At 36.4% G+C, this 60,948-nt stretch overlaps 6 protein-coding genes and 1 pseudogene across 6 annotated transcripts; 5 read left to right on the top strand and 2 right to left on the bottom strand.

The window, feature by feature from the left end:
• Positions 1-4,448: 4,448 nt before the first annotated feature.
• LOC126703883 (probable inactive purple acid phosphatase 16) lies at positions 4,449-9,318 on the top strand. Its single transcript, XM_050402943.1, has 4 exons — positions 4,449-4,701; positions 6,168-6,455; positions 7,146-7,970; positions 9,040-9,318. The coding sequence occupies exons 1-3, from the start codon at positions 4,449-4,451 to the stop codon at positions 7,427-7,429; spliced, it is 825 nt and encodes a 274-aa protein (XP_050258900.1). The 3' UTR covers positions 7,430-7,970; positions 9,040-9,318.
• A 17,699-nt stretch (positions 9,319-27,017) lies between these two features.
• LOC126703884 (uncharacterized) lies at positions 27,018-29,623 on the top strand. The gene is made up of 2 exons (XM_050402944.1): positions 27,018-27,421; positions 27,487-29,623. Exons 1-2 carry the CDS (start codon positions 27,018-27,020, stop codon positions 29,621-29,623), a joined length of 2,541 nt encoding a protein of 846 aa, XP_050258901.1.
• A 3,257-nt stretch (positions 29,624-32,880) lies between these two features.
• LOC126703885 (B3 domain-containing transcription factor VRN1-like) lies at positions 32,881-33,951 on the top strand. Its single transcript, XM_050402946.1, has 3 exons — positions 32,881-33,184; positions 33,282-33,409; positions 33,670-33,951. Exons 1-3 carry the CDS (start codon positions 32,881-32,883, stop codon positions 33,949-33,951), a joined length of 714 nt encoding a protein of 237 aa, XP_050258903.1.
• A 608-nt stretch (positions 33,952-34,559) lies between these two features.
• On the bottom strand, positions 34,560-38,246 carry LOC126703886 (probable aldo-keto reductase 1; annotated as a pseudogene).
• A 9,735-nt stretch (positions 38,247-47,981) lies between these two features.
• On the bottom strand, positions 47,982-49,221 carry LOC126702794 (uncharacterized). The gene is made up of 2 exons (XM_050401652.1): positions 49,003-49,221; positions 47,982-48,576 (listed from the first exon to the last, which is right to left on the bottom strand). Exon 2 carries the CDS (start codon positions 48,569-48,571, stop codon positions 48,122-48,124), a length of 450 nt encoding a protein of 149 aa, XP_050257609.1. The 5' UTR covers positions 48,572-48,576; positions 49,003-49,221; the 3' UTR covers positions 47,982-48,121.
• A 353-nt stretch (positions 49,222-49,574) lies between these two features.
• LOC126703887 (probable LRR receptor-like serine/threonine-protein kinase At3g47570) lies at positions 49,575-51,398 on the top strand. Its single transcript, XM_050402947.1, has one exon. It carries the CDS (start codon positions 49,671-49,673, stop codon positions 51,396-51,398), a length of 1,728 nt encoding a protein of 575 aa, XP_050258904.1. The 5' UTR covers positions 49,575-49,670.
• Positions 51,399-54,989: 3,591 nt separating this feature from the next.
• On the top strand, positions 54,990-58,782 carry LOC126703341 (receptor kinase-like protein Xa21). The gene is made up of 3 exons (XM_050402308.1): positions 54,990-57,807; positions 57,933-58,304; positions 58,406-58,782. The coding sequence occupies exons 1-2, from the start codon at positions 55,056-55,058 to the stop codon at positions 58,277-58,279; spliced, it is 3,099 nt and encodes a 1,032-aa protein (XP_050258265.1). The 5' UTR covers positions 54,990-55,055; the 3' UTR covers positions 58,280-58,304; positions 58,406-58,782.
• The last annotated feature ends 2,166 nt before the right edge of the window (positions 58,783-60,948 follow it).

Genomic DNA, 60,948 nt, shown 5'->3' on the forward strand with positions numbered 1-60,948 from the left:
ATTACATATTTTATCGAACAATATTTAGTGGATACACATACGACCCACAAAATAAATCATGTATATACCAAACACATATAAATGGAAGTGTGATTGAATTTGAATTTGCCTCATGACGAGTTCCATGAGACTAAAATTTTAATGTGTTTGGTTCAAATACTAGGGATTGGTCTAATGGTTCCTACATCTCAACGTTATGAGTTTAAAATTCTTAAACCCTCATTTTAGGTGATTTAGCATAAGCAACACGAGATTCTTTTATATATGATATGTATAGGATGTGGGATTGAACAATATAAATACCCATAAAAATACTCATATTATATCATAGGTTGTTACACCTTACAGCCTTAGGTGGTGGCACTTGATATTAGAGCAAAACACAAAACTCCACAACTCCACAACCTAGAAACCCTTAACTTAGAGAGAGAGAATTGAAAGAGAGATTATTTTCTATTTGGTCACCTCCACACAGTCTACATAGATTGGGGAGAGAAAAAGGGACCCAGCTTTTAAACATGCTATTCTGACCAGTTTTTAGCTGTTCAAGTTGTGACTTGGGTCCACTAAACAGGCCACCAAATTGGGCCAAAATGGGTCCAATTCCAATGTTTAACAATCCAATTTCTGCACATGCTACTTGTACTCGGCTTTTTGTTTGGTAGCCGTTTTTAAAGTCTTCTAAAAAAATATATACCACCTTTTCCAAGATTAAAAACAATTTTATTTTTTTTAATAAAAAAAGGGGTCTCCTCCCAGCCTCATTTCAGAATTACAATATTGCCATTACTAGCAATTATCTTATTTTTCAAAAGTTTGGCCTTGGCGGCAAGTTGAAAAAAAAAAAAAAATCGAAAAAAAGATTAAATACAAAAACTATTCTTCAGCTTTGGGTTTATATACTACACAATATAGTATTTTTCTAAAAAATCTAATTTGTTCCTAACTGTTATTTATTTATTATTGGTGTAGAGGGCTTTTTGTGTGTTATGCTGGGCTGCCTTCTGTAGTATTATTGTTGTACTGGGCTGGGCTACCTCTTGCGGTACTAGGCCCAAGTGTTCTGAGTAAGGGAGTTGAGACCGGTCCAACTACAACTCAACTTAGTCTGGCTTGTGTGCAAACTACGAGTCCAAAGTCCAAGGAAAGACGTTGCAAAGTGGGCTTATCCTCTATTTCTGCCGCAGAATGAACTTTTCTCCAGTTTCTGTTGCAGGATTGACTTTTTTGTTTCTACCGCTGCCAGTTTCTGCTGCAGAAGGAACTTTTCTCCAGTTTCTGCCACAGGTCTGACTTTTTTGCTATGCATCAAAACTTTCTGCCGTGTAGTAAAACCGTCTCCTGTGCAGTAAAACTTTCTGCTGTGCAATAAAGCTGTCTGCTGTGCATTAAAGCTGTCTGCTGTGCATTAAAGCTTTCTACCGTAAAGCCTTCTGTTATGCAATAAAGCTGTCTGTTGTGCTTTAAAGCTGTTTGTTGTGCTTTAAAGTCTTCTGTCGTGCAGTAAGGCTATCTGTTATGTATTAAAGCTGTCTGCTGTGCTTTAAAGCTGTTTGTTGTGCTTTAAAGCCTTCTGTCGTGCAGTAAAACTTTCTGCAATGTGAATGATTACTCTTCATTTTTACTACAGAAATACTTTCCTACTTCCTGCACGTAAACAAATCTAAAACCCAAAGAAAATACCCATCAAACAAATGTTAGTTTAAATGGGTTAGCATATTCTCAAATATATACATACATATATTCGCCAATACACTTATACGTATTCACATATACATATATAAAATATATTTTTCCAGAACATGAGAAACAATGTATATGTATATATATACTTATGGCAGGATAATGATTACTTCGTGTCAAAGCTAAAACACGTAATAACAAATAAAGAAGAAAGCTTTGGCAGAAAATGTTTAGCTAGTATAATAGTTTACACGGTAAATATAATAAAAAGGTACTACAGCAGAATAACTAGTATAGTAAGTAAAGACACCACAACAGGACAACTAATGCGGCAGACGTGATAAAAACGTGCTATAGCAGAATGACTAAATACAGCAGATATAAGTTATAATAAAAGAAATCAAATATATTTGCAATCAAAATCAAGTACTGAATCTTCTCATAGAATAAGCAAACCAAGAAAGAACCCAAACCCCAACTTGATCAACCTTGTCATAGGATTTTGCCATTAAAGTTGTGCATTTTGGAGAATAGACCTAAATGGCTACTAGCTATTACATTTGGAGACTTCGAAGAGTGGGTTTGCTAAGAGGGAGCGAAAAGATGGTCTATTGATGCATGCCCCTATTCCTGCCGTGTTTTCTCTCTTCTTTTTACCACTTTCTTTTTTTCTTTCTCTCCGTTCTTTTTACTCTTAGTTTCTTACTACTCTCTTGTTGTGAGTTGTTCCTTATTTTGGTCTTTCCTTTTCTTGGGTCCCTCTTTCTTTAGGTGCTCACTACTCTCTTACCATGGGTTTCCTCCTTTAGGTGCTTCCCTTAAGTGCTTCCCCCTATGTTCCGTTTCCTTTGTTTTTTCCTCCCCCCATCGGGTCCCCCCTTTTTATCCATGGCTACCTCCTTCTTTTATAGTGAGCTAATTCAATGGGATTTCTCCCTTTTACCCCTAGGGTTTCACTAATTGTTTTTGGTTCGTTGTGGGCATCCATTCAAGACTACTCACCAACCCATTGGTTGTCCCGACCATTATCTCTGTACGTCAGCTGCACTATTACTCATTTCACGACAAAATTCCTTTTTGTTTGTTCTTGCTGTATACCTCTACCTCTAGGTTCAAATGGGTAAGGATTGGACTACTCACTACTTAGCTCTATGGCATGCATCAGATGGTCCCAACCATCTATTACTTCTTTTGGGTAAGATACCATCCCAGCAGGATATATTCCCAGAAGAAGTCATGGCAGGAAACCAAATATAGACCCCCTTTTCCCCTCACCACCAAACCACGCCCTCTAAATCCCTTTGACAGTGGGCCTACCTCCCTTGTATTGGCTGGGTACAGGTTGGTGGTGCTCCGACCCTTCTGTATTTGTCTTCTTTCGTTCCTACATCATTTCTGCTGTAGTAGATTAGTTCTGTTTCATCCTACTGTGTATCTTTTGTCTTATTTCTTCACGCATTTCCTGCTGTGTTTGTCATTTCCTTTAGTTTGACTTTTCTTTCCTTCATGCAATTCTTGCTATTGACACTTCCTGCTGCTCCTTGTTTCTTTTTTATCGTGCTTTTACATATCAGTTTTCACGCCTATCTTTTTTATACAAAAGGATTTGGGCCTTTGTGGGCCAAATAATATTGACTGGATCAAAAGGGTCTTGGACCCAATTTATCTTCATCTGCCGAAGCCATTCTGTCAGAGAACTGTATTCTGTAGCAGATCTGTATTCTGCTGAAGAACTGTATTCTGCGGCAGATCTGCGTTTTGCTGTAGATTGCTTTCACTTGCATTATTTCTTCGGACCATTCTTGCTCTTCAGTCTTCTTGGTGGGTCTTTGGGCCTTGCTTTTCATTGGGCTTTCTTCCTCATGGGCCTTTGGGTACAGATTTGCAAAAATGGGCATCAACATTCAGCCCCCTAAGCATATGGATTGCTCCTGCAATTTGTATGCGAAAACTCATGCAGTTTTTGTTGTTTCAATCTTTACTCTCCTTAGGCAAAATCGTTCTCTTTCTTTCTGCAAATTTACGACCCTCCAAGGGTAGCTAAAAAGTTGCTCCTCATGAGGGTGGTGGTTTTGTTGCTGTCACCCTAAATCGAGTTTGCTAAAAACTTTTTCTCTTTTTAGCTCAATTGTTTCTGCTAATTGCTTGCATGTTATTATTTGACTTGTGCCTATTATATCTCTTTTGGGCCTGCTGTGTGCTTTCCTTCTGCTAAATTCCAGTAGCTCAATACTATCATTGGGCTTGCACTCATGCTATTTTCAAACAATATTAAATATTGTTTTTCTAATGTTAGAGAGAGTAGTAGGTTCCAATTAGTTTAATTGGTAAAATTTTTGATGGTTGAATAAGAAATACTAAAAACTGATTGATGTCTTGATATGATAATAAAGAGATATCATCAAGAGCTGACGTCAATACATCATAAGTTAAAACTCTCTTAAAAAAAAAGTTAGAGAGAGTTAAATATTTTTTGAAAAATCATGATAATATATATGCTTAGCCCAACCTCATGAGTTGTTTTTGACTTTTTGTATTTTACACTATGAACAAAATCATGTTTTTCTTGGTACACTGCAAATTCACAAAATCATTGGGACCTAATTAAACCAGGGACAATTCCGTCATTTCATCCTCTTTCCCACCAAAACTCACTCCCACCTCACCAGCCTTCACCTTCGTTGATACCAAAAAAAAAAAAAAAAAAACATCTTTGCTCTGGTCTCAGTTAATGGAGTCAGAGTGGTCACAAAATCAGACCCAAAATGACTATCTTATCCTTCACCTTCTTCACTCTCTTCATCCTGACCGTCGGATCAGATTACAAAGTGCTCGGCTTAACAACAACAACAAAGGCCTCAGGTGAGAGGTATGTTCAGATGCGGGCGGGTGCACCGTTCAAGATAGCGCTGTTTGCTGACCTGCATTATGGGGAGGCCACGTCTACCGACCGGGGTCCACTCCAGGACGTGAACTCAACAAGAGTTATGAACACTGTACTTGATGATGAAACTCCAGGTAACGTTATCGCTTCCCTTCATCGATAATGCTAGTTCTGCACAATTTCATACATACTTTATCATAATTGTCTTACATGATATATAGATGTAAGTAGTGAAGAAAAAAATAGTGGGCCTATGTAAAAGTAATAGACAACCAACTACAGCCTACCACATAGACATTTGTCACAAAACGTGTGTAAAAATACATGATATGAACTAATGGTCTATTTTATTAATACCTCTTTCAATCATGTGCTAGCTCTGTTTGTTGTTGTTGTATTTGTACAATGAAAGAAAGAAAGAAAGTCCCACGTTATTAAAACTTTGGTGAAGTACATGTCCCATGTTATTATTATATATTGCCCTTCTATAGAATAAAGAATAATCCCATTATTTTTTTTTCGTTGCAAAATGTTCATATGCTGTGATTTGTGAGATTTAGAGGTAAAGTTATAAAAATCGGCCTTTGTATGTGTGTGTTTTTTCTTTTTTATTATCATTTACAAAAGATATACTGTAATTAGGTTTTTATTTTTTGATGTAAAAGATAAAAGTAAAATCAGAAAGCCTTTATTATTATTATTATTATTATTATTGTATCTAAATCCCAAAAGTGCCTTTTGTTTTTGTTTTGTTTTTAATTTTTAGACTAAAAAGTAATTTTTTAAGAAAGAGGAAAGGATAATGCTTTTTCAAAAAGCAACTTTTCGTCTATTTTTTTTTAATTTATTTTTTCAAAATAAATGCACCCAACGGACCCTAATGAATTTCAGTAAATAAAAATAAAAGACCCTAATGAATGTGTTGTATACAAACTTATCATTTTGAAATTCGATTTTGAGAGCTCAAATAAGAAAGACTTGACTTGGATTCAGTATTATACGTGTCAATATCTTAACATGTCCAATGTGGACACTGGAACCCAAGCTTTTTTCACAAAAGAAGGTCAACTCATGGTAACATATTACTTGTTAATGGTTAGTTTGTTAGTACTTAGTACCTGTGGATGCACATTCTTTATGTAAAGTATTATGTCCAATTTTCTTGAAGGGAGTTTGGGATTAGTAACTTAGCAACTTGTTCCTGTCGATCATTTGTCAAGTGTCTTTCACAGATGACTCGAAATGACAATGATATGGTTATATGGGCCTTACTACTACATGTTTGTTGCCTCTGAATGCTACTTCAAGAAATCTTCATTTGCTGTTTAAATGTTCCATCTTCTGAACTAACATGCTAGGAATAAGAATCACTTGTTGAAGATGACAAGATTATTGTTATTTTGCAGCTTAGCGCTAAACAACCATAAATTTGATCTCTAGTTGGATTCTTCTGAATTGTTTGATATTCAGCTGACTTAATAGGCTGCATTTCTGCCCTATGTTTTGGTGTACCCTGACAAATTTCCATGATTTCTGCAATGATTGTTCAATTCAAAAAGTGAAGCGCTCAAAGCTTGATATAGAGCACCTTTGCATAGTTAATATTTTGGTTATTTCTGTTTCTTTTTTGGTTTAAAACTCTACCTAACTGATTGCATAGCAGATTTTCTTATATACCTTGGATATGTCATTACGGCCAACAATTTACCAATTGCAAATGCCAGCTTGTACTGGGATCAGGCAATCTCTCAAACAAAATCCAGAGGTATTCTGTTTGCCAGTGTGTTTGGAAACCATGACGATGAACCATTTGAATGGCAAAAGGAGTGGTTTCCAGCCCCTGGAATTCCTCTACTTATTTGCCCAGCAGTCAACTCAACACATTCAGGTTAGCATGATGTTAGAAATGTGGAATAAATAAGCTGGTGACAACCAGTCATCACTATTCACTAGTGACAGGCAACAGGCCTTGGGTTTCTGAGTGTTTTCCAGAATTATGATTGATCTCTCATTGTTTCAGACAACTGCCTCTTTGAAACTGGCCTATTATAAGCTGGGAAAGAGTCTTAGAGAAATTCATGCAAACAATAATGGAGAATAATGAAATTACAGAACCAAATGAACCATGTAATAAATTACCCCCCCCCCCCCCCCCCCATTCAAAATATGAACACAACATACCCCTTCTAATATTTATAATTTTGTAATTTGAAGATAGCATTTATGATAGGACAACACTTCTTCTGTTGTTAGATTAACCAATAATCATAAGTTCATAACAATATACGTTGGAAAGAATGACATTTTGCTCAAATTGTTGACAAAATCAAGGAATTGATTGCATGGAGTAAATCAAGGAATTGGAAAAATCAATTATATTGATATGAAATTCACATTCAAAATATATATGTGAGAAATTGATTGTTGATCTATTTTCAAATCCTGTAATGTGCTATCAATCAGGTGAATTAAAGCTGTAGCCATTTGGTTTTTGGTGTTGTGGATGTAGGTCTTAGTGACCAAACCATGTTAATCTCTTCCATTCTTTTCTCTTCTTTTTATGTTCCATAACTGGCAGGAGAAGAAGCATGTAGCTTCAGATGCACACAGCGTATTGAGCTGATGAAACATGAGATTGAGCATAATGTGCCATCTTATTCTAGCAATGGTCCTAAAGCGCTTTGGCCAAGTATATCCAACTATGTTATCCAAGTCTCATCATCAGATGATCCAAAGTCACCCGTAGTATACCTGTACTTTTTAGATTCTGGTGGCGGATCCTATCCACAAGTTATCTCAAATGCTCAAGCAGAATGGTTCCAGAACAAATCTGAAGAGATCAACCCTAACTCAAGGCATTAGAACAAAGAATTACCTCTCTTTTTTTAAACTACTTTTCATGGCACCTTATTAGCATTGACTAGAATTAATAGGTAACAAGGTTTAAATATCTAGACTCTGGTTTGTTGATTTTAATGGTTTGTAAGAGAGAAAAAAATGAACAGAAAACTTGGAAACATTGCTCCCAGCATGGTTTGATTAAATAGAAAGTGAAAAAGACAGAAGGTTTATTCTACTGAGGCAAATAGTTGTAATTGACAATGCTGAGGTTTTGGTTTTCTTTTTTGAAGTACACCAATAAGATATGGTGAATATTCTTCTTTTATTTTTTATTTTTTGGTTAAATAAATCTGTTTCCTGCATTTTCTTATCCAATTTAGTGTTACCTGATAGTGTGCCCGAGCTAATATTCTGGCATATCCCAAGTCAAGCATATAATAAAGTTGCTCCACAGTTTGGAATTCACAAGCCCTGTGTAGGCTCAATTAACAAAGAAAATGTTTCTTCTCAAGCAGCTGAATTGGTTATCATGGAACTTCTTGTTAAAAGGCCTTCTGTCGAGGTAAGTACACAGATAAGCATGCATGTACACATAAATATATTCATTTCAAAGATAATCACGCTTGCGCTCAACCATATTCATCTGTAAATATATAGATTCAAACATGCATAACATAAATTCATGTAAGATGCCTGCTCTTTAGATAATGACACAAAGGAATTGAATAAGCATATGCATATATATACATAAAAAAGTACATATACCTCCATACACATATGAGACATTAGTGCTCCTGGATATAGACTGGGTTTAGACATTAGATTTGAACTTGAAATTTGAATGACCCCATTTTCAGCTGGATTGATTGATTACCAATGCCAAGTCAAATAGGAAGGTTGGAATTTCTTGATACACAAGCTGGCCAGGCTTTGCCGGGCTTGAAATTTATGGCTTGGCTTCTATGGCCCAAAACGACCATTTTTTTTTTCGGTTTTTGTTATTGTTCCATTTGATCGACAGGAATTACATAAGAAATGAATGAAAACTTGAAATCTTTTGTCATGTTGGGATTTGAGTACCTTTAATTTGCCTTTATAACTTCTTTGCAGTCAAGTGGAGCTATGGTATTATTATTGTTATTATTATTGTTTTTAATGTTATGTTTCTGTTGGTTATTCACCACGATTAATTTACCATGTTGTTCTACTGCTTCCCCTTAAATTCGTTCTTCATGCTTGGATGGTACAATTATCATTTTTCAGTTCTATCACAGATTCAACCATTTACAGGAAAATATAAGTTCAAGCACCCATGACATATGAGTCACACACTAGCACCTAAATCATCCAAATGTGGTTTAGGATGGTCAGCTGAGTTTTGTTTAGTGTAATTATATCTCTCTTTTAAATGTGGAAGAAGTTTAACCAAAATGTTACTGTGTTGGCAAGAAGGTTGAATAAGCCCGATCAGTTTTGCCTTTAAGAAAAGCTCTGAATTGGAACTACATATATTTAATAAACAATATGTGTGCTTATGGTTCTTGAAAGTCACAAACTAAATGAATCTATGGCTTGAGTTTGATGGATATGAATATCATTATGTTGAGTTGTTTTTCTCTTTATCGTGGCAGGCAATATTTGTTGGACATAACCATGGATTGGATTGGTGCTGCCCCTATGAGAAACTCTGGCTCTGTTTTGCTAGGCATACTGGTTATGGTGGCTATGGAGACTGGCCTAGAGAAGCTAGAATTATAGAAATCACTCAGCAGCCTTTCTCCTTTAGAACTTGGATAAGGATGGAGGACATATAGTACACAGCAAAGTTATGCATGGAAGTGCCAATCGATTGACGAAGCTTTTGACCAAATGATAGTTATTTTGTTATATTATTTTATGTGTTTAATTTTTTAATTTTTGTTAAGAATATAAAGAGAGGGACTGAGAAGTGAGAGTTGTTTGTATATTGAAGTATATTTTGTGTATATAATATTGTACAATAGAGAGTTTTGTATAAGCATAGTATGTAGGGATGGCAATTTTTCCCCGCCTCGCTTAACCCGCCCTTCCCCTTTTCGCCCCGCACGGGTTTTCCCCTCCCCGCAAAGGCGGTGGGGCGGGGATGGGGCAAGATTTTAGCCCCGCACCACGGGGCGGGGCGGGGATGGGTTTAGACTTTTTAGACCCACCCCGCCCCTCCCCATCCTCGCCCTGCCCCGCCCCGCATTACTAAGAGTTATAATTGTAAATTTCTCATACCCTAAAACCCTACTATTTAAACAAACATATTAATATTAGCATATTTTATTCAACCCAATGTGATTCTTTGTCTTTATATTGTTATGTGTTATACTATGAGATATTTATTTATTTTTTATGATTGTCTTGTTAAACACTTGGATAGATTATTCAATTTTTTCTAAAAATTGATTTGATTTGATGGGATAAATTTTTAATTTCAAGTATATTTTTTATTAATGAAATAAGTTTCATTAAAAAAACTGTACTAGTTGTAAGGCAAATTAACAAAAAGTAGAGTTTTACAGGGTGGGGCGGGGCCTCAAGGGGCGGAGATGGGGTGAGAAAGTATTCCCCGTCATGCGGGGCGGGCCGGGGATGGGGCAAGATAAAATCATGTGAGGCGGGGACGAAGACCCCATCCTTCGGCCCCGCCTCGCCCCATTGCCATCCCTAATAGTATGTAGGGGTGTGCATGGGTCGGGTTTAGAGGATTTTTTTACCTAACCCACCATGGTGGGTTAAAAAAAATTCAACCCAACCCAACCCATATGGGTCGGGTTGAACACATGGATTGGACAATTTTTTTATTACTATTATTATTAAATTGAGCAAAAAAAATATAAATATATTAAAAAACTCATAAATTAGTATCAATGTAACTCCTTAATGGCAAAGAACACTAATTACTAAACAGCAATAGTAATTTACTAGAATTTGTGTGAACTAATTGACTTTTATATAGGATAGGAAAAACTGGTTATTTAAAATTTTTTATTAAGTATATAATATATTTTAAATATATATAAAATATATAGGTGGGTTAGGTAGGGTTTGGAATTTTATGACCCGAACCGAACCGAACCCAACTCACTATCAAAAAAATTTTGTAACCCAACCTAACCCACCAGGCCCAAAAATCGATCCAACCCGGCTGATTGGGTTGGGTCGGGTTGGTTTTGGCAGGTTGACTGCACACCCCTAACCACAAGTAATGTGTGAAGTACAAGTAATATAAGTGTATGACAAGTGCAGTACACTAGGCCCAAACCTAGTGGGCTAGGCTAATGTATATACTAACAATTTTAATTTTTAAAAAATAAATCTAGGTGAAATTAAAATTTTAAAATCCTTTATATATCAAAAAAAATTATTCGGTAAATGTAATAGGACTCAATCCTTGAATTTAGACAAATTAAATTAAAAAGAATACTTCAAAATCTTTTTTTGTTGCAATATGTTACAAACTACACCAAATTGACGAAAATAACCTACGTCAATTAATTTAATTCTGTTTCTAATCGGTTATCCAAAAATAAAAAAAACTTCGTTTGTTTACTTTTGATTCCGAGGCACATTTGGTAGAATTACTTTTGTGACCCGTGGAGTCTACTTTAATTACCAAATATAAATGGGTCAATTTTTTTATTTTTTATTTTTTTTATGAGAATAAATGGGTCAAATTAATCTAGCACCAAGGCGTTATCCAAAAACATTAACAATATTTAAAATAAATAAATAAATAACAATCACATGGCAGTATTGTAGTTATCAATTGATTTTTTTTTTTTTTTTTTGAGAAATAGTTATCAATTGAAATTGAGTTTGAATTTTGTATTATAAAGCTCAAAACATATAAGTAAGCCAACAATGTCTTGATTTATTATTTATTTTTTTTTTAAAACGTTTTTAACAAATGGGCCAAATCATGAGTTAGTCGGTTTCATGCGTTTTTGCTTCAGTTTAAAAAATTTAGGTTCGAATCAAGTCCAATTTTGCCATTTCTAGCAATAAGGAGTCCGTGTTCTTTGAATTGGGTCTTCATCTTCATCCTCTTTCTTTACTTTAAATTATGACATCTAGTGCCCTAACGAGACCTCCTTAATTAATATCTATTGCTTAATTTTATGTCTATTTTGACTTTAGATTTGGTTTGTGGTCTCTGCAGTCTGCACTCTTTTCTTCATGCCAAAAAAGAAAAAAGAAAAACTAAACTCCAAAAGAATGCTCTTTTGGTTTGCATTTTCTACTAAGTATATATACGTGCATCATTGAGACATCATTTGTGAACCTAACGATCAATTTACTCATTTGGAGGTTGAGCTAGCTAAATTTTATGTATGTGAGTTAGTTGCTGGTATGATTCATGAAAAATTCAATTTTGGTGTTTTCTTTGCCACTATTATTAAGGATTGTAGGTGGTTCATGACCCAACTCCCCCGTTACAAAATTTGACATTTTGCAGAGAGGCTAATCGAGCAACTATGCTAATGGCTAGATTTTGGCTGTGGTCAATCTTATGGATTTTGTGCTATATGACATGACTCCACAAAGTTGTTTTGTTATTTTAAACTTTCATGTTTCCAATCAATCAAGCTGTTTTTATTATTATTATTTTTTTAGATTGATATCAAGTTATAGGAGAAAATGGGCAAATACCCTTTTTTGGGAAATTAAACATTCGTTTGCCCTCTTTCTGAAACTAAATAGGGAAATGCCCCTCTTTTGTAACTCGGCAATAGAGAAATCAAGTTTTAATGAATAACTCGATATTTGTATGATCGAGTTAGTCTGACCCTTCGGATTTTTCCCAATAAAAAAATGTTTGTGTAGACGTTCATAACTCGGGAAACTGGAAATCGAGTTTTTTTTAGCGGTTTGAATCAATAGGACCCTAACATCTCACAACGCTATTCAGTGACTCGCTCTCCCTGTACACTCTCTTTCCCTCGCTCTCTGCCATCACTCTCTCTCTACACTCTGTCTCTCTCGCTCTGCGATCAGGCTTCCCCACTCTTCCTCGAGTCTCCATCAGTCGTCGTTGGTTCCCGCCGCCGCTGATTACAGGTACGGTCCTCTCCCTCTGAAATATTTTCTGATGTTGGTTAATGTTAGGTTGCGTTTTGTGTGGGATTTTGATTATTTTGTTGAAACTTAAGAAGTAGTAAATTTACTAATGAAGATGAGAATTTTGTTGTCTTTTATATGCTGCAATGATGATTTTCTCATTAATGAGTTTAAATGTGCTTGGGGTTTTGATGAGGGGTTTTGGCAAATCGAGTGGTGGTGTTTCAGTGATGTCTCTGGGTTTAGTACAGCAACAAAGAGACTAAGTTCTTTGATATCCCTTAAAAGTTTTAGTACTCATTGTTTTTGGTGTATCTAGGTTGTTATAAATTTCATTATTTCTTGGGATTGAAACTACTTTTGTTGTGCATATCAATCCAATGTAGAAAATTTTAAGTAACTGTACTGAAAAAACAAATTAATTCCCTGGTACCCTCAGCTTATATGTGCAACTGTATGGCTAGAGAAGCTGATATAGCAAGCGTAGAAGTTCTTTTGCTTGCAATACAGCTCCTATTTGTTTTAAATTGACCATATGGAGGGGGAGAGGAATAATTGAACATTCAATGGTCCTGCACCCTTTGGTGAATTTGAGATTCTTGTTTGATCCGTAAAATATTATAATATTGTTTACTCTAATTCTTTATTTAAAGAATTTGGAGAGTGAGTGCCTGCTTATTAAGGTTTCTCTAAATCAAGGTGGTACTCTTCTATAGGAGCACAAATATGTGAACTGTTTTTTGCCCCCTTTTATTTTGAGTTGGCTAGTTACTATGGATTAAGAAATTTAAAATCTTTGTGTAAATGAAAATGGGTGCTTCTATTGTGGATATTTCAGGCCCCATTTGTGCGGTTGTAACTCATTCCAACACTCGACATGTTTCCCTGGTTTCTTTTTCTATTGTCATCCATTTGCACTCATCGCAAGTTTTTAGAACTTAAGATTTGCATAGATGAATTTGTCATTCGCTCTATAGCCTCATATGATATTTTGCATTAGTCAATGGTGAGCAAATAGAAATGATTGGCATGCTTTATACATGGTTTTTTTTTTTTTTTTATCTAAATATGGAAGTTTAGGTATGTGCTTCCTTATTTGCACTCTTCTATTTTTGGGTCATGCTTTGGGATACAAGGGTTTTTATGAATTTTTTTACCCGTAAATGAATCTGTTTAATATGTTTAAGTAAGGTATGTCTACATGGGATGGTGTTTGATGAGGACGTAAGGAATGATCTTTCTTTATCAATTGATTTATTTATTCTCTTCATAATGTGTCAGGTTGTGTGTTTTTTCTTAGCCAGACTGCAACTTCGTTTTTGTTTAGCCAGACTGCAACTTCGTGTTTGTTAATTGAAGTCTAGCTATTTGTTTTCTATATCATCATTGATATCATTTTCTGTCAGGATGGAGACCACTGGAGTTTTATACTTTTATAATTTATTATGTCTTGCTATTTGTTAGTTAGAAGTTTTGAATCTTGATGTGTCTACAGAAGGTGAAATTGTGATTCACAATCTTGATTTGTGATGACGTGTCTACACTCTATAAGGAGGGGAAATGTTGATTTTCTGATGCAACAGAGTGTGTAGAATTCTTGAATCTTTATATATGAGGACATAAGGCAATAATCTGTTTTTATCAAGTGAAATCATTATTCTTTCCCCAACATGCGAGTGCCTCGGTTAAGGAAAAAAAAATGATTGTCCTTAGTTTGTCAGCTTGCAACTTGTTTTATGGTAAACACTGATTTTTCATTAAGTCTTGCTATTTATTGTTAGTGAAAAGACTTTAACTCATGGTTTGTCTACGTGAGGGAAAATTGTGATTTACTTTTGCAGCAAGGTTATGGTGTAGAAGTGTTGAATCTTTATTACTGTTAAGGGGCAATATGAAAGCCCTTGAAATATTCTTTTGATTTCACATTTTTTACCGCTGAATGTTTGAATGTTATCTTCTCACTTGTTCAATTTATTTTATGGATTTTGTTTCTTGGCAGTTTTTTTAAGGCATATATGTTTGATCCGTTTTTCTTGATCACTTTGGTCCTCTTTATTAGGTGCACAAATATTTTAGGTGGTGCACAAAAGTAATAAGGAAAAAGTTAACAACGAAAAAGTGAATAGAGCAAAGAAAAGGGTGTTGTTCTCACATTCATTGAGGAGTCCATTTTTTAAATTAATGGTGGGGTTCATAATAAATTTGAGAGGAGGGGGTTTCATTTCTTCGTATTTTAGGAGCACTTAAATTTTTAGATTTTGGGGTTCATAATAAAGCTTAGATTTTGGATACATTTTTAGGGACTTTGTAGAGGAGAAGAAAAAAGTATTTAGTTTTTATGACGGTTGATTATAGTTCTCATAAAAGTGGTGTTATAACTTATATTTTCATAAATAGTTAATTAATAATTATTCTAAGCTTTAAGAAGTGATTTAAATAGTTTTGAAATAATTTTTTTTATGGCAAGTTCTTATTTATATAAGAAGTGATGTTGAAAATCTTGTGCTCAAAATATAATGTCTTACTGAATCTATGCTTTTATTTTATATTAATTGTGGTTTACTTGTTAGAAAATTGCTAACAATGTATTTGCTGCCATGTCAGATATGCAGGCACTAGATAGAGTGCGGCCTAGACCCGATGTGGATACCCAGTTGACCTAGCAGTTGAATCATCGATCAAGTCCGCTTTGGAGGTGCGCCGCTGACGAGGTATGTAGTAGTATTATTAATACATGTTTGTTTTATAATTACCTCGTGCTTAATCTCCTAACACAATACTCGTCCGTGTGCAGGAGGTGCCTGGCATGATAAAGGTTCGACGCCGTAAATGTGTATTGCCACAGGGTGGGCTAGATCCACGTATCATGCAACACATAGATGCAGCAGGGTTGACTGGTTTATTCAAGGTTCCTGATATGGAGGTCGACCACGCCTTGATCACGGCGTTGGTTGAGCGGTGGCGTCCGGAGACGCACACGTTCCACTTACCCCATGGAGAAATGGGTATCACCTTGCAAGATATGGAGGTGATGCTAGGGCTTCCGGTGGATGGGTTTCCTGTCACTGGGAAGACAAACTACCAATGGAGTGAGTTGTGCGAACAGTTGTTGGGCCATAAACCTCCACCCTCGATACCAAAGTCAAACAAGTCTACCCTTGCTGGGGCGAGGATAAAATACACTTGGCTTGATGCACAGTTTGTCGATCCCTTAGCTGCGGACGCTGGTGACGAAGTCGTGCAGCAACATGCCCGCTACCACCTACTTGTACGGATGGGGGCCCTCTTGTTCATGGACAAGTCTGCAGACCGGGTCTCACTGGTGCCTCTGTAGTTGCTCAACCCAGTCGGCAATGCAAGACAGTATAGCTGGGGTAGTGTAGCATTGGCCTGGCTGTATAGGCAACTTTGTGGTGCATCGAAGAAGGATGCGATGCAGATTGGAGGAGCACTCTTGTTGGTGTAGCTAAGGGCCTATTCAAGGTTCCCACAATTATGCCCTGTTGTGAGGCCGCCTCTACCGCCAGTGCACTCAGGCCCCCTTGCCATTAGGTACGTTCATTGAGTTCTCGTTATTTGTCTCTTTCATATAATTAAAATATGCCAAACTAACAAACAAAAGAAACTTATCAATGCTTAGTATATGGATGTGAAATATAAAAGCAAAGTTTGTTAAATGTAAGGTTAAATGTAAGGTTCAGTAATGAGCATTTGTCGACACCCCATGTTTGGTAGGTGGAGCGGGCCAAAATGCACCGCAGAGCATGCCACACACGTCCTTGCTGCGTACCGGGCGTCACTGGCTACACTACGGGCTGAGCAGGTATTCGGTTAATTTAGTTTGAATTCTTATGACCACGTTTCCCTCAATTCTTATGACTCCGGGCCGAGCACGTTTCCCTTAAATGCACCACACATGCTTTTATTTTCGTTTCCCTCAATTGCATGACCACGTTTTTATTTTTATTTTAGTTTGAATTCTTGGATTGTTGTAGGAATGAGTTGATTTCATAATACCATCCCATCATTTTGTTTGATACTTGGATTTCCATCCCATCATTTAACTCAATTGGAATGTCCATTGTGAAGTACTTCACATTAGAACTTCCATTTGTAGCACCTGCATGAATACGACCAAACATAAAGTAAAAAATTCTTGAATGTTAAATCAAAGGGTTTTTTCCAAATTGGGTTGGATTGAAGGGTTTTCTCCAATGCAACCCAACTCACATGACTCAGGTTAAGTTGGGTTAAATCAATGGGTTATATATAAATTTAGTCATATATATATAAAGTAGAATTTGGCTATATCCTTCATTATGTACGGAAACGTTTGTGATTTACACCGAAAAAAAAAAAAAAAAAAAAAAAAAAAAAAAAACACAGAATAAATTGTCCCTTTTCCAAGATGTTTGAAGCATGTGCAACATGCGCAAAGGATTGAGCATGAAGTCTTGGTTTAGTGCAAGACAGTGAGTTCAAACTTGTGTTGCAACCAAAAAACAAAAACTCCACCAATTGTTACAAATGTCATTAATCTGATGCAATGAAGAGAAGACACACATATTGGATTATGTAATTGGTTATAATTCAATGAGAAATGAATTTACCTAAGAGTATACCAAAGATAATCAGATTTGTCTTTGGTTGTATTTGTGTGCTTAAGTAATTCATTTGATTTTAATGATGCATCTTCGAAATTCACGATGACATCTTTAAATTCTTTCCAGCTACTAACTGAATCAAAATTTGTGTTCATTTACTGATTATGTCATTATACACCGTTTCAACCTATTTAACACGAGAAAATAGAACTTTTAGCCTGCTATGAAAAGAAACTAAAAAATTTCAAAACAATATTTCTTAAGACTTTATATAAGGCGAATGATTGTAAACACAGAAGATATCAATTAAATTCTAAACAACAAATTTCCTACTATAAACTTGACAAATATGGGTCTTTTCAGAACAAGGGAATCAAGGCATATTAGAATACAAATGATATTTTCAAAACGCAAACAATATATGCTACAAATTTGATTAAACAAATAAAATTTAAGCTTGTACGGTTTGTAATTAAGCTTGTATAGTTTGTAATTAATTAATAAAATGTTATGAGCTTAAAACCATAGTTATTGCTCTGCCTAATAAGTAGACAATTTAGTATTTCTTCTTCTAACATAGGGGTATCCAGGATTACAAACATTGTTATTGTGATGCAAAAAACATTGTTACATTGTAAGTTATAAATTACCTTTGCTGAATTGAAGGTTATATTTTTACAGTCTAGTAGAATACTGTTTGACTTCGATTTACGTATTCAAGTGGTATATTTTGAATATGCACAGCCTCGATTGTCTTCTTGGAAAACAATGGCCTAAGTTTAAAGAAACAAATAATTGTTAATCAGTGATATATGAGAAAACATAAAGACGCTTGGCACATTACCTCTTGTTGTTGACCTAAATGAAAAGTTAGTTCGTGGTCCTTGCACCAAAGTTGGAGAGCACAATTTAATTGCAGCATGCAACTCCTTAAGTTGTCCCCACTTTAGCTGCCTTAATAGTCCTAAAATTATTAAAAGCTATGGATTATTAATGAGTACTTTATTCATATAATTTTAGAAGCGTGCAAAATATGCTACTCACCATATTCTTCAAGAGGAATGTAATTTTAGACATTGACATGATTAGTTTGAGATAACTAAAAGGCTTACATAATTTCCAACACTAAAATTTATAAGAAAATATATTTACATAGAAATATAATAACAGTATTTGATGAGGATTATACCATGTAATAATTTACATAGCTTCCATTTCTTGCAATATAAAGTGCTACTTGAAATGCAATGTCTTTAGTAGACCTTATATATGTCTTCCCTCCATATTTTTTATAGCTTCAAGAGCAAATTAAGTACAGTTACTTTAGTGTTAGAATGATTAATAGTCATTTTGTTCTCATTCATTGAAACATTGTTAATGACTAATGCAATTAATGTAGCACAATATTTCTATTACGATAAAAAGATTTTGCGAAATCATCAACTTGGATTCATCTTACAGCCATAAGGATGCTCTAGTACCCTCCTCTAAGTTTGGTTCAGATTGAAAACCCTAGTATTTGATGGTGTCAGTTAGCTTTGAACCCTGTCCAGCATATGAACATGGGGCTGAAAATGGTGGACATGAACAACCTAGATCTTTTAATATTTTTTGCAGGTCAATTTTGTTGTTCTTTTACTTTCTGCCCAATAATCCCTGAAGATTTTGTGTACGACTAGAAGCAAGAAATTCCATGCTTTGCATATTACATATCACAAACATAATGTTAAATTAGTATGATGTCTCACTATCACAAACATAATCCACTTATGCAGATTGTATGGGAGCCGTACACGCATACGCTGGGCTCCCTACCTGCGTATTGCACTGCCGGGCAGCATATTTGGAGGGCCGAGGTGCCGTTGATATTCTTTTGGATAGTGGAGTGGCATCATCCTGAGCGAGTCCTCCGTCAGTTTGGGATGAAGCAACCAGTTCCAAGTGTTGTGGATACGTCGACTACCCTTCACAAGATATCCTTTTAGGGTAAATGGGAGAAGAACTGGGAGGTAGAACATGATCCCTTTATTCGGCAATGGGCCAACCGAGTGAATGTAGTTCGCGGGTCCTCTCTCCTAGACGGTGATGATACGTACCTCGTTGAGTACATGATGTGGTACAATCGCCACACAAGGCGGTACATAACACCAGAGTCTGCGTATTGGGAACTCATGGTGAGGCAACAATTCCTATTTTATGGATGAAACCATTGTTTGATTAAATATCCTCAGCAGCTTTATCATGCATGCAAAAGTCCACAATAATTATCGTTGTTACATCTCTATAAGTTTCTCTGTCATTTTGTTTTAAAGTCAAAAAATACTGCATGAGTCTGTCATTATGTTTTAAAGTCAAAATACTGCATGATTTAAGTTGTTCATAACAAACTGAATTTGTCTTGATCCAATTTGTTTGCGTGAGGAATGGTTAATGGGCAATGACTAATGATGACCACACCGTTGTTCATATAATTACATTCAACTTTTAAAAAGGGTGGGTTGGGTTGGGTTTTATTGTATTTTATTTTATTTTTTGTTTAATTTTTTTTGTTTTTGGTTGGCTTGTACTTTCAAATGGACGGTGCAACTCTGTGTAGTAGTGATAAATTCACATTTCATGATAGTTTAGATAGCCTTTCCTCTAGGACTGATTAATGTATTACATATTCCTTGATAGATATTACCTCTAGGATTGGGAAGTCCCTTACTAAACTGTTGGTAGAATGCAATTCCCAACAGCTTAAAGGTCATTTAAAATCTTGCAAGTATGCAGCAAGGAGATGTGCATTTATACTAGATTCAAGTATGATATATGTTCTAAGTTTTTGGTACTTCCCTTAATTGAAACTTTAAGCTCGCGTTTGATATTTTCAATTCATTTGATTTGGGCGTGTACGTTAGGAAATAATATCTTCAAAATATGTGTCCTGATTGCAATGTGATATTAATGGAGTTGTAAATCTGGTGAAGCCTAGATACAGAAGTGAAATTCTGATATTTTCACTTATGCTAAGATTGAACTTATGTACAACCAACTATACGTGTTTTTTAGAAGTATTATCTCAATGTTTAGATTGCATAGCGATAAACATAACAGGAAACTGAAAATTCCTGAGTGTTGGGTTGGAACTATAAATTTTTGCACAGGGGGGGCCAACCCCTATTTTTATACACTGTCTTTTTTAAAGATGCTTCATAATTATAAGTAATATAAGGATTTCATTAGCTATGTTTGCTACTTTTTTCTTTTGATTTTGGAACAGATTTATCCAAGTTTTGCATCATACTTGCGTTCTTGCTTTTATGACGCCCTTGTTTTGTAGGTTTGAACGATGATTAGGTCTATACAGAGGTGCGATGAAGGTTCTGACATGCACACTGACCTTACATTTACACTAGAGCTTGTGGAGGAGCTAGGCCGACTTAAATTGGCGAATGCGCTTGCAGAAGCAGTTGACATTGGTACACAGGCCCCAGATCGTGGCGGGCAACGTGGTGGGTCTCGTGGGGGTGGACATCGTGAAGGTGGTCAAGCTGGTCGCAGCCGTACGACCGAGTCGGCTCCCATCTACGAGGAAGGGAATGAGTCGGGTGTAGAAGAGGTATGGCTTGGCACTGATTGGGTACTGTCTGATGATGACGGCAGGACACCGCGATGCACGCCTGGCGATGGTGCTGGGCCATCCCATAGCGTCGATCATCAGGGCACTGTTCCAGCCCACACTACATCCCATGGTGCTAGCACGGACTATGAGGGCCCTCCTCGTATGTCGCCCCCAGTTTTCAGTGGATCTGCCCATGATGGTGGATGCATATTTGTCCCCACACCAGGCATGCCCACCCCACCTCTAGTGCATGTGGACCCCACCATGTTAGCTCCATCTCAAACCCCCCACGGAGAGGCTGTACAGATTGAGCAGATACCGGCTGAGGACATTGAGTCGGTGGAGGCTTTGTGGAGATCGCGACGCCCGCATGCGCATGCTCCCGATTGCAGGACCGGTGATGGTATGTACTTCGTCTACACTTCCCATTTTCTTGAGCTACTTCTACTGTGCATTTGATTGATTATGTTAATTTAATTATGCTGTTGTGTCTGATGAAACAGGTAAGATTAGACCTGTCAGGGCATATGGGCGGAAACGAAAAGATCATTAAATGCCTTAGTGTATGCTTATACTTCCTGCCTATAGGTGACTGCATAGTTACGTTTCACTTTTCTTCTAAAGTAGTATTTTTTTTTTAGACCTAACTGCAATGGTGGACACGAAAAGGCCATTGAGCCGGATTGTCCCTGTGTGCTTATTCTTCATGTGTATAGGTGACTGGAATAAGCATGCAAAATGTTCTACTGATTGGGGAGAATCTTGGTGGCTGTGCATCTATTTCTGGATCATTGCTTGGGGAGAATACTGGCTGTCAATGTGTTTGTTGTCAAGAAATTGATATTTTGGAGAAAACCCATAAGGCGTATTGTATTTATTGATGTATTAGGAAGTTTTTTTGCACTTGGAGTTTTGATTGCAAATTGACAAATGTCTGGATTGGTATTCATTTGAAGCCAAACTTTCTTGTGTTTTTGTATGTTGTTAGCTACAGTAAAGTGGGTTGTAAGAGAGTAATTTGTTTTTTTTATTTTTTATTTTTTTTTTGAGAAACAAATGTGTGGCATTGTTGATAAGCAAGAAGAAGTAATTTGATACTTTCCATAAAAGAGTTTCATGACGATGTTTGTGCGGATCAATGGCAGAACCAACTCCTTTGTAGCAAATCATTTATCCGAGTCTCTACAATGCTTGGCTAGGTATGTGTCTCTCTCCTAATTTTTTGATTCGCCTTCCCTAAAATTCCTAGATTGGTACATCCTCCTTCCCATTTTCTTATTTTTAATCTCCTTTAAATCCCCTCCTCTCTAGAATGATTAGATCTGTGTACATTTGATTACAAGTTCGTTAGTAGGAACTTTGGAGAATAGAATTTATATTTTTTTTTCTGAGTTCTAGAGCAACTCACAATATAACTTACCTAAAGCTGAAAACGGCAAAAATCTTAGTTATGTGTGCATGTTTTGTTCCTTTCGCTTCTTGGGGTTTGTAATTGTTATTTAACATTGTATATATTAGCTTTTCATTTTGGTAGCAATTTGGGAACCCAATGAGAAACAAAAAATTGATTATTGATTTTTTCATCAATTAGCCTTCTTATTTTGTGATTTTCAGTATATATATATATATATACACACACACACACACATATATATATATATATATATATTTATATGTTGTGTGTGTCATTGGCCAATGAATCAAATCTTGTCCATCATTTGATTTAATGAAATGATGGAGGCGTTCATTGCTTGAACTGGGGATGAAACAGCCTAATGATTATCTTGAGGGCATGGTATCCGTTAAAAAAATTAAAAAGTAATTGAGTGTGTTTTCTATTCTGGTTGGAAAAGTAATAGGATTTAAAGCTGCTTACTCTTAGTGTTGTACGATGGTTACTCACACCATCAGAGCACACTCCTATAATTATTGCATTTGCACGATAGGCTTGTTTTGTTGAATTTTGTTTGTAGTTTCGAGAGATACTTATATGATGATATGTGTTTTATTTTAAATTTATGTAATTCAAGAAAGTGGTTTAGTTGGCCTCAAGATTGGTGGTTTGATTTGCACGGTGGAAAATCTGATATGCAAGGTTGAAAACAGAACCACCATTCGGCATTCATTACCAATCTGACTGGTTTTGTATTTATCTTCACATGATTGAGAGCTGAGTTATTTGCTTCAAAGTTGGCTTTATAATATGCATATGGGTGTTAGAGGACGCTAGAATTGAAAAAAATTTCCAAGGCTTTGCTTACCCTTCCAAGTAGTTGCAAGTCTATGTTTATCCTCTATTTGGTTGAATGCCTTGCTAATCAATTTGCTCAAAATTTTATGAATTTTGGCTAACCATTTTAGCGAACACATTCTCTGAAGATAACAAGGCGGAGTATAAATTATAGATCTTGATAATAATCTCAGCCATTTCTCTTATATGTTATTCTTCAATAATTCATCAATATTTTATAGGTTGTTTTATCTGTTGAATACATGGTTGTTCATGCTTCTAATTGTATAGTTTATGCTCAGGAATTTTCATTTTTCCTTGGAGGGAAATGCAGTTAAGACCATTGAGCTGACATATCAGCTGGCACGTGACTTGTAGGAGAAGAATGAGGACTTGTCTGCTCTAGAAAATGGTATGTAGAGTAGCAAAAATATTTCGTAGAGAATGAATTGCTGAATTATTGCTTCATTGCTGGCATTTATCTGGTTTTTCATTAGACAATTTGTTATTGCTATAGGACTTTCTGCCCCTGCTTGCATATGAAGGGCTGAATAAATTCCCAGCGGTTCATCTGCTTAGCAAATAGTTGCTGAAACTTTGAATTGGCCTTTTCTATAAGTAGAGTGCAAACACATTGGTCTTTTCTATAAGTAAAATACTAAATCTGTGCATGTTCTCGCAAATGCTATAAGAGAATAAATACCTAATGATCTCAACTTGTGAAGGTGGGAGATTTTGTCTCACCCCATTGAGTCACAAACTTGATTTAGGTTGTTAGACGTTCTTACTTTCATTATAAACTTGAGACATTTTCTCATCTATAAGGCTAATTTATTCTGTTGGGGCTTCTAGGTTCGAGGGTCTTTGAGTTTTTACAAGGGCATTACACCAAACTTTCCTAAAGAATGTTCTCGTTCGAAGGGAACCGGCCTCCATCAAATTGGCCATCTGTGGGTAAAGTTGAAATACATGGTTTGCAGGTAACTATATTTTTTGATTTAATTTAAAAATGTATAAGGTTCTTATGCTGAGATTCTAAGAATATCATTGATAAAACAGATCAAATATAGGTTGATGCACTTGTTCTGAGGGGGATCAGTTGCACATTTGAGGAAGTGCACAAAATACGTATTGTTGGCAGAATTGGCAGTGGCAAGACCACTCTCATAGGTGCTCTATTTCGTCCAGTGGAGCTAGCTAGAGGGAATATATAGTAATGTATCTATTGAAACCTGTAGTATTCCATGTAATGTTCACTTTTTACGTAACTTTGAAATTTTAAGTGTTCATTTTTTTTTCTAATTCAGAATAATATTACAAGGTACATCATAATTTTAGGGTTTTATTTACTGTGTTTGGGATTCAAGAACCTTTATATAGCTGTGTTATTTGTTTTTTTAGTTGGTTGGTGTCAATTTTTATTCATGGTTATTTTGTTCTGGACTTTCTATATTCTGGCTATTAAAATTTTCAGAATTGACTTGAAGAATTTAGATCATTTTCTAATGTTGGACGATTTATCATGTATGAATAATTCCAATCCTATCTTTTTTAAACTTTGAATTTTCTTTGATTGGTATGGATTGCAGTGAATCCTCCAACGAGGAGGATTTCCAAATCGTTCATGTAGAGGTTATGCAATTCATTGTTGTTTTTGACGTCATGTACATTCGTTAATCATGGCTCATTGTGTATAGGTTGATCTTGTATTTTGTAACTACACAATAATGGACTGCAGTGAACCAAATAGACGGGGTACGACCAAAGCTGACTGAATAGGATAAAATAGAGTAAATAGAATGTAGTACACCGATTTTCCTAGAAACTACAGTGGACCGAATAAGACCAAAGTAGATATAATGGACCGAATAAGACCAAAGTAGTCCAAAAACAAAAATACAAAATGTTATTTTTCCATATATACATATTTGCTAGTGAAACAACTGGAAAACGATGACACTTCTACTTAAAGCACGCACGAAAGTAGTTACTTGCAAGTATACATATCTTACTAAATACCACAACAAGAAGTCGTACTTTTGCATTCATGCATCCGTACGTTGTCTCGTGGGTGCATCAACTTCATCATCCCCCACAACATGGGCCACCACTTCATTCAACATGTTTGCACTCAACCTTGCGTGGTCACGCTCCTCAATGGCAACTTCCAACTGATACCTTAACAAAGTGTTCCTAATGTCTCCACTGCCATAGTTGGTTCCTTTGCTTAGAGAAGTGCTAGGTGGAGTTGAGGTTGATATGTTTGGAGTTTCCCACGATGTAGACGCACCACCATGCACGCCCATACCATTACCATGCAAATACTCCATGTATGCAGCTTCGGCTTCCCTTTGATCTTTATATGATTTGTGATTGGCGTTTGGGAGTTTATGAACTTGTCTACTCGCATCTAGCCAACTGTCGTATATGCCTGGAACACGACCGTTAAACACAACATAGGTGTGTCCCATCTTGCTCTACAAACACGCAATGGTGGGAATTCTTTGCACCAGAATGTGGTTGCACCTTCTAACGTGTGAAGTGCGCTTTTGTAGAGGAAATGAAGCTAAAACTCGATTCTAAAGAAATCGAGTTATAGCAACATCTACCCCTACATAAAATGCGGAGTTACAAGTAACTTGACTTCTTAGTAACCGAGTTTCTGAAATGCCATCATTTCAATATGTCTTGTCAACAGTAACTCGATTTATATGGTGTCGAGTTTTATATAAAATCGATTTCCTCAATATCGAGTCATGTTGTCCCCCTCCCCACATTTCAGAATCCATGCACGTGTCTGGCTCTATCTGTGCTGAAAACCTTCACTGTCTGGTCTCTGAAAAAGAAAGCCTATGAGGTGAACAAAGTTTGCTAACTCTTCTGCCATTTTCCTTGTCATTATTGCATCCTTACCAGGCGTGCTGTTGCTGTGGTCCCTTTCTTCTTTGTTCTGGCACATCTTCCCTGACAGGTATATATTCACTTACATAACTACTTATAATTGGATTGACTTACATAACTACTTATAATTGGATTGCCATTTTAGGGACAAAATGGCATTGCTTTCTACAACTGTCTTATTCTGACATTATGTGTGTGTATATATATACATAAATGTATGTATGTATAGATATATGTATATATAGACAAACGTACCTACCCATATCATAAGATGTATATGTGGCATGAACAAATATATGTATACACACACACACACACACACAAACACACACACATATATATATATGTATGTATGTATGTATGTATGTATGTATATGCAAATATATGTAAATATAAACAAAGTTACCTACCCATATATGATCACATGTATATATATATACACACACATATATAGGTATGTTTACATATAATGTATGTGCTTAGGGCACCAATTTTTTGAAACATTTTGTTAGGAATTGCAAAAACTGTTAATGCATTGAAAATCTTGAAAAAAATTGTCCAAAAAACGATTAATTATTGTGTGCTCTTATGACATACATTAGCAAAATCTTATATGTGTGTGTGTGTGTGTGTGTGTGTGTGTGTGATAGTGACATTGTATACATATTGTTCCTAAATATGTATAGATATAGTAATGTATATAATAATTATTTTTGAGAATGTTTTTGGGAAATATGTATATAATCATTCTAAATAAACATATATATATAAACAAACATTGTACGGTGAGTTCATATGATGACATATGCATTCATTCATACATATTAACAATGATGTGTAATGTATACTGAGGTTTAAATTGTATGGCTCTTTCAGTTCTGAAAGGCTTTACTGTGTGGGTTCTGAAAAAGAAAGCCTGCGAGGTGAACAAGTTTTGCTGACCATGTTTGCATTTTCCTACTCCCTATTGCATCCTTACCAAGCGATATTACAAACACCCTGATTCTTTGTTGTGGCACGTCTCCCCTAAAAGGCCAATGTTTGTGTCCAAACGAATCAATTGTGTACACCTATAATTAGGATAGCATCATAGTGCATCTGTAAAAGATTAATTACTGTTGCATTAACATAACCCCCTATCTTCTGCATGATAACCACAATTAATTGTCCTTATCTAGGTCTGGCATGGGTCGTCACTGCTTCTACGTTTACTATGATGGGGAACAGTATTTCCATGACTTGCATGGGCTGTCCTATAGAGGCGAGTCAGTGAAGCAGAAGTTCATTGAGTTGAAATGGGGAACACACTTGAGAAAAATGCACCGGAAGATAATGGAAGCTCTACGGTTGGACAGGGAGTCACATAAGATATCCATCGTGTACCATGCCCCCCAGATACTTGTGAGTACTCAGGTTGTCTACAACTCAAATCCGTTGGGTTGCGATGCTGACGTGGACATGATGCGGGCAGTGATTAAGCGGACCCCCCAGTTCATAGCGTCCGACTTGTATGTAACTGTTGAGGCTGTTGGGTTCCATGGTAGTGCAAGTTCACAGCATGCTAGTGGGGTGGAAGAGCCACACTCATTGTCGGTTGACGTGCATCCTCCCTTTGCCTATGCCACGCCTTTCCCTACAATAATCAACCATGTAGTGCGGTTGATCATTTGGACAACACCGAAGTGGTGGGAGCCACCAATACACATGATGTGGGAGGGTCTAGTCACACATATGAACATGTCCAAGCTGATATGGACGGGGGAATTGATATTGATGCCAGCCGAGATGTGTACGAAGAGTTCATTGATACTGATAGACCAGTGGACGATGCAGAGGTCTTAGATGTACCACTGATCGAAAATAACGAGGAGGATTGCCTTACAACAGTTCCTATCCCAGAATGGTTCACATCAAACACATGGGACAATATTAATGACCCATCACCTGCATTGGGTACAGGACATCTTACAAGTTGGCATAAAGGTGACCACCCAGCAAGGGGGATGCTATTCAAGAATAAAGCCTCTGTTCAATATGTGTTGACCCTCTACTCTGTGGAGCATAATAAGCAATACAAGGTCATCAAGTCTGACACCAATAGGCTGGTAGTGCGGTGCATACATGAGGCATGTCTGTGGTCAATTCGGGCCAATTGCAGCAAGAAGAACGGGATGTGGGTTATCAGTACATGTAAGGGTCCCCATAGTTGCTCATCCCTCCAGCTAGCAACTGATGGGCGGATGATGGATTCAAAGTTCATATCCATTGCACTTGAGAAGTATGTACGGGAGGACCTAACTCGAAAGGTAAGGGACTTGCGTAGTATGTTACATGCAAGGCATGGGCATGATGTAACTATGTACAAGGTTTGGGAAGCCAAACAGAAGGCAGTTGCATGTATTTATGGGGATTTTGACGAGTTGTACGCAGAATTGCCACGATTTCTAGCTGCATTGTTCGATGCAGATCCGGATACTGTGACCACATTAAAGTGTGACCCCCATGTCCGGGGGACTTGTATATTCAACTCCGCATCTTGGGCTTTCGGTTCGTGTATTAGAGGGTTCAGGCATTGTAGGCCAGTGATAAGCATAGATGCAACGCACCTCTATGGCAAGTACAAAGGAAAGCTGTTGATAGCAATGGCAACAGATGGTAACAACGAGGTTTATCCACTCGCATTTGCCGTTGTCGAAAGCGAGAGCACGGAGACATGGGGATGGTTCTTGGCATGCCTGTTGACCTATGTTACAGACCGGACCAATTTGTGTATAATATCCGACAGGCATTGTGGGATACAATCATGCTTCGATGACACCACTAGGGGCTACTTGCAACCGCCCTTAACCCATCACTGGTATTGCCTCTGCCATTTAGTAAGCAATGTTAACACTAACTTCAATAGTGTGCCGTTGAAGAACTTGGTATGGAATGCAGCAATTGCGAATCAAGTTAGGAAGTTTGAGAACACCATGGATTGCATCAAGAATTTCAACCCGGCTACGTACGACTATCTTAAGGAGGTAAATCAAGAAAAGTGGACACTTGTACATGACCATGGGCACCAATATGGGGCAATGACAACCAACCTGTCAGAGTGCTTCAATGGGGTACTTAAGGGCGCACGTAGCTTGCCCATAACTGCAATGGTGAAGTTTACATTTTACAAGGTGAACTCATACTTTGACGAACGTCGAAACAAAACCCTAGAGCAGTTGGAAGAGGGGCAAGTGTGGTGCAAATATGCCTATGACAAGTTCAAGGCAAATCAAGAGAAGGCGAAGCTCCATATTGTTAGAAGGATGAGTGCGCAACAACAGTTATATACAGTGGAGACACAGTCTTCACTGTTGAACACTGGTGGGGGAGATCACACCCATAGGGTTTCCCTCATAGACATGACATGCACGTGCGGCAAATGGGAAGCAAACAAGATCCCCTGTTCCCACTTGATAGCAGTTTGTGCCAAACACAACCATGATGCCACTGAGTATATGGATCATTTCTACCGCGTTGAAGAACGGTATCACAGCTATGAGCCGATATTCCAACCACTGAAAGATAGGTTAGAATGGCCGGAGCCAGCAGAAAGGAGAACCGTGATGCCAAACCAGCGGTTGATCCGTGAGAAAGGTCGGCCAAAGTCCACGAGAATCCGCAATGAGATGGATGACGAGGATAGGGAGTTGCCAACCTCATTGTGGATTGAGAATGGACCAAAGTTGAAGTGTGGGTTGTGTCGCCAAGAGGGTCATAACCGTCGTACATGTCCAACTCGAAATGTGGCTTGAACAAGCCATGGTGCTATGTAGCAGGTAACAATTACAAATCATAGTAACAAGGGGGTATCATAAGTTATTCCTCTTTACATGTTTAGATATTACATTATATGAGTTATAATTAAGATACCTGGAGTAATTTGTAGATTGGAACCATGATAGTAATACCATTGTATCAAATTTAGCTCCACTTTGGGCAATCTTGTGATTACTTCTTCAAGTAGTTGCAGTTAGTCTTAACTCCTACATATTACCATTCCAAGTCTTTTGTCCCAGTTTTGGTGTTCTTTCAATCTTATTGTTTGTGGTGTACATATTCTAGTATTCATGGGGTCTCTATTTCCCTAACTGTATATGTTTTGCTGCAGATTTGTAATTGTCGCCAAGGTGTAACTGTAGATGCTCCTCATTTAAGTAGGCAAGCCTGAAGGCTCTTCTGTATTTGTCAATTCAATTTATTAATTACTGTGGGTTGTATACTAATTTCTGTGTTGGCTACTCCTAAGAAAGGAGGCAACTTCTGAAGAGAACAAAAAGAAGGTGTCACTCAAATGCGCAGACTCCATGTTTGCCTAAAACCATTGTTGGCGGATGTTGTCCAAGTTTCAAGTTACAATTGTGAAGAATGTTTAAAATGCAGAAATTGAACTTTTTATTTTTGTACATCAACTAATTTAAATGCATAGAGGCTCTTTACTTACAAATAAGCTTGTATATATGGATAATTTTTTTATTCGCGTAATGGAAATGGGGGAATGTTACTGATGGATGTGGTTGGAAGTAGATGGATGACTTGTTGTTCATAGTATGGTTGTCAGCAGGTCCACTTTTACTATGAATAAGCACGCCAATACTGAATGGGTGTGAACAGTGCAAGTCGCAAGCAAAATTTCAAGTAGAAAGGTTATACTAAATAAAACTCGATTTTCAAGTTAACGAGTTACGTTGCAGTCATTTCTCAATCCTCTTCGACTGCATCCAGTCCAAGTATCTGGGTAACTCAATTTCTGTACATCCGAGTTACGTTGAACATAACTCGATTTATAGAGTACCGAGTTACGTTGGAGAGCACTCTGCACAGTTAGATTCCTCTTGGACTATATCTGGACCAGTCCAAATATCTGGGCTGGGTGTTTGAGCCCAGACAACATAACTCGATTTCTGTAGTACCGAGTTACATAACTCAATTTCTATAGCTTCGAGATACGTTGAAGACCATTGTGCACACTTAGATTCCTCTTGGACTGCCTCTGGACCAGTCCAAATATCTGGGTTGGGTTGGGTTGGGAAGCCCAGTCAACGTAACTCGATTTACGTATTACCGAGTTACGTTGAGAAGAACTCAATTTCTACAACTTCGAGATACGTTGAAGACCATTGTGCACACTTAGATTCCTCTTGGACTGCCTCTGGACCAGTCCAAATATCTGGGCTGGGTTGGGAAGCCCAGTCAACGTAACTCGATTTACTTATTACCAAGTTACGTTGAGAAGAACTCAATTTCTCTAGCTTCGAGATACGTTGAAGACCATTGTCCACACTTAGATTCCTCTTGGACTGCCTCTGGACCAGTCCAAATATCTGGGCTGGGTTGGGAAGCCCAGTCAACGTAACTCGATTTACGTATTACCGAGTTACGTTGAGAAGAACTCGATTTCTCTAGCTTTGAGATACGTTGAAGACCATTGTCCACACTTAGATTCCTCTTGGACTGCGTCCGGACCAATCTAAATATCTTAACTCAATTTCTGTATAAGCGAATTATTGGCAGGTAACTCGATTATCCTAGTATTGAGTAAGTCTACTATAACCCGAGGTTAGGGATATCGAGTTATGTCCAAACCAGCACACACAACATGGATTCCTCTGAGATACACTGCGCACAGCATGGACTCCTTTTAGTCGCAGTACACAGAACTCGATTTCATAATAATCGGGTTATGTGTATGACCACACACCGTTCTGGCCACTATTTAGTGCTCAAACGTACAAAGCAGCAACTGTTCAACTTCTCAGCGAAAAGACTTGGTGTTTGGAGAACCAGAACAATGGCTTCTTAATGGCAGAGAGACAACGACGATGGTCCTGCTGATCGGTCCCCACACTTTTTCAAGATTATTCTGCCGAATGCTGTTCAGGAAGGAAAGCTTGTAAGTATGCTTAAATTTATAAACTAGATTCCTCTGAAAATCATATGCTAATACACATCGTCCACTTCATCTTCTTTATTTGTGATTCTTGAAAAAATGTACATTTGTTACATGTAGTCAGAAAAACTTTCATTTTGCAATACGTAGGTTACATTTTAAGAAGAACACAGTCACATAACAGAGTACTTTTGCATCGAACACTTTTATATGAACAAAAAATGAAACAGGGATAAGCGCATGGTAGAGATTGAGGAAAAATAAATACAGAGCAAGAGCAGATGGCATTTTTTTGAAAATGTGATAGGGCTTATAGGGTCACCACAGATGTATAACTCAATTTAAACTATGAAACTGTGTCCTGGGATCAAACTAGGATACAGAAATCGTTCACTCTTTTTATCATTTGTTTTTTAGAGTTCACAAACTTATGAAGTGGCTAAGTGGCAAAAATTTGTATGTCTAAATCGAAATCCTGCCCATAAACAAAAGTGGGTCATCTTCAATGTTTCCCCAACACCCCAAAACCAAATCACAGACACATTACAGAAGCACTCAAAATACAACATTTCCCCAAAATTTTTTACATTTCAACAACAACAGAGAAATGTTGGATGTTGAAAGCTGTTGATGGTTATTTTGGTTATAAGATTAGGTTGTATAAGAAGCATAAAAATTCATAAGATTTGTTACTGTCAAATATCGAGCCCTTAATATGACAGATTGAGGTTATAGCTATTAAATATAACGTCAATGTTGCATGAGCTGTTATTTTATTTTGTTTGATTTTCTTTTCTTTTTTGTGTGGGGGTGGGGGGCTGTAACTAAGGAGTATTCTGCCATGTGTTTGACTTTTATTTTCTAGCATTGTGTATAAGGATTTTGTTTGCTTTTTTGAGCTTTTGGTCATCCAACAAATAGTAATACCATTGAACACTTATGAAAGTAATATGACCTAACAATCACTAAATCCATTTTTCCTGCAATGGTAGCTGCACAACTCCATAGAGCTTGATTGATTGCATGTGTTTATTTCCCTAGCCTGCATTTATGTTATGGAGATTCTTTTTATAGCGGATTCCAGATAAGTTCGTGCAGAAATTTGGAGTGGATCTGTCAGATATGGCCTTTCTCACTATTCCAAATGGTAGAAAATGGAAAGTCAAGTTGACACAACATGCTGGGGGGGTTTGGTTTCAAAACGGTTGGTCCGAATTTGCAAGCTCTCATGGTGTAGCTGTGGGGCACTTGCTGGTTTTCAAATATGAAGGAAATTCACACTTTGATGTACTCATATTTGATGCCACTGCAACAGAAATAGACTATACTTTAGACGACGAACTCCAAGTTCATAGGATCGAAGATGATGACAGTGATGACAGCTCTGTTGAAATCATCAAACTCTTTTATAGGGGAGAGGGTTCAGGTTTGAATGTTACACTTTTGTAAGCAACTAGTTGATTTGTTTAGCATGTTTACTATTAATTTTATGTGCATGACTTCATATTTTCAACTCGTTTCAGGATCAGCCCATCCTAAGAAAGACGGTGGTGTAGCTGAAAATCTTGTTATAGCCAATGCTTTTAAATCAGAAAATCCCCTTTTCATTGTTATCATTCGTCCATCCTACGTTAATGGCAAGGATCTTGCGGTAAGCTTTTAGCTTCACTAAAATGGAATATTTTTGTAATTTAGAAATGCAACTCCCATTAACTATCATTTTTCATAGATCAATTAGAAAGATTGTCACACTAGATACTTGTTGCTGGACATTTTGTTGGTAACGATTTTTGCTTATTTGTGTTTTTAGGTGAAAAGATGTATATATATTTAACTGTATCATTTGGATATCAAATAGTATCATCTTAGGTTGAACTATTTGTTAAATATCTGTTATTGTTCCTTGTACAGAGTTTACCCCAAGACATTATCAACTACTTACCGAGAGAAGGGTTTATCAAGGACTACACCAAAGCAAGTATACTCCCTGTCAAGCTCCAGATTGTGGACCGATTATGGCCTGTGAAGCTATACATTTATGAACGAAGTGGGGGTTCATCACGTGTCGTATCAGCTGGTTGGTCTGCATTTGTGATGGAAAATAGTTTGCGAGTAGGAGATGTTTGCGTATTTGAGCTGATTATGAGGGACGGTGTTGTGTTAAACGTCCACATTTTCAAATGCCAAGACTAAGTGGTTAGGGTGGATGCAAAGTGATGATAATCTTATGTGATGTTTAGAGTGTGTTTACTTTGCAACTTTACTATTCATCCCTATTTTGTTCATCCCAGTTTGCAACTTTATTGATTGGGTACTTTTGTGATGTTTAGAGTTTCACTCTTGGAAAATTTTTAATTACTATGATGAACTTTCATATGTATTTTAAAATGAATGTGATGCTGTATTTTTTTCTCCAACTTTGTTTGGATTTTGGCCTTTTTGCGTGTCATTCAATTATATTACATTCAATGGCGACTCCTGGATTTTATTTTAGGGGGGTCAACATTGTTATTGCTATAGGATTTTGTTGTTTTCAGATGACATTGTTGTATGTTTTGTATATATTGTAACACTTTAATACAATAACACCAAATCTAAAATTTGTAGTCATTATTTTTGATGTTTGCAAATTTAGATGTTTAAAAAATAAGTGAGAAGTTAATCCATCAATTGTGCCAATCAATATAATGTGGCAAATTGAAAAGCTTGATAGCTAAATTTTGACTTGGTTGCAATTTTTCAAATGTTATAGATGAAATTGGAACTTCTTGTAAACTGCAAGGACTAAAATAGGTACTATTTTATTCAATGAACTTGATGAATCGTTGCTCAAAGAAAAATATCATTGTTTCCTGAAAAATCTTTGTATCTTACAAATGAATAACACAAAATACTGGTGAAATATGTACCAATACGCTATTTGCAGCCAAATTTTCCACAGCTCCTTTGCCAGCTAAAAAACCACGACCAAGAGGACTGTATGGAACTATTCCAATGCCAAGCTCCCTACATGTACAAAAACATTAAAATTCGAGAGAGCATACTCATGCTTCTGGATAAGATAATTAAATTATATTGAAATCAAATCTACACAAAATGGATGATATTTTTTTTTTGTTGCAACAGTCCTTCAAAAGAACAGTAGTGTTGCAAACACAAGAATGAATATAAGGGGGAAAAAAAAAGGAGAGAGATTTAGGATACACGGAAGCATTCAAGACACCAAAATTTATAGAAAAACATCATCTTTGAATTGAACAAACCTTCAAAGTGGAATTATCTCATCTTCAATCTCACGACTCCAGAGAGACCACTCCGTTTGTAAAGCTGTGACGGGATGCACAGCATGTGCCCTCCTTATTGTGTCTGGGCTAGCATCAGATAGACCAATGTACTTGACCTTTCCCTCTTCTACCAGTTTCTTAAGTTTACCAACCTACATTCCAATAAGATGTATCTAATCAAATTTGCCACCAAGATCTCACCATCACTACAATGAAATAATCCTTTCTGAAATTCTCTGCAAATTAGACTTGCAAATATGAGGACAATTTCAAGTTAAAAACAAGAAATAATTCAAAGAGGCCAACCATTGCTATCATGTGGTTGAAAGGGCAAGAGAATGACTTACAGTTTCTTCTATGGGTACTTTTGTGTCTACCCGATGCTGATAATACAGATCAATGTATTGCACATCAAGACGCTTCAAGCTAGCCTCACAGCATGAGCGAACATACTTAGGGCTACCGTTCACTTGCATGTGAGGAAATCCTACTTTTTCAATGCCAAATTTGGTGGCTATCTGAATTTTCTCTCTTGGCAACTGCTTCAAGGCCTGAAAAATATTAACTTCTCTTAGTTAATATAACAGAGTTTTTACATGGTCCAGATTGGTAATCAGTTCACTAACAGCAGAACTTATAGAAAATAGTATGACAAAGACATTTCCATATCAGTGACCATCTTTAGATTTACTACCAGATAGGAAAAATTGGTGTCATTTACCTTTCCAAGAAGAATTTCATTAGTATGGGGTCCATAAACGTCTGATGTATCAAAGAAAGTGATTCCCTTACTGAAAGCATACTTTATTACTGCTATTCCATCCTCCTCAGGGAGTGGGGAATTGTACATTCCACTCAGGGTCATACATCCAAATCCTAACTTTGAGACCTAGGGAAAAAAGAGAGTCAAAGATTACAGAGAAATGAACAAAAAATTATAGAGAAAACCATTTCTTAAAACCTATAGAACTTGTGCATTTTGAACAATGAGAAAGATCAACTGCAAGATTTTAAATAAAGATTTGAAGGATCTATATTTTTAGTAAAATCTATTACTAAACTTTCATGGTTATAGGTTATTTATGAAGGTCCAACCTTATGTTGAGAGTCTTGAAGGAAGAAAGAAATAGGACTATATAAGGTCTGAAGTCACCAGCCTTTCTATCAATTTTAATTTCTCTGAAGCCTCCCACATGACAACTTACGAAGCACACAAGATTTGAAGGACTTAACTACATACATTATTAATTTCCAAAAATAGAAAAGATTAAGGAGCAGGGTTTTGTTGATTCCAGAATCTCGTTGTAGTCTCTATTATATGGTATAGATGAATTGATTACCCAACATATAAATATAAAAATGACATTTAAACTCAAAATGAACTCTTTCTCCTCCAAAATCCATCAAATTGGTGTATATGCATCGGATTCAAATATATGGAAAAAATTTCTTATAATACTAGGCAAGAGAATTGTAATTACTCTTCAACAGACAACATCTGTCATACTCTTGTCTTCACAAGATAATAGCAAATCTCTTCGAACTTAAATTTTACCTTAACAATTTGAAAATCACCTCAATCTGTTTATTCCATCATGTTGAGCTTGGTTCTCAGGTATACAGTTGGCTGTATTGGTGTCATAACAGAGTTTTAAGGGTATCATAACCTCAAAATACAATTCAATTATAACTATAACCAAATCGCTCAAAACTCGTCTTTCTTTATCACCAAAAGAGGATTCTCACTATGCCAAATCTGTTTAGTTCATCATGTTGAGCTTGGTTATGGGGGTACACAAATGGCAGCTTTGCTATTGTAACAGTCCCTTAAGGGCACCATAACCTTTAGAGTTAAGTCACAATTCAATTATAAGTTTCCAAATTGATCTAAACTCTAGATTTTTCATTCCCAAGTAAACTTGCTGCCAAGAGTAGCTTCTCATTATGTCAAATCTTATAGATTCTTTCCTATTAAATCATACCTCTTCTCTCTGAGGTTGATCCAATTAAAAAGTACCTACATAATTGCTGCCATTAACTGCTTATGAAACAAATATTTGCTACAAGTTTTTTTTTTTTTTTGGGGGGTGGGGGGTTCCATATGTCTAAACCAATGTTGCACTTTGGAGTTTGGACCAATATTATGTTTCCAGCTACTTAAGATTCCTAGTTCCAACAGAATAATGGATTCTAAAGCGATAGAATTTTACACCAAAAAAAAAAAAATACTTCTAAATTTATTGCACATGCGTTCATTTTATTTTATTTGACATAATTAAGATTAGGTTGAGATTAAAAGGTCCCCATTAAAGTAGAACACTGTATGAAATGGTAGAATAATACTATAACAGCTGGGAAATTTGATCTATATTATTTTTCTTTCTCGTTTGTTTCTTTACTAAAAGTTATCTCATTTATATTATGTATTAAGAGAAGTAGCTCTTGAATCTGTACGAATATGTTGCTGCTGAAATGAATCATAAAGGCAAAAAATATGCTATTTGATGTAGAATTTTAGCCATGCAGTTCATATGATATTTACATTTTTGATTCATAAATCATAATCAACATAAGTAAAATACTTTATTTTATTCAATTATGGCTAGGTACTATTGATAGATTAGACTAAAAGTACATTACAGAATTAAAGGTAATTAAAGTAGAATTAAATTTACTTTCTTGAAAAGATTATGATGGGCAGCTAAACTTGCAACTTGTAACTTTTGGTAAAAGTTACTTGTCATCGGACTGAACGGTTTAATATATATTTTATTTTTTTGAGAAGATCTTTTGTTTTAATATATATATATATATATATATATATATATATAATAACAATAAAATAATATTAAATAGATAATGGATATGCATGATTTATTGATTTTCCGACGCAAAAATATATGCATGATTTAAGACTGAAACTAATAGTCAATTCACTTTTTTTTTAAAAAACCTAGTAGTTAATGATACTGAGAGTTACAGTAGATGGATTCTTGTGACTTTAAAAACTCAAATAGATTAAGCGTAGGCATATGGGTTTTCAAAGAAATGTGAGTTGATCATATATAAAATGGGGAAGTTTCTTGAAAAAAAAAAAAAAAAATTGAAATGGGTACGTATTCAAGGAATGCCTTTGGTCTTTACCTCAAGGCCTTGATTGACCAGTTTCACCAATGGAATTTGGAGTTCGTTCCGTACTGCCATCATTCAAACTGTGTGTTTTTCTTTTCAAGATTATTTTCAATGTCTTAAATCTGTTTCTTTCTAGGATAATTTCCCTGTTCAATTATCATTAAATCTCAGATATGTATATATAGTTGTACTAGTAGAGAGGTAAAGAGCTAGAGACTACTGGATGTTTTGAACAAAACTGAAAACGTAATCACTGATGGCAAGTTCAAAGAATTCTAACGACAGGCACGGATAAGTACCTACTACTACCTAAGACTAGCAGTTCATTTTTACTTTTCCAGTGTCAGTGAGACCGATAGGCAAATAAAAGTATCTGGATAGATGTCTTGAAACAAAACTCGAAAACGTCATCACTGATGGCTAGGAGGAGTTCATTTTTATTTTCCCTTAAAAAAATTCGTAGGGGTTCAATTGGAAAATTCTAGCTACAATTTCCTATCTAGGTGTACTGCATTCAATAAGAAGAGGTATGATTGAATTCAATTGTGTTATATTTTTCTTTGTTTGGGTAAAAGGGTTAGACACTTTAAGGTTTCATAAAAAAATTTACCAACATAACATTAACTTTCTTTTTATTACTCAACTTTATATTTAAAATTTGAATATATATATATATATATACACACACACGTGTGTGTGGACTAAATGAGTTCAAAGTGGGTCATCCATCCCGGCATAAATGCAGGTAATTCTATCATTGTCATAAGGAATCATGAGTTTGGATTATTTCTAAATCCATTTTCTCAAGAAATTTTCATGAAAAAGAAATTTTCATGAAAACTGTGAAACTTACATTTTATTGAAAATCATACCACTAAAAAAAAAAGTAAATAAAAAATATTAAATAAAAAGGCTCCGCATCATTTTTGGAACAACTTAGAAGACTACTTGTAGCAGTCCCAGAATGGCAGAATGATGACACTAGAATTTAGGGCAGCCCTACAAATTTCTTATTGAAGGCTGGTAATGCTTACATATTTCAGAACCATTTTTATATTAAAAGTTCTTGGTAACACATCACATCACAAAAATATTCATGAACGGCAATTCTTTATGTTAGCTTCAGCACAATACCTGCACCATATTGTACAAGGAAATTGAGGATCAGACACATGAATTGAGGTATCATAATTAACAAGCCCAGTCAACTTGTTATTGTCAATACCACACTAAATTAATGTTGAGAAATGATTACACCTAACAGGAAGATTAAGGGAGAAGAGGTCTATGGGTGAGACCAGTGAAAATAACTCAAGTTCTACAAAATCGAGTAACTCTGCAAATAACTTGCTTTCTGATGTATCGATTTATATGCAAGCCATTACACACAGAAATTACATTCTTGAGATATTCTACTGCGAATAACTCGATTTTAACAGAGTCGAGTTTTGTACGAGGTAGCCCTATACAGTTGGATTCCTTTTGGACTGCATCTGGACCAGTCCAAATATATGGGCTGGGTGGGTCCATGTGTACAACGTAACTCGATTTCCGAAATATTGAGGAATTTGAATTCTTGTGATTTTCCACTGCACACAACTCGATTCAAGTAGAATCGAGTATTGTGGCAGACCTACCTTTAAACTTGGATTCGTCTTGGACTGCATCTGGACCAGTCCAAATATCTGGGCTGGGTGTGGAGGGCCCAGAAATATAACTCGAGTTAGAGATAATCGAGTTATTTGAAATTAACTTGTTGTCTGCAGTATCGAGTTATGAGAAAGCCGTTCCACCATTAACTGGATTCTTGTTATTTGTGCTACACATAACTCGATTTACGGACAATCGGTTTATGTGCAAGCCCTTGTGTTGAAAATTTGGATTGCATGTAACTCGAGTTCTTGAAAATCGAGTTATATGGACATTACAATCTATTACCCATTTTTATTAACTCTTCCCCAGTTCTGCAGAACTTGCAGCTGTCCGAAATTACATCTTCGATTGCTCTCGCTTCATCCGGCTAGAACCCACAATTTCCCGCGCAAATTCTTCGAGGATTTTACATAGTAAGACTCTTTTAACGGTTGCTGTCTTTGAAATTACACATTGTTGGTGCGTTATTCTCAAAAAATTTTTTTTTTGATGCTTCACACTTCTATGTCTATGAAGATTGTGATGAAATTGGGTGTTTGGCTAGTCAAATGCATTGTTGTTAGTAAGGTTGCCTATGTCATAGGTTGTCTTCCTTCCACAAAATGAACTTGCCAGTGGCTCCATATGTGTGTGGTATAGATATATGCTGGTTGTATGTCTGAACTGTACATTGTGCAATTTATTTTTTGTTTTTTGTAGAAGCTGGTGAAACTTACTACATGTAGCTACGAATTTCGAAAATATGTCAGTTCCTAAATCCACTTGTATGTTTCCTATATAATATTATTACTGTTATATACTCTAGGTCTCTAACTTCAAATTATTGACTCGGACCAAAATGCATTACAATTATTGCACCAACTAAACAGCCCGTGAATAAGAATATTGTTTTTTCATTGTGTTGTTGTAAACTGCTCTAGACAGTATATTGTGTGCATGATTTTCTACACATGGTATCTGGTTACTCTCCAATTTTTGTTCTCTGCTTCAAACTTCATTTTGGTTCTGTTTTTGTGTGAGCTGATCGTGTTTGCACTACTGACCATCGATTAGTTATGGGTCAGAAGAGGACTAAGAGGGGAAAATGCAAAGCTGCATCCGAACCTGAAGTGGTGTTTGATCAATTAAGGTTCCTCACGCCCGAAAATGAGCAAACCTTTGAAACCTTGATTAAGCGTAGGCGTATTTGGGGAGAAAGGCAAATCAATTTACAGGAACTGCATCCTTTTGTTCGTGAGAATCTACAGTCTAGGCATTGGCTGTCCCTATGTACAAACATACAACCCCCTCCAGCTGACTTGATTAGAGAATTCTATTCGAATCTATCGGTGCATGAGGATCTTGGTGGTCACAAGGTGGCATCGTCCATACGTGGTGTACCGTTTACAATAACTAGGGAGCACGTATCTAAAGCTCTTGATGTACCTATAATTTGTACACCTACTTATCCAAACTCTATGTCTCCTCATATTGATGATGTTATGGATGTTCTTTGTGGACGATCAAACAATCGGGATTCTGACCGAAGTATTAGCTCAAGTGAGTTGACTGAGCTTAATTATATCTTCTTTAGGATAGCTTGTCACAACATTTTGCCTATCTCTCATATCCATACAATCCCTGTAGACAGGTGTATCTTGCTTTACGCCCTCGTCACCAATAGTTCCATTTGTTTTCCTTCCCTTTTCATCGAAACCATTGTCAAGGTGCGTAGGAGCAAGTATAAGAGGCATGCTTTGTTTTTCCCAGTTCTCATCCATAGGGTCCTCAAATATTTAGGATTAAAGAACTTTCCTTCCCACGAGTTGGTTCACATCCAAGCCCCCATAGGAGCCAAATTTCTGAAACAGCGAACTGCCCAAAAGAAGGTTGTCGACCTCAGTGTTGGTCCATCCAACAGACCACGAGTACGGTCTACTACTGGAGATGTTCAAGATGAGGACATGCATGGGGATCCCACATCTGTTGTTGCCGAGGATGGTGATGATGAGATAGATGTTGACATTGTTGATGCAGCGCATACATGCCCTCTTCCTCCCTCTCTTCATGCTATGATGGAGACCATTATGACGACTCAGGCAGCCCATGGGCAGCTTCTACATGGTCTTCTTGCCGAGGTTGGAGCTATGCGAGCAGACTTAGCTCACTATAGACGTCCTGTTCCACCTTCTACACCATCTGACTCTTGATGATTGCCATTGGGCATTGTACCCAAGGGGGGGACGATTTTCAGTTCGTGGTTGCTATAACATATTTGGAGAATTGTATGACAGTTCTATATTTTGTTATTTTAGTGGCAATTTGAAGAACATGGTATCCGTTGAAAGTAATTTGATATATTAATATGATGGTTAGTTTCATGCCCATCGTTACTATCATTAGTATTATTGAAATGGATGTAATGGTCTAAGAATTTTTTATGTTATTATGTGATTCTATACAATATCAAGTAGATCCAAGTCTGTGTGTAAATAACATTTATTTCATAATTCTGTACGACGCTCACGTGTTTTTAGATTATAGTAATTATTAATACAAATGGAAGGTTTGTGAAAGCACAATTTGTTTACAGGTTTTGATATTAACGATGAACCACCTAGGAGATTTTCCTTGGAACAATGGCTGAAGCTATATCTTGGCTTCAGGCAACTATTTTTATTGGAGGTTTTGCTGAGCTTACATGTATTTTCCACTAATTGGATATTTTTGTCGATCTTAAATCAGCAATTATATTATTCTGAATTTGATCCTCGCCTGGACTATTCCTCATGCATCATATTTTCATTACAAAATTTATTGATGAAACCTTGTAGTGCAGACTCGTCGAAAAAGATAAAAGCGACACTTGGCATGACCTCATTCACTCTAGCATTTGGTCTAACGGATTTTTTTTAATCAAATATGAGGAATCCAAATAGGGGAAGCCCCTTATATAATATATTAGATAACAGTGAGCTGAAGATAATAAACATCGTGAAGTTTAATGTTGTTGTGAAGGACCAAACACAATTAAACAGATATAACAGTGAGCTCGAGCCACCAACATCAAAGTTTTGAGAGTAAAGTGGTGCTTTCAACCTGTAAATGTGTATGGGACGTGATTGTTTGAGAGCTCAATTTCAGTGTTCAAGATGGTTTTACCATGTGCAATCTCTTCTAACTAACAGTCACGGATTATGAGAAGAGTGTTTTGACTACCATCCTTAAAAATGACCAACGATAATGAACACCCTGATGTTTAATGTTTTTACGAATGACCAAACACAATTAAACAGATATAACAGTGACCTCAAGCCACTAACATCAAAGTTCTAAGAGCAAAGTGGTGCTTTCAACCTGTAAATTATTATGGCACACGTTTGTTTGAGAGCTTAGTTTCAGGGTTGAACATGGTTTTACCATGTGCAATCTCTTCTAACCAACAGTCACGAATTATGGGAAGAGCGTTTTGACTAGCATCTTTGAAAATGACCAACGATAATAAACACCCTGATGTTTAAGATTTTGTAAAGGACCAAGCACAATTAAACAGATATAACCAGGAGCTCAAGCCACCAACATCTAAGGTATAACAGATGTGGTATTCAGTCCCAATTGGGCCTCGCTTCAAACCGACAAGTCTTTGACCACGATGTTTGATCGAATAGTCGAGTATGTAGGTATTCCCTCAAATGCAGTGTCACATTAATTGGCTACGATTACAAGAGAAATTTCAGTGTTTCAGCTTGTGGCGCTGCGTAATTTGTAAGAGTGATGGTTCTGAGACCAAAGTGATGCTTTTAACCTGTAAATGTTTAATGACCAAAGATAATGAACACCGTCATGTTTACACACCATGATGTTTACAGACATTCAAAATGACCAAATCACAGAAAACACTGTGATCTTCATAATTTGTTTTGTGAAAGACCAAACATAATTAATAAATTAATATTGCGAACTTGCTGGTGAAAGACAAAACACAATTAATATAGCGAAGTTTGAAGGTGACCAAGTTCCAACTCTAAACACGCGTCACCAGCCTGCTTCTGTAGCACCAACTGTAGTCATATCAAACTCCTTCAATCGCAGCACATGCGCCAACAGACGTTGCTGCTTAGCCAAGTCATGTTCGGTGCTCTACATGATGTGGATACTCAGCTCGACACTGTTTCACACCCACACTCACGTGAATACAGAATTGTGAAATTGGATGCACAAATGTCTCATTTACATCTACTGTTGCAACTATTGCCCACCTTTGATGTGACATTAGGAACATTTAAAATCTTGTTCATATAGCGTTTTTCCTGAAGGGTTTGACATGACAAGCCCTAATAAGTGAAATTGTAATGCCTAGACCGTGAAATGAGGTTATAAATGCACCAGTGATATACTGTTAACTTTCTACCCCGCTAACTTCGTAGATTGATTAAGCTATGAGTCGCAACGCCTTAACATCAAATCGTACAATGCGAAACAAGTTTGGACCTACTTCAACAAATGCATCATCACAAGTTCCAACAGATCAACAACTACATACCTACACAGACCACTATGGAGGAAAATGGGTTGGAAAGAAGAGAGATTTCGTTAATATGCCAATATACACGTATGAGAGTCTTGGAAGTGTCGGACACATCATGGTCGGCAAACCTACAAAACTAAGTACAGATACCACCGCAATAGAGTTCACTATAGCAGAACCACCATGGTCAACCCTATACGAGAAGAGGTGTGAGTTAGAGGTGTATTGTCGATGGCACGGGTTACGAGTTCCTAAGGCACGCTTTGCCGAGTTACTTAGAGATGAACCTGCCAACATACTTGCTCGTCTTGAACAAGAGAACAATCAAATGCAAAGGCGACTAGACCGTTTTCACACAATCCAAAAAACTAGGAAGCATCTAAAGGGGAAGGCGCAAGAGCGAGCCATGAAGTCTATTAATGAAATTACTGCGTTAGATGATGAAACAGATATTTCAGACTTCTCAGATTCAAGCAATGATGATTTCCAAAAATTTCTACTTACGAACATTAGACGTTGTTGTTAATGTCTACACATTATGTGCAATACATAATGTTATTGTTAATGTGTGACAAATGATGATTATATATGTTCAACTTTTGCAACTCTAAAGATTAACTGTTTATTACTTTTGGCTAAGTTTATGTGAAATCACTTTCTCATTTTTTTCATACGTGTTCTTTGTTGCTACATTCAAGTAATGTGCTTTGGTTGGACAATGTCCTTTACTTTGTAATGTAGGGAAAACCTTAGGAAGTGAAATGCCTCCAAATTATATTTATTGCACATTACTTGTAGGAAAATTTAATAGATTCAATACATACAGACTGATCCAAACCACATAGACCAACCGCGCATATGATTCAATAATACGAATAATTCTTTTATATGAGTTGTTTGAGTCACGATATAATATGCACGTATCTGTGTATCTTAGTTGTAATAGTGTCTTACTTTATATAGATACATTACATAAAGACTTGTCCAAACCAGACTAACCACTCACTCACTGAAAATCCATATGGCTCACCCAACATACTCTGATAACGATATTTGGTTTGCTTAAAAATAGGGTAAAGGCCTAAAAGCCTGATCAGCCTTTAAAATGTTTCATTCAAGTTATTGGTTTGTTGTAGCATTGCTTGAAAGCTCCCTAATATTGCAATTGTGATGATCGAAAGCCATTGATGTAAAACTTGGAAGCATAGTTTTCTTCATGTAATTTTACATTGATGTTGAGAAAATGTAACTACATTTTCTACCTGCAAAGACTCCCTAAAAAGTTTGTAGGGAAACAGAGGGATAAAACTCTCTACTGTTGCTACACTCACTGCTCGTAATACTAGCATTTGGCAAGTGAGGTTGGAAAAGGCTAACACAGCTCGTCACTGTTCGGCGAAGTCATGTTCGCAGTTCTGCATGTGCTGCTCAACAACTCGACACTATTGAACCCTGTCCAGTCATATCATCCATGCTCACGTGAATAAACAAATATGCAACATTTTGCAATGCACTATTTTCAAGGATGCAGAGGACCCCTCAAAAGTCATGTCAGATGAAGCACAGGAATTCTGAATAGTTTTGAACAAGACATACCAAACTGGTCAGAGAAAAGTCTTAAAACCACATCCATCAGAAATAAACCATAGTAGTGATCAAAGTCCCTAATTAAATATAAGCATAAACATCACTAGTTTAAATTTTAAACAGGTTATCCTAGTCCAAACTCTGATGGTCAACCAAGTGAAATATTGAGACACTAATCACAATAGGAGTCCTTTCGATCACCTCAATGACACAGACATCTCCTTTTTCTAAATTATTGTCTTTCGAAAATGCAACCCAGTCTTTCCCGAATCTCATTGCTTAATATGTTTTGATGGAGGGTAATAGCACAAGACATTGATGTGTGACAAATTGCTTCCCAATAATATACTTGCTTCCCATATATGTTTCCAAACCATATTTAAGAGAACATCATAATCACATTATGTATAAAGGCTCACCATATTATGTGGCCACGAGATACCCATGAAAGAAGGATTTTTAGGCTTGAACTTTTTGGTTGCTTGGATTGCTCTCTCTCTCTCTTCCTCTGGACATAATCGGTAATTTTTTAAGAACAAACTTTTCTCTGACTTCATGTTTTATGGGTCTGTACATTGAGGAAGAAATGTTTGTATCATCTTCATCTAAGTTTTGATATTTTTACCTGATGATCTTCCAATTTACAATTCTTCCTAGGTGGATATTGAATCTCAATGGCAGTCTTATCAAATATAACAATATGGAAGCTTGAATTTCCTTCATATCTGAAGACTAAAAAATAACCATAACAGATAGAATGGTATTCAGCGAAATCCTGCTAACCATTACAAAACCAAATGTTGTTATCAGCTTTCTTCAATCCCACTTGCCAAATTCCACCATAGGGAGCAATGACTGTAGTTACGGTGGATAGCTCAGTATTGTTGAACCCTGACCAGAAGTACCCATCCACACTCACGTCAATACACATAACAGCGCATAAAATTTTGTGCATCAATTTTGGGTGTTATTGGTCCTATTGCTACATTGATGTTCGTAGTGCTGCTCAACAGCTTCGCACTGTTGAACCCTGTCCAGTCATATCACCTACACGCACGTCAATACACAGCTATGCATCCTTTTGCAATGCAGCATTTTTAAAGGATGTACCTGTAGCATCCATGAGAAGTTTATGATACATTTAACACAGCTCAACATTGTCTCGTCAAGTCATGTCAGATAAAGCACATCAATGTTGAATAGTCTTCATGTGAATAAATACGCAACCTCTTTTGCAGTACACATCACCAGCCCGCTACTGTAGCACAAGCTATAGCCATATGAAACAGCTACCTCAATGAATCACATGCACCAACAGACACCACTGAACAATATACTGTCAAGTCATATCATCTTTATTCACGTGAATACTTATAGTCACATCCACCTGAATACTTGCCCTTGCAAAACCCCTATATAAAGTCCCATTTACATCTACCCTTGCAAAACATCTACACATACTGAAGTCCCATTTACATACATCTACCCTTGCAAAACTTCTACACATATCGATCTAAAGTCACATTTTCCAATGTCAATGCGTAATTGGATGCTACCTCGTTTTCCAAATAACTATAGAACGCAAAGAGATTCTGACGAGAGGGAATACTATGCCGGATTGCAACAGGAGTGGGACTTTTGCGCGAACGAGTCCAACGCTCTGCACAATGATCTCCTGCAACTCGGAGCGCCTCTTGTCGAGCGTAGCTCGCTCACACTGCCACGACAAAACATGCACCAATATGAGCGTGCAGTGATGAAAAAAAAAAAAAAAAGAACAATCTTATGATACTTCGTAGGTCCAGGTATCATATGCTACAATTGGCAAAGGAGCAAGCCGCTGCAACGAACAGGCAACTCACTCCGGCAGAACGTAACAATGTCCTCAACTACGAGGACTACCTATCAGAATGAATGCCACTGTGGTGTGTGTGTGTTATGTCTATGGTTAAGTTAATAATGTTAGTGTAAGTTATTTTATGCTTTCTGTGTTATGTCGTACGTGCTTATTGAAAAACATCATGTGTGAGAATATTTGACTTTTATGACTTATGTGAGAATAATCTACATTACGAATAACGTGCATGCTTCTCATAATCAATAATAAGGTTTACATAGTACAAATGCAACCATACATATAACACATAGTTAAGCAAAATAGTTCTCCAACAAAATCTAATTACACCACGACACAACACGATTACTCTTCATCTGACATCTCCACGTCTGACTGATAAATGGGATCAACAAGAAGTGATTGCATGAACTGTGCATGCTCGTACCACCCTTCCTGCACTAACTCTTGAATCTCGACTTGGGTCCGATATCGATTAAGACGTATCTTCATTCGATTATTTTCTTCTCTTATGCGGTTCAATGCTTTACGAAGTTCGTCGATGCTGTCTCTGGGCATCTGTGATGCGAGTCGCCGAGACACTGGCAACTTAAAACCAACCAACTCATCATAAAACATTTGTTGTTCACGAAATAACCAAGCCCACTCCTGTCTCATGGTATTGTGAACATAAGCACTATTTCGCAAATTCGGATTGATTGGATAGCTGAACTCATCTTCCAATACCCAACAATGACCCATAGCAGTGAACACATCATGAGGCCTATAGAGTTGTGGGTTGCCAGAACCAGACATTGACACTGAATACAATAACACCAAATGATCAAGTTAACAGTGTGTATCAACTGTTGCTAATTAATGTAATCCTGCATAGAATGGTACACAGCAAAGACATTCATAAAATTGTGTACTATTGCATGTTAAAAATGAAATACTAACACTAATACCAACATTTGACCATAAACAATAGACATTGTTGGTAATGTCTACACATTGTCTTCAACACTAAATGTTGTTGTAAATGTCTGACCAATGATGATTATGTGCAATACAAAATGTTGCTATAGTAAAGAAATTATTTCATTCTCTTGTGACCAACGTTTACTGCAACAAATAACCAAAATCACACCAATGTACTTCACATTCATTCAACCTAAAAAATCAAAATTTAGTACAATATCAAATGAAAATAACATTGCCCTAAAATTGTGATGTGAATTTTTTACCTGAGGTGATACAAATTTCAATTGAGTTTGAAAGCTGCTGTTGATCTGTGGAGGAGTTCCAACTCAGTTCAGCAGAAAGCACGACCTCGGTTCAGTAGAGAGCAAGGCACACTGAGTGGGAGAAGGTGTGCAGAAATTATAAGAGAATAACTCGACTTTACGAATATCAAGTATACTTTATAACTCGATATTAAAGGAATCGAGTTACATTGAAACACTCCACCTGACACAAAGACAGTATGAAATCAAGGTTTATAACAGCATAACTAACTCGATTTTTAAGTAATCGAGTTATGTAGAGATTCAAAAAAAAAAAAAAATGCCAGCAGTGCGGGAAAAACCTGTATATAACTCGATCATAGGAGTATCGAGTATTTCATATAACTCGATTTTAGTATTCTCGAGTTACAAAAGAGGGACATTTCCCTATTTAGTTTCAGAATGAGGGCACAAGGATGTTTAATTTCCGAAAAAAGGGCATTTGCCCATTTTGGCCCCAATTTACTGGATCTCTTCCAGTCTCATTATCTAATACTTCAGAGCTATGATGCCTCCAACTTGATCGGAACAATTTCACGGGAAAATTATCAATCAACTTTGGAGCCTTACCACGTTTTGAGGGTTTATTTATTCAATCAAATAATTTAGGAAGTGGAGATGCAGATGAAATGGATTTCTTTCAATCTTTAGCCAATTGTAGCAACTTGCTGAAATTAAATTTCATGGACAATCAATTCAAAGGTAAGTTGCCAAATGTTTTGGGCAATTTTTCAACCCAACTTAACTTTTTCTCGATGGGTCAAAACTTTATTTTTGGACAGATCCCTTTAGGATTCGGAAATTTGGTCAACTTGAACATGTTAGAGATGGGTGGTGACGAGTTCACTGGGACGATCCCAAGTGATATTGTTAATATGCGTAAGTTAGAGAATTTACTTTTAAATGATAACCGACTCTCTGGAACGTTACCAAGTAACCTTGGAAACTTAACGATGATAAGTATACTGTCTTTAGCAAATAATAGGTTGCAAGGAACTATAGCCTCAAGTATTGGAAATTGCCAAAATTTGCTGGCATTAAATCTAGCTCAAAACAATCTTAGTGGTACTATTCCAAAGCAACTCTTTGCAATTTCCATGCTGTCAATTTCACTTAGTTTAGCTCAAAACTTTTTTGTTGGATCTTTACCATCAAAGGTTGGCAATCTTGTCCATTTAGTTGATTTGGACATATCTGAGAACAAGTTGTATGGTGAAATTCCAAGCAGCCTAGGCTCTTGCACTGGCCTTGAGCACCTTAACATGGAGGGAAATTACTTTCAAGGTGAGATTCCAACATCCTTGAGTTCTTTGAGAAGTATTGAAGGTATGGATCTTTCTAGAAACAACTTGTCTGGTCAAATTCCAAATTTCTTGGAGAAGCTTAGCCTAAGGTTCCTGAATTTATCCTTCAATGATTTTCAAGGAAAGGTTCCAGCAAAAGGAGTTTTCTCAAATGCTACAGCAATATCAGTTGTTGGAAATAGTAGGCTTTGTGGGGGAAATTCAGAACTCAAGTTGCCTAGGTGCTTAACTAAACAAGTGAAGAAAAGGAAGTGGTCTTTTGCACTCACAATGGTAATTACAGTCGCATGTGTTCTTCTTGTAGTAACTACAATGTCATATTTCTTATTTTATTGGCACAAAAATAAAAGAAAGAATAACTCTTTAGAATCTTCATTGGGAAAATCACTTTTGAAAGTTTCTTACCAAACTCTCCATAAAGCAACTAATGGGTTCTCTTTAGCAAATTTGATTGGTGTTGGTAGTTTTGGCTCAGTGTATAAAGGCATCCTTGGTGAGGAGGGATCAATTGTTGCAGTCAAGGTACTTAATCTTCAGCGTCGAGGAGCTGCTAGGAGCTTCATCTCTGAGTGTGAAGCCTGGAAAAATATTCGTCATCGAAATCTTGTTAAGATCATAACTTCTTGCTCAAGCATAGATTTTAATGGCAATGATTTTAAGGCTCTAGTTTATGAGTTCATGCCCAATGGAAGTCTAGAAAATTGGCTGCATATGGATTTGGAAATGGATGTTGAGGAAGTAGAGATACAAAATTTGAACCTTGTTCAAAGAATAAGCATTGCCACTGATGTTGCCTGTGCACTTGATTACCTACATCACCGCTGCCCAATGCCGATTGTTCACTGTGATCTAAAGCCAAGTAACATTCTTTTTGATTGTGATATGAATGCACGTGTTGGAGATTTTGGGATTGCAAAATTTCTTTTTGAACTCACAAATTCTAAACAAAGTAGCTCAATTGGAATAAGAGGAACAATTGGGTACACTCCTCCAAGAAACAACAATTTACTGAACTTTTTATTATTAATACATGCATTCCCACATCTACAATGATTGTTTTTTGAGCTTCTAAATTGTAATGAACTATATTATCTATGTCAAATATTTTGAATGACAGAATACCGTCTAGGAAGTGAGGTGTCAACCAAAGGAGATGTGTATAATTATGGAATCATGTTGTTAGAGGTGATAACGGGAAAGAGACCCACAAATAGTATGTTTGAAGGAGGCTTTAACCTTCACAACTATGCTAGCATGGCCTTGCCTGACCATGTAATGGAGATTATAGACCCAAAACTTTTAAACAATGTTGATGAAAAGAGGAGTGTTTAATATCCTTGGTCAAGATCGGAGTTGCATGCTCTATGGAGTTGCCACAAGAACGATGGGACATTAGCAAGGCCTTGTCTGAGCTGCATTTGGTCAAGGACATTCTTCATGGTGGTAGGATTTAGCGCAATGTTCTCAAATATTTAAAAGGTCAAAAATCAAACTTTTTACCCTCTTTATGTTGGTATTAAGTTCTTTATTTTGACATTTTCTTCATTATTTATTAACTAATTGCAGGTTCATAAAGTTTGACAATGGATGGAAAGACGCGTCTTGCATTCTAGATAAACATGCTAGTAGTTTATGGAGGAGTATTTTATATTGTTCTTATACCCTGTTTACATCTGTAGTTTATATGTGTGAGTAACTCAAAATAATTTCCTTCAAACTTGTATTTGTGTTTGATTCTGTTGAAATCATGTTAGGGAGATTAATTATCTAATTTCATTTGCAGTTGTAATCTTTTGGGGGGGAGGATTTGAACCTAGATGTTTTTGAAACATCGGCAGTTGCCAACAAGTTGAGCTATATTATAAGACTCTTGGCTATTATGTAAGATTTAATTTTTTATTTTTTATTTTTTTAAATCCTACTATTGGTTGAGAAGATAGCTATTATGTTGATTTATGATTGTTCACACAAAAATACAAAATTTTGAGTCACCTAATCATGCTTGAGAACAATTAAATAAAAATGACAATGTGTTATACGAGACTTTGCTCAAAAGCTCCAAAAGGTTAAATCTCATGCCAAACACACACACACACACACACACGCAGTGCTGTTCTCATAACCATATCTTATCTTTGACAAAAAAGATATCTAATGCATCAAATATAGTTGAGTTTCCCCTGGTTTTTATCTTTTGTGCTTCTTGTAATCAAGAGCGAATCAAATGAACCAGAATCCCATCTATGCTCCTAAACTCTAAAAATGGGGGAACATTTATTAAATGAATCCAGTAACTCAATTTCGTTTGTCTCCCATTCCTTGTGAAGGAAAGACCCCCCATTTCATAATGCTTGGGGAATGCAAGTTTGATTGAGGATTGGAGAAGAGAGGTGAAAGAAAGGGCTTGGGATGGATTTAGGAGCTTTGGTGTGATTAGTGTGGGGTGAGAGTAGCACCTACAGTAACGAGAGGGGGTGGGGGGATTTCGCGTCTATATGTGGTGTGTTGGTTGGACCTACACACCCTATTTGTTCCATAATCTATGGGTCTATTGGAGCTACCCACTTTGATCAACTGGCCAAGATTTTCACCAGATGTGAAATCACTGGTGCTTAATCTAGTGGTATTTTTATATGGGGATTCTATCTATTGTTGTAGGATGAGATAATTATTCATTTTTTAGTGTCAAATGTATATGATCATTTTTTTTTTCATGTTGAAAAAAAAAAAAAGACCAAAGAATTTTTATTTATTTTTTATTTTTATTTTTATTTATCTTAAGTTTGGGATTGTCATTTTGGACATTTACATTTCAAAATTTTCATTTTGATCTATCATGTTTAATTTTGTTTTACAATTTTGTTAATAATTTGGTGACACTGACAATTTATGAGCAACATGATGAAGCAACATGAAAATTTTGAAACATAAAAGGCAAAAATAAAAATAACCACAAACTTTAAGTGTCAAAAATGTACTTTAGTAATTAAAAAGTAACTGTTTAATGCTATGGTTCTTTTGTACTAATGAACTAAGACCCTCAAAGAGATTTCTCCATAACCCAAACCAAATCACGGCCAAATACAAATTGCCATAAAGTACAAACCAAAGAGAGAACTACTAAACAAATTTGCACCAAATAAAAAGGTGCAATACTGCCAAAAGGTCTTACAAATATTAATTGTTGCGGCACACATAGAGTAACAAAAAAGCAAGTCGAGGAGCACTTCACCTATTTGCTAAATATGAGACAAGATATGTTTTTGGTAGTTTATTTGCTAAATGTATGATAAAACAATAGAATTAGCTTACTTTTAAAAGGATAAAACTTAAGTAGCCTTTTGTTTTCGAATAAAAGATCTAAGGTTTGAATCATGCATATACCAAAAACTAATTTATTTCTTGACTTTATGATAAATAACAATCATTTTAAAGTGAATGCCATGGATTGGATTTCTATCGTCTCAATAATAATAATAATAATAAAAAGTATAATCCTTTTCAATGTTAATTAAATTTAAAATGACAAAGTGTTTGAATTGAATTGTAGAAAATAATGTATTGCAACTATGTAATTAAGGTTTACTCTTTTAAAGAAAAGTTAATTTTGTTAAACTTTTTTAATAAATAGGAATTCAATTAGAATTATACCAAAAATTCAAGTAGGCTAGGATTGGTCTTCAATGTCAACAATCAATGGCACATGGGCAGCATTATCTTTAATCTTATTTAAGCAAGTTGCGTGGCAACAACTCTATCTTTTTTGTTTGTTTTGGTATGTGGTGACAAGAAATAGAGACGTAAATACTTCTTCTTTTTGTCAATATCAAGACCATGGTGCACCAATATTTCTGCCGAATAAATGCAATAATTTTGTCAAGCACAAAGGCAAACTTTCCACATTGGAAATGAAAAGGAAACGAAAAGGATCATCACTTGCAGTAATGAGTCCAAGGCTATTGTGCTTAAATTGTGTGTCTGTGACTAGGCATTGAATTGGCTTCATGGAAAGTTAATTCAACTAATCCTACTTTAGCAATATTAGAATAAAACCAACTTGTCCTATATTAGTACCATTGAGATTCTTCTTGACATCTTTTATCATGGAAGAGAGTTTAGCTCTAAACATTTTGAAAGCTATATTTTTTAACTTATTATGTGACGATTTATAAGATTACTCATATGTAAAGGAAGATGGTCTCCACGTCAACGTTCCTAAATTGTTGAGAGAGAGAGAGAGAGAAGCAAAAGCAATAATAAAACTTTCAATGCCATCTATCACTTGAAATGTAAAGCAAGCTGCTTAGTAAAACAATTATTAAACTTTTTTAATGTATTATATAACATAAAAAAAATTACTTGAGACAAATTTTATGTTTACATCCCATAAACTATGCAGTTTAAAATGTAATTTTCCCTTTGTAAACAGTGCCCAACCTATAGGGATTGGGAAAACTTGGTACCACGTTCTCTTCATGTTTTCTGCAATCGCCTACTTTATTTTATTTTTTTTCAACTTTTGCGTCTTTGATGTGGTTTCTTTTTTGTTTGTTTTTGATATATTGTCAAAGCAAGGCAACAACCATATCCCCATAAATGGTGTATTATATTGTAGAATAGACGCCTATTTTGTCATCACGAAAACCTTGTTCCTGCAAAATTTCCTCTACAGACACCTTAATTAGTCAAATACAACACAAAACTCGCAGAATGGAAATGAAAAGGCAAGGAAGAAAATCTCCAGTTGCAGCTATGAGTCTGAGTCTACTTTGCTCAATTCACTTCCAAGCGATCCTTCTATTGTTCGTGGTACTGCTGCATGTAAAAACACTTGCTGTTTTTGGTGATAGTACTGGCACCACTAGTTATGCTGGTGGGAATGAAACGGATCATCAAGCTTTGTTGGCGTTCAAGAGTAAGATAACACTTGACCCTAGAAACATTCTCAGCTCATGGAATGATTCCAACCATTTCTGCCAGTGGGAAGGTGTGACATGCGGCCGCAAGCATAGAAGAGTCACAATATTAGATCTGCGGTCCAGATATTTGGTGGGTTCTTTGTCTCCATACATAGGCAACCTTAGCTTTCTTAGACAAATCGTGCTCGCAAACAACACCATTGGAGACAAAATTCCTGATGAAGTTGGCCGTCTATACAGGTTGCGAGCATTGATGTTGTACAATAACTCCTTTGATGGGGAAATTCCTGCAAACCTTTCCCATTGTTCCAACCTCAATTTCATTTCTGTAGCTAGAAATAACCTTTCAGGGTTGATCCCAAAGCAGCTTGCTTCTTTGTCAATGCTAAAGTCTCTTTCTTTTGACACAAACAATCTCATGGGAGGAATCCCACCTTTCATTGGGAACCTTAGCTCTCTACAACTTATATCTGCAGCTGACAATGTTTTGGGAGGACATATTCCAGATGCCTTGGGTCAGTTACAAAGGTTAAAATATCTTGGACTGGGTGGAAATAAACTCTCTGGTTTGGTCCCTCCATCTTTATATAATCTTTCGTCTATTATTGTTTTTTCATTGGCCAAAAATGAGATTAGTGGAGGTCTTCCTTCAGACTTATTTCTCACCCTTCCTCGTCTCCAGTGGTTTCAAATTGATCGAAACCAATTTACCGGATCTCTTCCGGTCTCATTATCTAATGCTTCAGAATTAGAACTCTTCCTAATTGAAGAAAACAATTTTACGGGAAAAGTATCAGTCAATTTTGGAGGCTTACAACGTTTGGAGAAGTTGATTGTTGATAGAAATAATTTAGGAAGTGGAGATGCTGATGAAATGGATTTCTTTCAATCCCTGGCCAATTGTAGCAATTTGCAGATACTTGATATCAGAGCGAATCAATTCAAAGGTACGTTGTTTAACACTTTGGGTAATCTTTCAACCTTACTTAGGGTTTTTGCAATTAGCCAAAATCTTATTTTTGGAGAGATCCCTCCAAGGATGGGTAATTTGGTCAACTTGACCAACTTATTGATGGATGGTAACAAATTAATTGGGACAATCCCAAGTGAGATTGGCAATCTTCATAAGTTACAACGATTAGTTTTAAGTGATAATAAACTCTCAGGAAGTTTACCAATTACCCTTGGAAACCTATCATTGATAAATTATCTGTACTTAGACAATAATAGATTGCAAGGAACTATCCCATCAAGTATAGAAAATTGCCAAAATTTGTTGTTGTTAAATTTGTATCAAAACAACCTTAGCGGCACCCTTCCAAAACAACTCTTTGGAATTTCCTCATTGTCAATTTCACTTAATTTAGCTCGAAACTTTTTCATTGGATTGCTACCATCAGAGGTTGGCAATCTTGTCCATTTAGTAGAGTTGGACTTATCTGAGAACAATTTGTCAAGTAAAATTCCAAGTAGCCTAGGCTCTTGTACAAGCCTTGAGTACCTTTATATGGAGGGTAATTTCTTTCAAGGAGCAGTTCCAATATACTTGAGTTCTTTAAGAGGTATTCAAGTCATGGATCTTTCTCGAAACAACTTGTCTAGTCAAATTCCAAATTTCTTGGAGAAACTTTCCCTGAAGAATTTAAATTTATCCTTCAATGATTTTGAAGGAGAGGTTCCAACAAAAGGAGTGTTTGCAAATTCTAGTGCAATATCCCTCATCGGAAATAGTAGGCTATGTGGGGGCATATCAGAATTAAAGTTTCCTAGATGCTTAACAAAAAAAGAGAAGAAAGCAAAGTGGCCTCTTGCAGTTAAAGTGGCAATCTCAATGGCATGTGTGATTCCGGTAGTAACCATAATGTCATTTTTCTTATTTTGTCGGCACAAAAGACAAAGAAAAGATAATTCTTCAGAATCTTCTTTAAGGCAATCACTTTTGAAAGTGTCTTACCAAGTGCTCCTTAAAGCAACTGATGGATTTTCGCCAGCAAATTTGATTGGTGTGGGTAGTTTTGGCTCGGTCTATAAAGGTATCCTTGGTGAGGATGAATCAATTGTTGCAGTCAAGGTAATTAATATTCAACGTCAAGGAGCTTCTAAGAGCTTCATCTCCGAGTGTGAAGCCTTGAAAAATATTCGTCATCGGAATCTTGTGAAAATCATTACTTCCTGCACAAGTGTGGATTTTCATGGCAATGATTTTAAGGCTCTTGTTTTTGAGTTCATGCCAAATGGAAGTTTAGAAAATTGGTTGCATATGGATTTGGAAACAAATGCCAGGCAAGTAGATATACAAAATTTGAACCTTGTTCAAAGAATAAGCATTGCCATTGATGTTGCCTGTGCACTCGATTACCTACATCACCGTTGCCCAATGCCAATTGTTCATTGTGACCTAAAGTCAAGTAATATTCTTTTTGATTGTGATATGATTGCTCATATTGGAGATTTTGGGCTTGCGAAATTTCTTTTAGAACTTACAAATCCGAAACAAAGCGACTCAATTGGAATAAGGGGAACAATTGGGTACACTCCTCCAGGTAACAACAATTTACTAAACTTTTTAATTATTAACATATGTTTTCCCACATTAACTATAATTACTTTTTACAATCCCAAGTCGTAATGTGAACATATTTTCTATATCAAATATTTTGAATGGCAGAGTACGGTGTAGGATGTGATGTGTCAACAAAAGGAGATGTCTACAGCTATGGAATCTTATTATTGGAGATGATAACAAGAAAGAAACCCACAAATTGTGTGTTTGAGGGAGGCCTTAACCTTCATAACTATGCTAGCATGGCATTGCCTAATCGTGTAATAGAGATTTCAGACCCAAAACTGTTAAACAATTGTGGAGATACAGACAGAACAGAGGAGTGTTTAATATCCATGGTCAAGATTGGAGTATCATGCTCTATGGAGTTGCCACAAGAACGATGGGACATTATCAAGGCCTTGTCTGAGCTGTATTTGGTCAGAGACATTCTTCATGGCGCTCGGATTTAGCACTACGTTCTTGAATATTTAGAAGGTAAAAAAAAAAAAAAAATTCAAACTTTTAACCCTCAAAATGTTGGTATTAAGTACTTTGACATTTTCCTATTTACGTTGTTTTCTATTAACTAATTGCAGGCTCATAAAGTATTACAATGGATGGAAAGACACGTTTGGCGTTCTAGATAAACATGCTTATAGTTTATCGAGGAGTATTCTACATGGTTCTTATACCCAGTCTTATATCTGTATTTTATTTGCTTTTTAGTCAATCAAAATAATTTCTTTCAAACTTGTATTTGTGTTTGATCCTATTGATATTATGTTTGGAAAATAAATTATCTAATTTCATTAGCAGTTGTAATATTTTCAGCTAACAATAAGATGTTTCCTTCACTTCCCATTCCACATCAATATACTTTTTGTCAAAGCTTGAACTCATAACCATGCTTGAGAACAATTAAATTAAATAAAAATGACAGTATGTTATACGAGAGTTTCCTCAAAAGCTCCACAAGGTCAAAGTTCATGCCAAAAAAACAAACACACGCAGTGTTGAATGTATGCTTTGACTCTGTTTGGTATGTGTCAAATCACATACAAGCTAGAAACGTATCAAAAATTCAAAATAAAATAGGTTGCTATTCTCACAACCTTTTCCTTATCTCTAATGCATCAAATATAGTTGAGTTTCCCTTCGCATTATCTTTTGAGTTTCTAGTTGGTTGAGCCACTCCCATAGTTGATAGTCCCACTCCTCGCGGCTCGAGATGGATTTAGGAGTCCCTGTGTGAGCTGTATGCAGAGAGAGTCGCACATACAGTTACAAGGGGGTTCGCGTCTATACGTGTAGTGTGGTGGTTGGGCCTACCCCACCCTATTTATTCCAGGATCTGTGTCTATTGGTGTTACTTTGATCAATTAGCTAAGATTTTGACCGGATACGAAATCACTGGCGGTTGATCTAGTGGTATTTTTATGGGGATTTCAATATCCTGTTGTAAGATCCTTATGTATAGGTCCCTATGACTATGGAACAACTACATTATTAGAGAAAGAATATTTATATATTCAGTGTATGAGATAATTATTCAACCCTCTATATGAACCTATTTCTTTTTCATGTTGAAAAAAAAAAGTTTAGAGTTGTCATTTGGGATATTTAGGGGGTCTTTGGTTTAGAGGTTAATTCAAATTTCAGTTCTCAATACTCATTTCTCATTACTCTAAACTCTAATCCAATTCTCATATCTCTATCTCTATTTTTCTCACATCTCACAAAAGTTTGTGTTTGGTTCTTATACCCGGGTGTAGTTCTCACCCAAAAAACTCAAACTAGGGAAAAAGTTGTGAAGCACACAGGCCCCACACGCTGAAAAGAAGTCAGAACAGCTCTCTCATCATTCTCTCTTCCTCTTCCTCTGCCGCTCACTCTCCTCTTTCTCTTTAATTTTCACTTCTTTCTTTCTGCCTTTCAATCTCTTCTTTCTCATTAGATCAACTAACTAAGCCCTTGTGTGGCATTCATGTTTGATTCTGCTTTTGGTCATGTTGTTCATTTTTATTAGTAATTTAGTGACGCTAAAATGGAAACAACCTTGAACTTTTAAGTGCCAAAAATGTAATTTAGTCTTAGAAAAAATGACTGTGGAACACTCCTCTCCCCTCCCCCCTCACAGGGTCTTTTTGTCTCAGTGTAGGTAGTCCAGATGGTCACATGCATGTCTATTTTACCAAGTCTCTCTCCGAGACAGTGCCCAGATCATTTACAAATCCTCCCCTGCCCTGGTAACTGTTCTTTTATAGTAATGATTGGGTTTGTACTGTATTTTGTTGGTTAATTCGTTTGCTCATGTGAGCTCTTGGAAATTGTAAAGTTTTATACTTATTGTTTGATATTTCATATCATAACAAATAGTTTGCCATCATCGCCACTCGGCAGTGCCATTTGACTATTAGTGAATTTTTTGAATAAAATGTACCTAATAAGATAAAATAGCCAGAATTTGAGCATGATATTAAGCCAAAAAAAATTGGTCCCTTTTTAGCTCATTGTGTATCTGTTGTGTGGGATATAGATACTTTTTGCTTCAGAATATGGTTTGTTGCTTTGAGAAAAAAACTGCACTACCACATTTTATAAAATTTTCCTAAAATAGTAAAATTATTGCAACTTCATAGATGTAGACAAATTGCTGGACCATGTATTTTCTTGTGTAATGTGATTATTTTCTTTCTTATTTTCGCATATCACAGATTTGGGAATTCCCGACAAGAAATGTTTTGGTGCTTAACCTTCCAACAAGGGTGGAGCCAACGGGGGGCGAGAGGGGGCAAGTACCCTCCTTGACTCCTCAAAAAATGACTTTTAAATGAACAATAACTTTAACTCTTTTAAGGTCTTGCCCCTCCTGACAGAAGAAAAGAAAAAACAAAGAAACATTCCCACAATGACCAATCTGTACCACTGACATAAGAAAAAAGCCAAAAACCTATATTACTTGATCAATAAGCCTAGCACCTAAGAAAAAGACATCAGCTCTCACTTCTTGAAAGCCACTGTTACACATGATTTCACCACACCACACCATTCCCGCTATTCTTTTATATTTTCTCCCCAATCCTTTTTTTTGTTTTCCCCTTTCAAACCAGCGACAACTCAATCAATGGGCCCCATATTA

Source organism: Quercus robur, chromosome 10 (assembly GCF_932294415.1).
Source record: "Quercus robur chromosome 10, dhQueRobu3.1, whole genome shotgun sequence".
Classification (NCBI taxonomy): Eukaryota; Viridiplantae; Streptophyta; class Magnoliopsida; order Fagales; family Fagaceae; genus Quercus; species Quercus robur.

Coding starts and splice junctions, on each gene's coding strand:
- LOC126703883 (XM_050402943.1), top strand. CDS start 4,449: ATGACTATCTTATCCTTCACCTTCTTCACTCTCTTCATCCTGACCGTC. Junction 4,702..6,167: donor ACTTGATGATGAAACTCCAG/GTAACGTTATCG, acceptor CTTTGCATAGTT/AATATTTTGGTTATTTCTGT. Junction 6,456..7,145: donor AGTCAACTCAACACATTCAG/GTTAGCATGATG, acceptor CATAACTGGCAG/GAGAAGAAGCATGTAGCTTC.
- LOC126703884 (XM_050402944.1), top strand. CDS start 27,018: ATGGGTCGTCACTGCTTCTACGTTTACTATGATGGGGAACAGTATTTC. Junction 27,422..27,486: donor GTGGAAGAGCCACACTCATT/GTCGGTTGACGT, acceptor TCAACCATGTAG/TGCGGTTGATCATTTGGACA.
- LOC126703885 (XM_050402946.1), top strand. CDS start 32,881: ATGGCCTTTCTCACTATTCCAAATGGTAGAAAATGGAAAGTCAAGTTG. Junction 33,185..33,281: donor TTATAGGGGAGAGGGTTCAG/GTTTGAATGTTA, acceptor AACTCGTTTCAG/GATCAGCCCATCCTAAGAAA. Junction 33,410..33,669: donor TTAATGGCAAGGATCTTGCG/GTAAGCTTTTAG, acceptor TTCCTTGTACAG/AGTTTACCCCAAGACATTAT.
- LOC126702794 (XM_050401652.1), bottom strand. CDS start 48,571: ATGTCTGGTTCTGGCAACCCACAACTCTATAGGCCTCATGATGTGTTC.
- LOC126703887 (XM_050402947.1), top strand. CDS start 49,671: ATGGATTTCTTTCAATCTTTAGCCAATTGTAGCAACTTGCTGAAATTA.
- LOC126703341 (XM_050402308.1), top strand. CDS start 55,056: ATGGAAATGAAAAGGCAAGGAAGAAAATCTCCAGTTGCAGCTATGAGT. Junction 57,808..57,932: donor AATTGGGTACACTCCTCCAG/GTAACAACAATT, acceptor TTTGAATGGCAG/AGTACGGTGTAGGATGTGAT.